Source organism: Rhinopithecus roxellana, chromosome 7 (genome assembly GCF_007565055.1).
Source record: "Rhinopithecus roxellana isolate Shanxi Qingling chromosome 7, ASM756505v1, whole genome shotgun sequence".
In the NCBI taxonomy this organism is placed as follows: domain Eukaryota; kingdom Metazoa; phylum Chordata; class Mammalia; order Primates; family Cercopithecidae; genus Rhinopithecus; species Rhinopithecus roxellana.
In genome coordinates this window covers 69,128,646-69,191,746 of record NC_044555.1, presented here as the reverse complement: position 1 = coordinate 69,191,746, position 63,101 = coordinate 69,128,646, and the positions used below count along the sequence as shown (strand labels likewise).

The following is a 63,101-nucleotide window of genomic DNA, read 5'->3' as shown; positions in this document are numbered from 1 at the left end:
AGCAAATACATAAGAAGGCATTAATATTGTTCTAAATATAACAAATACTTTGTTCACAGCTATCATTTTTCTATTTTGTTTATGGAACTGCATTTTTGGAAGGTACAATAGTGTTAAACTGTTTGTAGCTGTATTTTTCAGTTTTTTCCTTTGGTATTCACTCTTCTTTGTGTTTAGAAAGTCACTCTTCTTTCTGGCATGAGATATTGCCCACATAATTTTATAATATTTTTCATCTTTAAATATTAGAATTTGGTCAGGTGCAGTGGCTCACACCTGTAATCCTAGCAGTTTGGGAGGCTAAGGTGGGAGGATTGCTTAAGGCCAAGAGTTCAGACCAGCCTGGACAATACAGTGAAACCATCTCTACAAAAACTTTTTTTAGAAATTAGATGGGTGTGGTGGCACATGCCTGTAGTCCCTGCTACTTGGGAAATGGAGGGAGAGGATTGCTTGAGTCCGGAAGCTGGAGGCTGCATTGAGTTATGATTGTGCCACTGCACTCTAGCATGGGTGGTAAAGCAAGACCTTGCCTCTAAGATATAGATATAGATATAGATATAGATATAGATATAGATATAGATATAGATAATGTATTATATATTATGTACATATATATAAACTGAAAGCATTTGGAACTCACTGGAGTATATGGTGTGAAATCAAGATCTAACTTTGTTTTACCTGAATATTAAACCAATTATTCTAACATCATGTATTAATTTGTTCTCATGCTGCTATGAAGAAATACCCAAGACTGGATAATTGATAAAGAAAAGAGGTTTAATTGACTCACAGTTCTGCATGGCTGGGAAGGTCTCAGGAAATTTACAATCATGGTGGAAGGCACATCTTCACAGGGCGGGAGGAGAGAGAATGAGAGCTGAGCAAAGGGGGAAAAACTCCTTCTAAGACTATCACCCCCAATGATTCAGTTACCTCCCACTGGGTCCTTCCCATGATATGTGGGGATTATGGGAACTGCAATTCAAGATGAGATTTAGGTGGGGACACAGCCAAACCATATCACACCATGTATTAAGTAATTTATTATTTCCTCAGTGACCATAAATGTCACTCACATTAAATACCCATGTGAGTTTCTGTTTTCTGCTTTATTGTAGGGTGTCTTACAACATATTTTAATGTGAAAACCCATGCTTTCTTATATTTTCCATATTGTTATATGTGTTCACACTAATTTTGTCTATAAATAAATTTCATTTACTAAATATTTATCACCAAAAGTCATTGAGATTTTAATTGGATTTCTTCTAAAAGATGAATCAAATTTTTAGTATGTATTCTTTATAACATCGTGTTTTCCCATGCAAGGACATATATGTTTCCAGGTTTTCAGCATCTTTGTAGAAGCCTTGAACACTTTTGCTAAACTTTCTTGGGAAGGTATTGTTTATTTACATCATTTTCGCCTGAGCTACTTAATTGGTCATATTGCCTGTGAAAAAATATAGCTTTCCCTCTCTTCCCATAGTTATATCTCTGGCTTCTTTTTCTTGTTTTATGCTACTGGCCACTTTCCAAAGCTGTGGTTGGCAATGTTTCTGATTCTTAGAGAAGAAAAATGTCCCTAGGACAGCTTTTTGTAGGTAATGCTCAGAACTCTGGTTCTGATTTTAGCAGATTGTCTGAAAAATAAAACAACAAGGACTTCTGTGTTGAAGAAAACGTGCAACCTGTAGCCAAAAGAAAATGTTCATCGCCTTTAAGAAGAATCTTCCCAAGTCTAGATTACTAAGTGTGCTCTGTTTTTGAGAAAGGCTGTTGAAATTGAGCAAGGGCATCCTCACACCTTTATGCATGAGCAGTCCTCTGGAATGGGCTCATTCTGACTTTTAGGAGCTAACCATGAAACATCCAGGAATTGTGTGAGCCATCTGTCCAACCGTTTGTAGCTTGAAATGAACCATAGTGGGAGAATTTACACCATGGGAATTGGCAAACACCATTAATAAGTGTGTGTGTATTTTGAGAGCTGGTTTGCTTAGTACACCACCTATTATATAGATAATCTCATCCATGCCTTTATTTAATAAGGGGCATATTCTATATGCCAAACAAGATAAAAAGAGTTTAATAAAAATTTCAGTAATTAAGGCAAAGTTTCAATGAATAATTATGCCAATAACCAATTGATAATGCAGTTATGATCAGTACTATAAAAGTCACATTCTGTCAGAGTTTATAAAAGAGATGTGTGGTGAAATCTGATGCAAGATTTCCCCAAGGAAATGACGTGTTAACTTTGACCATGCCACTTTGCAGGACTCTTGGTCTATCCCATAAATACATAAACAGTTGTTTCCTAACTGGATTTACCTGCATCACATTCAAGGAAAGCATATTTTATTTTAATAGCTTACCGCAATCAATAGAACTCACTTCTGTGGGTACGTCCAGGCCTCAGGATTGACTGGCAGGAGGGAGAGCTAAGATGGAAAGAACAAGATAGAGCGTTGAGAGTAGAATATGCAGGAGAGTCTCTGCCATCTCTTCTGAAAGGTTTGCCATTTCAAGACTTCCCAGGTTTGCTTTCTCACAAATAAAGCAACCACCAAGTTTTGCCGTTTGGTGTTTAGATACATAATTCTCTCTGTGTGGCAGACTGTTCCCCAGAAAATAAAAAGAATGAATTCCATTGTGTATGTGGACCACATTTGCTTCATCCAATCTGTCATTGATGGGCATTTAGGTTGATTCCATGACTTTGCTATTGTAAATAGTGCTGCAATGAACATTCACGTGCATGTGTCTTTATGGAAGAATGGTTTATATTCCTCTGGGTATATACCCAGTAATGTGATTGCTGGGTCAAAGGGAATTTCTGCTTACTATGCAGCCATAAAAAAGAATGAGATCATGTCTTTTGCAGGAACATGGATGGAACTGGAGGCCATTATCCTTAGCAAACTAACACAGTAACAGAAAACCAAATACTGCATGTTCTCACTTATAAGTGGGAGGTAAATGATAAGAAATTATGAACACAAAGAAGGAAACAACAGACACTGGGGTCTACTTGAGGGGGGAGGGTGGGAGGAAGGAGATGAGAGAGGGTGGGAGGAAGGAGATCAGAGAGGGAGGGAGGGAAGGAGGGAGAGGAGCAGAAAAGATAACTCTTGGGTACTGGGTTTAATATGTGAGTAATGAAATAATCTGCACAATATGCCCCCATGACACAAGTTTACCATTGCAACAAACCTTCACAGGTACCCTCAAACCTAAAATAAAAGTTAAAAAGAAAAAACTAATGAATTTCACATGGTTTGAAAAGAAACGAAATAAAAATATAACTCGGAATACTTCATATTCTCTAACTTCCCACCCAAATTCTACGTACATATTTAAGTAGGTTCTTGGAATTTTCCCCCCTCCATGACTGCCTTTTTTGCTTTGAGTTTGTCAGTAACCCAAGGTACCAACAGGGCTTACTTTACCAAGCATTATTTATGTTTCCTTTATGCAATAGAAGCACCATTTTTCTATTGTATTTGCTGTTAAGATAGCTGATGAAATATCAGAACAACATGTTTATGAATGAGTTGTTTTTTAATTGAACTCAAACTTTAGTTCTTAGCGACAGAATTCCAAGTATAGTTGGCCTTGCATGACAGTTTGAACAAAAAAGGATGCGATAATTCAATGTTGTTCCATATATTTTAGTTTCAGTCATTTACACTTTTCCATATTGGGTGAATACCTCCCATTGAGCATGATTCACCATTTGGTGGAAGAAATGAGACAGATGCCCCAGTGAGTGCTGACAGGCTAGATGGCCTCCTATATGCTCACTAGCAGAGGTAGATGAGGGAACTATAAAGGGAATAAATTTGGGTTAGAAATGGAGTCTTAGAAGAAAAGTCACTCAAGGATGACTTTGATTTGTACAAGCCCCTTTAGAAGGGAATTGTCAGCTTGAGCCAGACCCAGGGATGTGGTTCTTTAGGGTGATTTTGGGAAAGAATGAGTGGTTCAGTTTGGCTTAAAGATGGGTTGTATGGGGTTTGGGGTAGAAGAAAATGCTGGACGTGATGTGCTGCATTTTATTTACTTTTTAATTTTACTTATTTATTTTTAGAGACAGGCTCTCGCTCTCACTCAGGCTGGAGTGCAGTGGTGTGATCATAGCTCACTGCATCCTTGACCTCCTTGGTTCTAGTGATCCACCAATCTCAGCCTCCCAAGTAGTTGGGACTATAGGTGCACACCACCATGCTTGGCTAACTTTTTAAATTTTTTGTAGAGACAGGATTTTACTACATTGCCCAGACTGGTCTCAAACTCCTAGCCTCAAGAGATAATCCCAACTTGGTTTCCCAAAGTGCTGGCATTATGGCTGTCAGCCACTATTCCCACCCCTATACTGCATTTTAAAGCATGTTCCATATTGGAATTAATTGGATAGTCAATATGGAACAGTTGTGGGGTTCTTTTTGGTTTAGCAAGATACTTTGGAGTATGTAATCAGTAAGGAATTTAAACAACATTAAAAGGGGCATGGCGACTTAGATTGATTTGCATTAGACAAAATTAATTGGCTTCCTCATAAAAATTAGTTAGGTGGTGATTGTCAGATCAGTGAGAAATTTCACGAAAATTAATAGAGAATTGAGTTGGACTGATTTCCATTAGGCAAAATTAATTGATCACCTGGTCAAAATTAGTTAGGAGGTGATTGTCATGATTTAGACAAGGATTAATAAAAGTTTGATATAAAGTGGTTCCAGAGAAAATAGAAATTGGGGAAAATACTTGCAAAATATAACAGAGTTTCTTAGAATTTGGTGATTGTCTGCTTGTAAAAGAGGAAATATAAGTTTTAAAAAATATTTGAACCTGAGTGACTATGAGTAACAGGTCTCATTCAACCAGGGTGGGGAGGTTGAAAGGGGGACTGTTTTTCTAGATAATGAATTGAGGGTATCATGCAAACAATTAAAAATAACAAAGACAGATATCCATTCAATATCACCAGATTCAAAACAATCACATTAAGATGTTTTTTCTTTTCCATTATTTTAAAGTTTAGTTCCCTTGACTGTTCAATATTTATTAGTATGTTGGAAGCCAAAGACACAAAGAGAAGAAAGCTTAGAGTATGAGGACAAAAATGAAACTGTAGCCAGGTACAAAGAGGATTTGGAGACACAGAGCAAAGTATTGAAGGAAGTACACTGGGAATTTTTATTTGGGTTTTGAGATCCAATTATTATAATCCCAAGTGTGCACTGGTTGCAGTTGCTGAAAGGTTTATTAGCTTCCTGTAAAACCTTCCTTAATTAGCCCAAACTGAGGCAATGCAGCTTCAAACAAGAAAATCTGCCTTTGTCAAAAAGTGTACTCAAATCAGCTTAGAGAACCACAGGCCAGAGAACAGTCCCAGCTGGCCTGCAAAACTGCACCCTTTACTGCTGAACCCCACTGTGATTCATGGCTCATGGGGTCATCCAGCAGGAATTGGGGGCACCACAGCCCACTGGAAGGAAAGCCCAGAAATAATGGCTCCCTGCAGGTATTCACAACAAAGACTCATAGAGGTATGGAGACAACCTCAGGGTACAGCTTTTACTGAGTCGATGGACATGACTCAGACTCTGCTTCTCCCGCTGTGAGCCACAAAATTAGCATGAGAAAAATTAAGAAGAATTTTAAAAAATCACGTTTGCTTTTCAAGAGAGGGGAGACTCAATGTGTTCAGTTTTCATCATCACAAATGGTATATGTTCAATGAGATGAAGGAAATTCTCATTAGTTGAAAGGTTTAATTGATCTTGGTATAGCCCTTATGCCCACAAAACAACGGCCCACTGCCAGTTAATTTGCCAGGATAAATAAAGCAAGCTGGACCCGTTCGGGCTTGGTGCATGGCTTCAGTGTTAAGGGTGGAGCCCACAAAAGCTTGCACTTCTCCCAAATCTCTTTAAAGCTCTTTCCACATGCCTATAGAATGAATCACGTTGGAGCTGAAATCTCTAGTAAGTGCACTAGTAAAGTAAGAGGTCGAGATGAATTATATACTTGCATGCAGTTGCAGTCCATCAGATTTTTTATTTTATTTTTCGGTAACTGTAACCATGGGATCACAAAGGAAGGTCAGGCAGAACAAGAAGTACTGCCATAAGATTTGAAAAGCGCTTCATTATAATTTTCTCATTTTATTAGAAGATGTGTAATGACAGAAGCCACGTAGACCAAGGATACTAAAAGATTTAACAAAAGTCATGCAACAACACATGACCAGATGAAGCCTGGATAAGAAAACATTCAGACAGACAGAAGGGAATCCTATGATGGAAGTGATAAGAGAGCATTATTAAGGCAAAAAATAATCAAAATAATATATATAAACACTTACCGACATTGTTGCAGTGTACAGTGTTGATGTCAGAGAAAAATGTTCGACAACCACATTAAAAAATGGGCAAACAGCCAGGCACAGTGGCTCACGCCTGTAATCCCAGCACTTTGAGAGACTGAGGCAGGTAGATCACTTGAGGCCAGCAGTTTGAGACCAGCCTGGCTAACATGGCGAGACCCTGTCTCTGTTAAAAATACAAAAATTAGCCAAGTGTGGTGACACATGCCTGTAGTCCCAGCTACATGGGAGGCTAAGGCAGGAGAATTGCTTGAATCCGGGAGGTAGAGGTTGCAGTGAGCTAAGATCATGCCTCTGCACTCCAGAATGGGTAACAGAGCAAGATACTATTTCCGAAAAAAAGAGAAAAAAAAGAAAAAAAAGAAAAAATGGGCAAAGAATATGAACAGACACATCTAAAAAAAAGACATACACACAGCCAACAAACATGAAAAAATACTTCATATTACTAATCATCAGAGAAATGCAAATTAAAATCACAATGGGATTCCATCTCACACCAGAATGGCTATGATTAAAAAGTCAAAAACAACAGATGCTCCCAAGATTGCAGAGAAAAGGGAACAAACACTTATACATGGTTAGTGGAAATGTAAATTAGCCCAGCTACTGTGGAAAGCAGTTTGGAGATTTCTCAAAAAACGAAAACAGAACTACCATTCGACCCATCAATCCCCATTATTCAGTATATGCTCAAAGGAATAAACATTGTTCTACCATAAAGGCACATGCATGTGTATGTTCATTGCAGCACTATCCACAATAGCAAAGATAAGGAATCAACTTAGATGCCTATTAAGAGCAGACTGAAGAAAGAAAATGTGGGTGCATATACAACATGGAACACTAACAAGCCATAAAAAGAATGAGATTGTGTTCTTTGCGGCTACATGGATGGAGCTGGAAGCCATTATTCTAAGCGAATTAACACAGGAATGGAACAGGAAACAAAATACCACATGTTCTCACTTATAAGTGAGAGCTAAGCATTGAGTACACATGGACACAAAGGTGGGAACAATATACACCAACATCTACTTGAGGGTGGAGGGTGGGGATCAAAAAACTACCTATGGGATACTAATTACCTGGGTGATGAAATAATCTGTACACCAAACCCCCGTGACGTGCAATTTATCCATTTAACAAACCTGTACATGAACTCTCTGAACATAAAATAGAAGTTGAAGAGAAAAAGTAAATAACAATCAATCAATCAATCAATCAATCAATGTATGAGACCTGAACGCTATAATATTTTATAACAAATGAATATATATTCTTTGAGCAATGCAGAAATAAAGTTTTTTGTTTAATTGTACATCAAACAATTTATAAGGTGATTTCTGCAAAAGATAAGGCTACAAAATATATTGCTTTTGCAGAGAGATCATTGAAAAACTACTAAGATAATTGGCAAAAAAAGCAAGGTTCTTGAATTAAGAAAATGGAAAGATAACTCCAGTATGCTAAGTAAGTGATATTGACTAGTGTTTCCTCTAGGTTCCCAGGAATGCCTGATGAAGCAGATAGTATTCGTCCGTTTTCCATGTGTGAATTGGGACTCACAGAAACCAGATGATGTGAATAGCTGTCAAAAGCTGGTCCCTTGGAGTCAGACGTGGGTACAGCTCAGCTGTGCCACTTTCCTTGGTGGTGACGTAGGTTCATTCTTGTGCCTATTGTGCAGCCATGGGCTGCAAATCTAGAATTAGAGCTGAGGTCTTGGCAGCTGCAGATATTCGGCTCTTTTTATTACTCCTTGATCTTCCTGCAGAGTCTGACACGGAAACAGGAGAATTAGTATATGTACTTCAGCATTTAAACAGGATCCAACATCAACTTGTAGCTGCTTTCCCAATAGTTCATGCAAACAGAAGGCTTCTAAACATGTCATGTCTCTGTTGGGTCAAATAAAGTGGCTCCATTCTGGAATTTTCCTTAACCATATTTTAGTGTGTATTTTCTGATATTTTCCTTACCATTACTTAAAATATTAATGACTCTTGACTGAGTATCTTGAGCTAGGCACTGGGCTGGGCATTTTGCACTGAAGTCTACAGTCTTTCAGAAAACCCCAGAGGTGTGTATGCACTATATGGCCCCAAGCCCAAGTTGAGGGAGAGAAGGGAACTAGTTTTAGGTGGCACTTCTAGGAAGAGGTGAACCTGAGTTTTGCACTCTTGCCTGTAAACAACAAATCTCAACAATGTTTTAGGTTTATTCCATAGTGAATTATAATTATTATCACCTTTAGGATTTCTGGTGTGGTTCCTGCATGTCAGTCATAATGAAAAGCAGCAACATGGATGACCTTCCAGACAATGTATTCTGAATGCACAATTTTAACTGGCTCAATATATACATATATATATATATTGAGCAATGCAGAAATAAAGTTTTTGTTTAATTGTGCATTGAATAATTTATGAGGTGATTTCTGCAAAATATAGGGCCACAAAATGTATTGCTTTTGCTGAGAGGGCACTGAAAATCTACTAGAATAATTAGCAGGAAAAGCGAGGTCCTTGAATTGAGAAGATGGAAAGATAGGGAACATTTCTTCATGGCTGAAAGTGTCATTTTGCCTGGCTGGAAAAGATGAGAACCATGATTAAGGGGTATGTCAACCAAGAGATAACATTTTAGTCCGTTCTGTGCTGATATAAAAGAATACCACAGACTGGATAATTGAAAATGAGCAGAAATTTATTTCAGTCATAGTTCTGGAGGCTGGGAAGTCTAAAATCAAGGGATTGCATCTGGCGAGGGCCTTCTTGCTGTCTCCTCCCATGGAGAAGGCATCACATGGTGAGAGAGAACAAGAGATCAAACTCACAACCTCAAAGGCTTTTATAATCCATTCATGAGAGTGGCGTTCTCATCACCTAAACACCTCCCAAAAGTCCCCACCTCCCAACACTGTTGCATTAAGAATTAAGTTTACAACATATGCTTTTTAGGAGACACATTCAAACCATAGCAGATACTCATAATAAACTTTTTAAATGTATATTAGTGTATTCCATTAGGCAAATATAGGTTATATATATATTTATATTATATATGATATTCATATTTAATATGTAAATATATTATATAAAATATATAAAGATAGGTTATATATGATATTTATTTTATATAAATTTATATATTATATGTAAATATATATTTCTATAAAAATTTATATATATTTTTAATATATTTATATATAAATATATAGAAAATATTTCATTCCAACATATATTCCATTCTAATATTATATATATAACTTCAATATATTTCTAGATATGTTTTATATGTTTCAAGATGATATAGATATTGGTACAACAAAGATACATAACTTTTCATGGCTCAGGAGTTCATTTCTTTTTAGCACTGAATAATATTCCATTGTTGATAAATTGATGTTGAGGAAGGCTATACATTTATAGGGACGGGGGTTCTGGGGAACTCTTTGTACCTTGTGTTCAGTTTTGCTATGAGCTTAAAACTGCTCTAGAAAATAAAGTCTGTTAAAAAATATGTACCAATCAAGCTAAACTATGAAAAACTAAATTTTGTTAAATCTAAAATATTCCCTTTCTTAAAAAAAAAAAGTATAATGTCATCTTCTTTGCTGAGAAAAAGGGGAAACATTAATTATTTTCTAAGAAGTATGGGTATGAAGACTCTCCTCTTTAGGTCTCTAAAACTTCTCTGTCTGTTCCTTCTGTGTAAGCAGAACTTTGGGTGCCTGGCTTCCTCCATCAATGGGCCATGTGGGTGGACAAAACAAAGAGCAAGGTTCTTGAATTGAGTACTAGTTCTTTCTCCTGCTATTGGAGCCACAGTGGAGTGAAAAATGCTTTGTACAGTGGAAAGGTGCAATGTTGAGTCAAACTTTTTTGTTTATTCAGTTGACATCCTTTGAGGAAGCACCATGGCAAGGCTTGTGCTTCTGCAGATCCTGGACTAAAATTAGAATAAATATGCAGTTCTTGCTGGTGCAAGGCCAGCATTAGATGCCTCCCATGGGTAAAATTCCCAGAGAAAAACAGGAATCTGAGGATTCAATACATCCATCTTAAAAGCTAAAGCAAAACCCAATTTTCATCAGTTTTAAATTTCATTCCTTAAAAGAATTAAAAATACAATTATATTTTTAAAAAACACTTAGATTCCCTCTCATTTCATTTGTAAGCCTTGTTATATCCACGTGATTTATGTATGATTCCACAGAAGTAGACCCTGAGAGGAAGAGCTCCCAAGAAACCTGTAGGAATGTCAGTGGAACCATCCGGGGTCGGGCAGGGGAGAAACATAAATCAAGCAAGGTGGGATCTCAGGCCAAGTTGTAGGGAAGAAAAGTTTCATTTTGCATACTTCAAATCAGTGCCTGCACACTAATTTTTATACATTTTAAACACAGGTTACCATCATTTTAGCTCAGCATTCTGTGTGCAATTGATAGCAATTTTCTCATAATTAACTAATGTGTTCTCTTCATGAGCTCACTCCCAAATTGTTGGCCATATCTGGTCTATACCCTGGAATGCGTCATTTCTGCACATCTCTCTGAAAGATAAAATTTCAGTTTATTTCCAATTTGTTAATATATTACTCCCTTCCTCCCTCCTTAAATTTTTGTGCTAAATTTTCTAAAGCTTGGTCCCTAAATTATGTCCTGGTGATAGAAGAACCAAGAACAGGTAATACATCATGTTCCTTAGCCCACACGTGGTTATCTGGACCTGTTATATGGTCTTGTCTTGCTGACCACCTAGTTTCATTCTTGAAAGATAACTTCCCTTGAATCTACTTTTCCAAACCTTTACTCATTCTATGATCTTTGTGAGAAGGATTTCTGTACTTTTCATAGTAGGGCAGAGCTACATCTTGAACTATCAACACACATGTAAAATCATCTCTATAAACTTTGTAAAATTTATCAGGGAAAAAAGAAGGGGGAGAAATGAAAATAAACCAAACTCACAGCACACTCAACACTCATCCTGAGGTCAGTTTGCTCCCTGACCTGCTTTGTCATAGTTGTTTGGTGCCTCTTGTCCTAGAATCACATAGACCCTTGATTAGAGTTCCCTTAACTACTTTGTAGATAACAACTTCAACATTATGAAACAAGTTTTCCCTCTGAGATATTCTTTCAGGTCCTGCATACTGATGAAACTACTGATGCCAGCTGGTCTGAAGGACACCACAAGAAGCTAACTCACCAAAGAATGCAGTTTCCATATCCTGATGACTTCATCCTCCTTACCCAAAGCAGTCAATGACCCCAATTTTCCAGCTCCTTATCCTCTACAATCCCTTTAAAAACTACAGCTCAGGACTCCACAGGGAGGCAGATTTGAGAGTCTCCTCCCATTTTTCTCACTCAGTGTCCTGCAATAATTAAGCTCTTTCTCTGCTGCAAACTCTGCTGTCTCAATGTATTAGTTTGTTACTGCACAGTGGGCATACAGCCTCTGTTGTCCTATAACACATAGTCCAAGACAGCTGTTGTTGGGTAAGTCTTTCAGGTCCTGCTTGTCTGCACACAAAGTTTCAAAAGGGAGAAGACTATAAGATGTCTTCACTGGCTACAAATAAAATGTCTTAGAAAAACTCCCATGTTACTTTCTTCAGTCTTCCCAGTGATTCTCAAAGTGTGGTACTGGACCAGCCTCATCACCTGGGAATTTGCTAGAAATGCAAATTCTAGAATCCTTCCCTAGACCCGCCAAATGAGAAGGAGTGGGACCCAGCATTCCGTGTTTTGACAAGCCCTCCATAAGCTTCTAATGCTCCCTCGACATTGAGAACCACTGGTTAGGACTGCTATCTCTCTCATCAAATCTCATTCAGATCATGATCTAATTAGCAAACAAGACTGTGAGTCATTCTGGGACTGACCTGCCTTTTTTTCTTTATATATACCAAAGCTTTCTGTGTTTCAGCTGACTAAATGGGTGGAATTCAGGAAGGAGCCGCCAGTTTATGAGGGCACTGTGAAGATTTAACATATTGTGGTGGGGTTGCAGATTAAATCCACACAGAGACTTAAAAAAATTGAAGCATTACAATATAAGACACAGAGATCAAACATTTCCAAGCTTTAAGAAAATCTAAGACTGAACACAGTGGCCCATGCCTATAAATTCTAGTACTTTGGGAGGCTAAGGTGGAAGGATTGCTTGAGGCCAGGAGTTTGAGGTTAGCCTGGGCAACACAGTGCAACTTTGTGTCTACAAAAAAACTAAAAAATTTAGATGGGTTTGATGGCATGTGCCTCCAGTCCCAGCTACTTGGGAGGCTGAGGCAGGAGGATAACTTGGGCCCAGGAGTTTGAGGCTGTAGTGAGCCATGATTGCACCACTGCTCTCCAGTCAGATGAACAGAGCAAGATCCTGTCTCTAAAATAATAATAATAATAATAATAAAATTTTAAAAAGAAAAAAAGAGAAGATCTAAGAAAATTGAAAGAATGGTATCAGAATATAACTTGGGCAAGCAATAACTATATAAAGAAGAGGTAGTGGCCCACAGACTACTTTCTAAACCTCTGTATGTCTCCCCATTCAGCAAGCCGCAAATAACAACACACACCTGTAAATCAGAGTCAAGTGAGTTTCATCAATGACTAAAGCAAGGCTCCATTAACCTATTTACAACCAAGATAGCAGCCCACTTTGAGTCTTGTGGGTCTCACAGTGGGCCGCCATCTTGGTTGTAAATAGATTAATGCCTCCAAGGATCATTTTCTCAGTTAGACTCTCTTCCATGGTGAATGTTTTACAGCATTCCTTTCACAAAAATGTAATGAAAACCACTGATAATGAGCACAAATAATTTTCAAACATATACTTGAGGCTGTAACTGCAATGTAAAACAGAAATGTAACAGGAAAGCAACTCTTATTTTAAAACACCATGGCATTTTAATAGGTAAATGATAAGACAGGGATGGGACAAAAGACCCACAGGTTTGCTCTAGGTACAATCATTGACATAGATACCAGAACTGCCAACACTGATGTGTTGTTTTGGCAACTCAAATAGCAGCAGGAGGATTTCCATAGATGGTGTTTTCCAAAGTGGTGACTAGTCCTTGATCAGGTTCTGATCAAGGCAATTGACTGCAGTCCTCTGTTTCCACTGTTTTGCTTTCTTGTGAATTTCATGTTGATTAAAACTGTTCAAACGTGGATGAAACTGGAGGTCATGATGTTAAGTGAAGTAAGCCAGTCACTGGAAGACAGTGCAGATTCTCACTCCTGTATGGGAACTCAAAAAAGTGGATCTCATGGAGATAGAGTGTAGAATGATGGTTACCAGAGGCTGGGGAGAGAAGTCTCTCAGTGGGCCACCATCGTGAGTCTCACAGTGGGCTGCCTTCTTGATTGTAAATAGGTTAATAGAGCCTTGCTTTAGTCATTGATGAAATCCACTTGAATATGTGTTGAATACTTAGAACAATAGACAGCCACAGTAGGTATCCATTAATTTCAATAATTAGTATTCGCAACCAAATTTATTCAGATGAGCAGTCTTCATGAAAACTAACCTTCTTGGGTAAGTAGGATGAAGCTGTTTATGAGTATAGCAGTGAGCCACTGAATGAATATACTCCTACCTAATAGATTATAACTTATGTCCTAGCTTATTGAGGCAAATTATAAAAATATTTTTAATAGCAAACATTTATCACGCAATGTTAGGACTGTTGCAACCTTGTTTCCTGCTGTCAAAATCAAATCTACGGCATGTACTCATTGATCCTTCATGGAGGGAACTCCCCTTACTACTTTTAGTTTTCAGTTTATTTTTATTCTTAATTAACAAATAATAATTACATGTATTTATGGGTTAAAATGTGATTTTTTATACATTTATACATTGTGGCATTAACAAATCAGGCTAATTAAAATAATCATCACTTCACATATTTGTCATTTCTTTATGGTGAGAACATTTGAGATCCAATTTTTAAAGCAATTAAAAAATATACAATATATTATTAACTACAGTCACTGATATGGTTAGGCTCTGTGATTCCACCCAAATATCATGTCAAATTGTAATCCCCAGTGTTGGAGGAGGGGCCTGGTGAGAGGTGATTGAATCATGGGAGTGGACTTCCTTCTTGCTCCCCTTGTGATTGTGAGGGAGTTCTCATGAGATCTGATGGGTTGAAAGTGTGTGGCACTTCCCCGTTAACTCCTCTCTCTCCTCCATCACCATGGTAAGACATGCTTGCTTCCCCTTCATCTTCTGCCATGATTATATGTTTCCTGAGGCCGCCCCAACAATGCCTCCTGTACAGCCTGCAGAACCATGAGCCAATTACATCTCTTTTCTTTATAAATTACCCAGTCTTACATAGTTCTTTATAGCAATGTCAGAACAAACAAATACACTAACCTTGTTGTGCAATAGGTCACCAGAACTTATCCTTCCTGTCTAACTGAAACTTTGTACCCTTTGACCAACATACACCGCATGCCCCCATCCTCTGACACCCACCATTCTACTCTCTACTTCTATGAGTTTGACTTTTTTAGATTTCACGTATGAGGGAGGTTATGCAATTTTTGTTTTCCATGCCAGTTTCCAGGGCATGGAATGGTGTGGACGGTACACATGCCCCAAATTGGCTACAGAGCTGTGGGCAGAAAACTTGAAGACAGCTTGAGGGTATTTTGGAATCCAGCTCTGAGGCACACAGCAAGCTTGATGGGGCTTTAATGACAACCATTGGAGAAACAGGATAATATTCCTCCCTGCCTTTGTCCACTTGGGATTCTATAATAAAATAGAATACACTGACTGGCTAAAGCAACAATCATCAATTTCTCATGGTTCTGGAGGCTGGAAGTCCAAGATCTGGGTGCCAGCAGATCCAGTGTCTGGAAAGGACTCTCCCTTTGGTTTGCAGGTGGCTACCTTCTTGTGTCTGCAAATGGTGGTGAGAGAGAGAGAGAGGGTGGGGAACAAGCTCTCTTATGTCTCTAATTGTAAGGGCACTAATCCCATCATGAGGGCTCCATTCTCATGACCTGTTTTTCAAAGTCCCCATCTTCAAATACCATCTGTCTTAGCCTTACAGGCTGCTATAATGAATACACCATAAAATGGGTGGCTTATAAACAACCTAAATTTATTCCTTCCATTTCTGGAGGCCGAAAGTCCAAGATCAAGTTGTGGCAGATTTAGTGTCTGGTGAGGACCGGCTTCCTGGTTCATACATGGTGCTAGGTCCACCCTGGTTCATAGATGACACTATGTTCTTGCTGTGCCCTCACATGGTAGAAGTGGCAAGGGAACTTTCTGGGTCCCTTTTTATAAGGGCACTCATCCTATTCATGAGGCTCCACCCTCATGACCTCACTACCTCCCAAAGGCACCACCTCCTAACACCATCACCTTAGAGGTGAACATTTCAACACATGAAATTTGGAAGACACAGATGTCCAGATCGTAGCACCATGATAGTAAAGATTGGGATTCTCAAACATATAAATTAGGAGAAGGTGAGTTAAACGTTCATTCCATTGCATCCCCTATCTGCCCTGTGGAAAGAGAATGCATGCCTATTGAAGTCAGATGCCTGCCTATTTAACTGGCATTTTCACTTGCTGGGTGTGGACGGTACACGTGCCCCAAATTGGTTACAGAGCTGTGGGCAGAAAGCTTGAAGGCAGCTTGAGGGCATTTTGGAATCCGGCTCTGAGGCGCACAGCAGACTTGATGGGGCTTTAATGACAAACAGAGACTTGGAAGTGGAGAGTGATCTTCTACACAACAGATGAGAATGAACTTCTCTCCAACATTTGTTTGGATGAAGCAACTCAAGCCATCCATGGGACTAAATGCTCTAGCCTGTCAATACCCAGCTGATTGGAAATTCTTCTGGGAAGAAACCTTCTCATTCCCCATCTGGCAGGCTCCTGATGCCACTACACCATTGGAGGTTCCTAAAATGCTCATCAACACAATTCACTGGCAGCTAATTTTACCTAGGGATTTGACTCTTGACATTACTGAGTGGGTGGAGAAAAGCTTTCCATCTCTCATATATTTGGAAAGAAGACCAGAACTGGGCCATGTACACAGGAAGGGGGGAATCCTGCCATCTGTAGCAATGGGACTGCTTTCTCAGGAAAAAATTGGTTTTATTAGGTTTAGAAAGTCTGTTCATCAGAACTACCAACTCATCCAGCAATCCCACTTACTGGATATCTACCCAAAGGAAAACAAATCATTCTACCAAAAAGATACCTGCACTCATATGCTTATTGTAGCACTATTCACAATAGCAAAGATATGGAATCAACCTACGTGTCCATCAGTGCATGAATGGATAAAGAAAATGTGATATATATACACACCATGTGTATTTATCTGCTCTCATGCTGCTGATAAAGATAAACCCAAGACTAGGCAATTTATAAAAGAAAGAAGTTTTAATGGACTCACAGTTCCATGTGGCTGGGGAGGCCTCACAATCATGGCAGAAGAGCAGGGGACATCTTACATGGTGGCAGGCAAGGGAGAATGAGAACCAAGTGAAAGGGGAAACCCCTTATAAAACCATCAGATCTTGCTGAAGTTGCTTATCAGCTTAAGGAGATTTTGGGCTGAGACGATGGGGTTTTCTAAATATACAGTCATATCATCTGCAAACAGGGACAATTTGACTTCCTCTTTTCCTAATTCAGTATGCATTATTTCCTTCTTTTGCCTGATTACCCTGACCAGAACTTCCAACACTATGCTGAATAGGAGAGAGGGCATCCTTGTCTTGTGCTGGTTTTCAAAGGGAATGCTTCCAGTTTTTGCCAAAGTCTCAGGATACAAAATCAATTGTGCAAAAATCACAAGCATTCCTATACACCTTTAACAGAGAGATAAATCATGAGTGAACTCCCATTCACAATTGCTACAAAGAGAATAAAATACCTAGGAATCCAACTTACAAGGGATGTGAAGGACCTCTTCAAGGAGAACTACAAACCACTGCTCAAGGAAATAAAAGAGGACACAAACAAATGGAAGAACATTCCATGCTCCTGGATAGGAAGAATCAATATCCTGAAAAAGGCCATACTGCCCAAGGTTATTTATAGATTCAATGCCATCCCCATCAAGCTACCAATGACTTTCTTCACAGAATTGGAAAAAACCACTTTAAAGTTTATATGGAACTAAAAAAAAAAAAAAAAAAAAAAAAAAAAACCCGCATTGTTCACACAATCCTAAGCAAAAAGAACAAAACTGGAGGCATCACGCTACCTGACTTCAAACTATACTACAAGGTTACAGTAACCAAAAGAGCTTGATATTGGTACCAAAACTGAGATATAGACCAATGGTACAGAACAGAGGCCTCAGATATAACACTACACATCTACAACTATCTGATCTTTGACAAACCTGACAAAAACAAGAAATGGGGAAAGGATTCCCTATTTAATAAATGGTGCTGGGAAAACTGGCTAGCTATATGTAGAAAACTGAAACTGGATCCCTTCCTTACACCTTATAAGAAAATTAATTCAAGTTGGATTAAATGTTAGACCTAAAACCATAAAAACCCTAGAAGAAAACCTAGGCAATACCATTCAGGACATAGGCATGGGCAAGGACTTCATGTCTAAAACACCAAAAGCAATGACAACAAAAGCCAAAATAGACAAATGAGATCTTATTAAACTAAAGAGCTTCTGCGCGACAAAAGAAACTACCATCCAAGTGAACAGGCAACCTACAGAATGGGAGAAAATTTTTGCAATCTCTACCTATCTGACAAAGGGCTAATATCCAGAATCTACAAATAACTCAAACAAATTTACAAAACAAAAAAAAAAAAAAAAAAAAAAAAAAACAAGCAACCCCATCAAAAAGTGGGCAAAGGATATGAACAGATCCTTTTCAAAAGAAGACATCTATGCAGCCAACAGACACATGAAAAAATGCTCATCGGCCGGGCGCGGTGGCTCAAGCCTGTAATCCCAGCACTTTGGGAGGCCGAGGCGGGCGGATCACGAGGTCAGGAGATCGAGACTATCCTGGCTAACACGGTGAAACCCCGTCTCTACTAAAAAAATACAAAAAACTAGCCGGGCGAGGTGGCGGGCGCCTGTAGTCCCAGCTACTCGGGAGGCTGAGGCAGGAGAATGGCGTAAACCCGGGAGGCGGAGTTTGCAGTGAGCTGAGATCTGGCCACTGCACTCCAGCCTGGGTGACAGAGTGAGACTCCTTCTCAAAAAAAAAAAAGAAAAAATGCTCATCATCACTGGTCATCAGAGAAATGCAAATCAAAACCACAATGAGATGTCATCTCATGCCAGTTAGACTGGTAATCATTAAAAAGTCAGGAAACAACAGATGCTAGAGAGGATGTGGAGAAATAGGAACACTTTTACACTGTTGGTGGGAGTGTAAATTAGTTCAACCATTGTGGAAGACAGTGCAGTGATTCCTCAAGGATCTAGAACCAGAAATACCATTTGACCCAGCAATCTCATCACTGGGTATATACCCAAAGGATTATAAATCATGCTACTATAAAGACACATGCACAAGTATTCACAATAGCAAAGACTTGGAACCAACCCAAACGTCCATCAGTGATAGACTGGATTAAGAAATGTGGCACATATACACCATGGAATACTATGCAGCCATAAAAAAGGATGAGCTCATGTCCTTTGCAGGGACATGGATGAAGCTGGAAACCATCATTCTCAGCAAACTATCACAATGACAGAAAACCAAACACCACATGTTCTCACTCATAGGTGGGAATTGAACAATGAGAACACTTGGACACAGGGCAGGGAACATCATACACTGGGGCCTGTTGGGGGGTGGGTGTCTGGGGGAGGGATAGCATTAGGAGAACTACCTAATGTAAATGATGAGTTGATGAGTGCAGCAAACCAGCATGGCACATGTATACCTACGTATCAAACCTGCACGTTGTGCACATGTACCCTAGAACTTAATTTTAAAAAAGTCAGATCTCGTGAGACTTATTCACTACCATATGAACATTATGAGGGAGACCACCCCCATGATTCAATTGTCTCCCACTGGGTCCCTCCCACAACATGTGGGAATTATGGAAGCTGCAATTCAAGATGAGATTTGTGTGGGGACACAGCCAAACCATATCACCATGGAATATTACACAGCCCCCCAACAGAACGAAATCATGACTTTTGCAGCAACATGGATAGAACTGGAGGGCATTATCCTAAGTGAAACAACTCAAAAACAGGAAGACAAACACCCCATGTTCTCACTTATAAGTGGGAGCTAAACGCTGTGTAGACATGGACATAGACAGTGGAATAACAGACATTGGAGACTGGGAAAGGAGAGAGAGGGGGAGGAAGGTGAGGGATGAGAAATTACCTAGTGGATACAATGTACACTATTTGAGTAATAGTTACAGTAAAAGCCCAGACTTCAGCACTCTGCAATCTCTCCATGCAACAAAACTGTGCTGGTATCCCCTAAATCTATAAAAATAAATAAAAATCCTGTAAAAATTACAAATAAGAGGCCAGGTGTGGTGGCTCATGCCCGTAATCCCAGCACTGCGGGAGGCTGAGGCTAGTGGAATGCTTGAGTTCAGGAGTTCGAGAGCAGCCAAGGTAACATGGCAAAACCCAAAAAAAATTAGCCAGACAAGTGGTGCATGCCTGTAGTCTCAGCTACTTGGGAGCCTGAGGTGGGAGGATTTCTTGTACCCAGGAGATCAAGGCCGTGAGCCAAGATCAGACCACTGCACTTCAGCCTGGGCAACAGAGGGAGACCCTGTCTCAAAAAATAAAAAATAAAAGTAAAAATACTCAACCTTACCTTATTCTTAAATATCCATTGCTGTGTGGCTCTGGGGTGACTGTGCCTCCTGGGGTAAAAATGTACCAGCATTTTTCTGCAAGGAATGGGGAATAAATAGGGTTTGGAGAAACAGAATTTCTATGAAGGTATTTACTTACAACGCAAGAGGACATGGGGAAAACCACAAGTCATTTTATTTTGGTTCCTTCAACAATGAAGGACTTCCTGTCTTTGAGGAAGGTGGCGCTTTCTGTGTGTGTGTGTGTGAATGTGTGTGTGTGTGTTTGTGCATGCACACACACGCTCATTAAGCATTTACAGTCCTGGAATGTTATTCTGACTACTCATAGCGACTCCACTTCCTGCCCACCCAAACAGTCATTCGTTATGGAAAATACACCAGCCTCTGAAATATTTGCCAGTGGCCCCGGAGTGCCACACAGGCATTTCTTATAAATACTCAACCTTCTGTTCAAGTCTCCAGGGCTCCGTTTTCTGTTTGGGTAGCAGGGTGAGAGTCCATGATTCGCTGATGCTGCAAGCTCCCCCATGTCCCGCTGCTCTGTGATATTTATTTTCCACCTCCAATAATTAACTTCATCCTCCTCTCAAAATGCAAGCACCAGGAAGCTTTAGAAAGATGGTGCAGTTTTGCAGATTGCAGGCTTCAACATGCAGGACCTTGTCAAGTGCGTTCAGAGGCTGGTTTTATTTAAGGAGATTTTTGATGGTGCAGTGATTCGGGGCAGCTACAGAGGTACCACTGGAAGGTGGAAAGCCACCTTGGAATGAAAGTCTCTGCAGGAATCAACTGAGTGGCCTTGAATTAGAAAGGGATGTGGGGCAAATGTAAGGAGTTGACATTGAATTTGCACAATGCCGCCTTGTGTGTTTTCTTGCCTGTCTCCACGACCCTTCTCTAAAGCCACTTGGAAATACTGGACGCATTAGCTTGGCATGGATTTAACATCATGCTAGCTGGCAGAACTCAGTGATCCCTGAGCAAAGCCAAAGGGGTAATAAATTAAAGACATGCTATGTTGGAAAGAGCTTCAGGGGGAAGCAGATTTATCAGTGCGAGGGATGTCTGTAGGCACAGCTGACATTATCAGCTCCCCCCATTCCCCAGACACACTGGGACAGGAAGAGTGAGCTCATTATTAGATCTGTAACTCATCTCGGGGGTTTTACTGTGCTACTCTAGCAAGCTCTAAGTGACAAGCATAATTTCTCTTTCGGCACAAACAGTTCTATTACAAATGTGATCTCTCTGGGCTTCCAGTATAAGCCCACTGCTACTGGCACAAATGAAAGACCTAGTAAAAGGAAAGTTGTCTCTGCAAAATGTTGGCACCGCAGAGACTGGGGGTAAAAAGTTTGAAAAGGGGCAACTCACGCACTCTTTCTTTACTACTCAGAAGGTATTATGGTAATATTTGTGGCTACAGAGTCTATCTACATGTTTATTTGGTGGAAAATAAGGCAACTCAACTGATTATTTAATTTATCCATTTGTTTTCACGAAACAGACTCTGTTTGGTACAAAAGCATCACAGTTAATAAAAGAAGAAAATATACAGTGTGTTCTGACAGCCTAAGTTCCGGCACAGAGATGAACTTGGCTGTTACATCGAAAGAGGAATTTCCACCCTAAAAAGGAAAGAGCTCTGATGCAAAGACCCTGTTACCTTAATGCTGTGCTTTTAGACAAGTTGGGAAGGGAACTGTGAGGAAGACAGGCCCCACATCTCCTGAAGCTACCACAGAATCTGATATTTTGAATGAGGACAAGGAGTCTTTGTTCTTATAGAACTAATCTGCTTGCAGTTTGCAGGACTCTGCGATGCTAAACAGACATAAAAATCACATAAACTGACTAGGCACAGTGGTTTGGTTCATGCCTTTAATCCCAATAGTTTTGGAAGCCGAGGTGGGAGGATCCCTTGAACCTAGGAGTTCAAGACCAGCTTGGGCAACATAGCAAGGCCCTGTCTCTACAAAAAAAAAAAAAAAAAAAAATTATCCAGGTGTGGTGGCACATGCCTGTGGTCCTAGCTACTTGGGGAAGGATTGCTTGAGCCCAGGAGTTCAAGACCAGCTTGGGCAACATAGTGAGACTTCATCTTTATTTTTCTTATGAAAATGAAAACAAAAGATACACATTCTATTTCGGAGACTGAGGTGGGAGGATCGCTTTGGTTCAGAAGGTCGACAGTGCAGTGAGCTATGATCACACCACTGCACTTCAGCCTGGGTGACAGAGCAAGACCCTGTCTTGAAGAAAGAAGGAGGAGGAGGGAGAAAGAAGAGGAAGAAGAAGAAGAGGAGGAGGAAGAGGAGGAAGGAGGAGGAGGAGGAAGAGAAATCACATAAATAGATCCAATTAGTACATCTGCCCAAGTCAAGATTTGTTCTACTGTGCAGAGTCTACTTTGTGTGTCTGCTATATTGGAAAACATACTGCATTGGGAAAAATATTAAAATTTGATCTTCTCAGACTTGTTAGGTAATTATAGGAGCTTCTCAGTCCTTCTTATGTTGTTCTTTCTTTACTCTTTCCTTCCTTGTCTTCATCATCATTTTGGACCTCCTAAATTATGCATGAAGCACCCTCATGAGTCAGGGTCCAACCTGAGATGCTCTATCTGCATCTCTCAAAACCCCAAGCGTATGCATCCAAAGCTAATTGACGAGTGCTCTATTTCTTCAGGAATCAGTTCAGTTGGTTTCTGCCCATTGGTATTAACTACATGAGTTTTGGAGAGAAACTATCGAGTCTAAACATGGAAGTGTTGAAGTTAAGGTAACCATAAGAGAATTATTTATTTCACTAGCATTTGTTGAACATATACTATGTGCCAGGCAAGGTGCAAAGCCACATCTCTGCTTTCATGAAGCTAACACTCTTTTGAGGAGAGGCAGACAGTAAATAAAGAATCTATGCAGAAAATCACAGATGTTATGGGAGTTATAAAATAAATAAATGGAGGAATCAGGAAGAGAAACTATCCTGCCACGTGGGTCCCATAGGAAGGTGTCTCTAAGAAGGTGATATTTGAGCTGGTCTTTGAAGGCTGAGAATCAGGTAAACATGACAAGAGCCAGTTGAAATGATTCCAGGGAGAGGAACCTGCAAGAGCAGAGACCCAGAGCTTGAAAAGTGGTTGACCTGTCGGCCAATTACAGGCACAAGGAGCAACCGCATTTTGGGGGCAGAAGCCTGAAAATGCAGAAACTCATTGGATATCCAAGGAGTTTGAATTATATTCAAGTGCAGAGGAAGGCCAAAGAAAAATATAAAACATGTTGGGATGACAGTTCTGGAATTTAGGAGATGAGTCAGGCTTGAAAATAGAACGAATAAGTATTCAACAAATACTTGTACATGCATGTTTATGGCAGCATGATTTACAAAATCTACAATGTGGAAACAATCAAAAAGTCCATCAACTGGTGAGAATAAATAAATAAAATGTGGTACATCCATACAATGGGATATTATTCAGCTAAAAGGATAAATAATGTAATGATATATGCAATGACAGAGATGAGCCTTCAGAACATTATACTGTAGGTGAAAGAAGCCAGACATAGAAGGTCACATACTCTATGATTTCGTTTATATGAAATGTACAGATACAGAAATCCACAGAGACAGAAAACAGATTTTTGGCTGCTTTCCCTGCAGGGAGGGGCTGCTGCAGGGAAGCAGGATGAAGTGTAACTGCTTGACAGATTTCCATTTGGAGTGATGAAAATGTTTTGATCTATTGCTTCTAGGCCTTTTGGCTAAGATCAAGTGAAAATGTTTCGAACTGAACAGAGATGATGGTTGTACAACCTTGCAAAGGTCTTAAACGTAACCGAATCGTACACTTTAAAATGGTGAGCTTTTTGGTGAATTTTGGCTCAGTTAAAGAAATATATAACCTTAGATGTTCTTAACATTACTCAGCAGTTTCAATAAGTAATTTTGGTTTAAGGAGGAAAAATGCTAATCACAAATAGATTTTATGATTAATGATAAAGTCAGTGGAAATCTCTTAAGCCTTTGATGTTTCGCATACATTATTTCACTTAACTCTCGTTGTCTGCCAGTATGATCCTTATCCATTGTCTGCATAAGATCCTTAAAGAAAACTCTCATATTGACAATGAAAAAATCTTTGTGGAGCTATTTGTAGTGAAAAGGGTCTTTCCCGAGTTTTCAAAGCATGTTCTACCAGCAGCTGCAGATGCCTCCAATTTATAGGACAGTCCCCAGTGACTTTTTGTTCACCATATCTCAATATCCTAGCTTCTATACTGACTCTTTCTTATTTATATGGATCGGGAAAAAATATGAGGATGGAGAGTAATTCTATCATATGAGGTTAGCTTCCCGCGTTATAAATGCAGTGGTAAATTAGAAAACTGGAAGAGAGAGAGCGTTAGCTTGAATATTTCAAGTTTCCACTTTCAGTGCTCTGACAAAACAGAGTGAGGAGACCTAGGGGCCTCGCTTTGTCCCAAGCTGTGTGACATTGCAAAATTGTGTCTGTCTGTGACACTGCAAAATTATTTCAGATTTCAGGAATTGGTTTTCTAGCTTTAAAACAAGGGGGGTGGCTTATCAGCAGTTCCTAGCCTTTAGAAGGTGATAAGCCTCTCTGAGAACCTAATGAAAGCCAGACCCTTCTTCCCAGAAAGTACACAACACACACACATATGCACGCACACACACACATGCACACAGGGAGACAGTACCCTTATCATGATCTTTTGACTGCTGTTTTTTTGCATTTTTATGCTTTTTTCCATGACTTTTACTGTTTAAAATGGACCCTGGCTGTGTGTGGTGGCTCATGCCTATAATCCTAGCACTTTGGGAGGCTGAGGCAGGAGGATCGCTTGAAGCCAGGAGTTTGAGACCAGCCTGGGCCATGTATTGAGACCTTATCTCCACAAAAAGTTTTTAAAAATGGGCCAGGTGTAGTGGCATGTGCCTGTAGTCTCAGCTACTTGGGAGGCTGAGGTAGGAAGATCACTCGAACCTAGGAGTTTGAGGTTCCCAGTGAGTTGAGGTTACAGTGAACTGAGGCTATAGTGAGCTATGGTCACAGCACTGCACTTCAGCCTAGGTGACAGAGTGAGAACCTATCTCTGGAAAAAAAAAAATAAACAAAATGAAAATAAAATGGCTTCCAAGCATAGTGCTGAGTGTTGTCCAGTCTTCCTAAGTGCAAGAAAGAAAGCTATGATGTGCCTTACACAGAAAATACTTTTGTTAGGGAAGCTTCATTCAGGCATGAATTATAGCACTGTTGGCCATGAGTTTCAGGGTTCAATATTCATTAATCCAGTGTTTGTGGTGATTTTAAGCACCTCAAAATGAGTGTATATTCACAATCGCAAACTATGAAACCAGCCTAAATACCCATCAAACAATGAGTGGATAAAGGAAATGTGAGATACATATGGAATACTACTCACCCATAAAAAGGAGCAAAAGAATGTCATTTGCAGCAACCTCGATGGAACTGGAGACCATTATTCTAAGTGAAGTAACTCCGGAATGGAAAACCAAACATCGTATGTTCTCACTTATAAGTGGGAGCTAAGCTATGGGGATGGAAAGGTGTAAGAATAATACAATGGACTTTGGGGACTGAGGGAAAGGGTGGGAGAGGGGTGAGGGATAAAAGACTACACGCTGGGTACAGTGTACACTGCTCGGGGGATGGATGCACCAAAATCTCAAAAATAACCACTAAATAACTTATTCATGTAATCAAACACCACCTGTTTCCCCAAAAATCTACTGAGCTAAAAAAAGATAAAAATTTTTAAAAGTGAGTGAATGATACATAGAAATATATCAAATATATATCACAACAACACATGATCATGAAATGTATAACACAAAAACAAGTGTGATATATATCCATGTTTATTTTATATATAAAATATATATAAATATTTATTTTATAGATCTAAAAAATATTTTATACAATAAAATATATAATATATTTATATAATTATTTATATTATATAATAAAATATATTTTTTATATGCATCTTATATATACAATAAAAATATAAAACACACATAATTACATATTTATATATAATAAACATATATTGGATATGCAAAGGCATAAGAATGACACAATGGACTTTGGGGACTCAGGGGGAAAGGGTGGCAAGGGGGTGAGGGATAAAAGGCTACAAATTGGGTTCAGTTGTTGCAGGAAGTCAGGGACCCCGAACAGAGGGACCAGCTGAAGCCACAGCAGAAGAACATAAATTGTGAAGATTTCATGGACATTTATTAGTTCCCCAAATTAATACTTTTATAATTTCTTAAGCCTGTCTTTACTGCAATCTCTGAACATAAATTGTGAAGATTTCATGGACACTTCTCACTTCCCCAATCAATACCTTTGTGATTTCCTGTGCCTGTCTTTACTTTAATCTCTTAATCCCGTCATCTTCTTCATAAGCTGAGGAGGATGTATGTCGCCTCAGGACCCTGTGATGATTGCGTTAACTGCACAAATTGTTTGTAGAGCATGTGTGTTTGAACAACATGAAATCTGGGCATCTTGAAAAAAGTACATGATAACAGCAATGTTCAGGGAACAAGAGAGATAAGATTTCTGGCCGCTGGTGAGCTGGACGGAACAGAGGCATATTTCTTTTGTTTCAAATGCAAATAGGAGAAATATCGCTGAATTCTTTTTCTCAGCAAGGAACATCCCTGAGAAAGAGAATGCACCCCTGAGGGTAGGCCTGAATGGCCCCTGTGGGGGTGGCTGCCTTTTACTGTTGAAGCCGAAGGGATGAAATAAGCCCTGGTCTCCTGTAGCACTCCCAAGCTTATTAGGACGAGGAAATTCCCGCCTAATAAATTTTAGTCAGACAGGTTGTCTGCTCTCAAACCCTGTTTCCTGATGAGATGTTATCAATGACAATGCATGCCCGAAATTTCATTAGCAATTTTAATTTCGCCCCATCCTGTGGTCCTGTGATCTCGCCCTGCCTCCACTTGCTTTGTGATATTTTATTACTTTGTGAAGTATGGGATCTCTGTGACCCACACCCTATTCATGCACTCCCTCCCCTTTTGAAAACCACAAATAAAAACTTGCTGGTTTTACGGCTCGGGGAGCATCACAGAACCTGCCCACGTATGATGTCTCCCCCGCACACCCAGCTTTAAAATTTCTCTCTCTTGTACTCTTTCACTTTATTTCTCAAACCAGCCAAGACACCTAGGAAATAGAAAAGAACCCACGATAAATGACAACAACACATAATCATGAAATGTATAACACAAAAATAAGTGTGATATATATCCAACATGTTTATTTTATATATAAAAATATATATAAATATTTATTTTATAGATCTAAAACATTTTATACAATAAAATATATAATATAAATATTCCTATGATTATTTATATTATGTAATAAATATATATTTTATATGCATCTTATATATACAATAAAAATATAAAATATACATAATTGTATATTTATATATAATAAACATATGTTTCTGTATTTGAGAGCCAATAATCTAATGTCACAGTGACCAGAGAATATTACTCTAATAAAACACTGAAAATCTGCTTTAACTATATGATGTGCTTCTTCAGTGTTTTTTAAAATACAGTTCTATGGTTGTTGTCGTTTTTTGTTTGTTTGTTTTTGAGACGGAGTCTTGCTCTGTCGCCCAGGCTAGAATGCAGTGGCAAGATCTTGGCTCACTGCAAGCTCCACCTCCCAGGTTCACGCCATTCTCCTGCCTCAGCCTCCCCGGTAGCTGGGACTGCAGGCACCCGCCACCACACTTGGCTAATTTTTTGTATTTTTAAGTAGAGACGGGGTTTCACTGTGTTAGCCGGGATGGTCTCGATCTCCTGACCTCGCGATCCACCCGCCTTGGCCTCCCAAAGTGCTGGGATTACAGGTGTGAGCCACCACACCTGGCCAATTCTATGGTTTTTTGTAAAACAAAAAAAAAATTATTGACCTATTATATGTTTGGATACCTCAGCATCTTTTACAGATCATCAAGAATATTGGCTCTATTTTCCACTGCCCTGAGACAACATACCATGAAATAGGAGAACTTAAACAAATATTTAATTTTTTTCCCTCTATTGAATAGGGCTGAGAGGTGTGTCTATTTTAGGTAATTGTTGGGAGTAGTTGGGAATTTTTTTAACTTCTGCTAAATTAGGAGAAAAGGTTATGGCAAGTTTATCAGCTAGGAGGGCAGAAGAATGTCAATAAAGATTTTTACACTGAAGTGTATAGGCTTAGGCCATCTAAGAGAACATGATTCATTGCTGAGGCCCAGCCCTGTGTTTCCCCTTCTTCTACCCTTCCTTCCTCTACCTTGCCTTTGCTCTAGAAATCACGCTCTCCTTGCATTAGACTTTAATGAGTAACTGCCTCTATCTCCTAGCCTGCAGATACATATGCAGATCTCCCTTTGAGCCTGGTGACAAAGCTGTCTTCTAGTTTTTGGGTCTCTGTTGATTGATCCACATTAGCAAGACTGGCATATTGAACAGAGAACTACACAGGGGTATGTGGTGTTTGGGAGTAAGTATGTTATTAGTGGAAAGAACATGCCCACTTTTTTTTTTTTTTTTTTAGATGGAGTCTCACTCTGTCGCCCGGGCTGGAGTGCAGTGGCCCGATCTCTGCTCACTGCAAGCTCTGCTTCCCTGGTTCACGCCATTCTCCTGCCTCAGCCTCCCACCACCACCCCCGGCTAATTTTTTTTTTGTATTTTTAGTAGACACAGGGTTTCACCGTGTTAGCCAGGATGGTCTCGATCTCCTGACCTCGTTATCCGCCCGCCTCAGCCTCCCATAGTACTGGGATTACAGACCTGAGCCACCATGCCCAGCCCACATTTTTACTATGAGGAGTACAGATTGAGTTTCCAGGGATAAAACGTTTCTTTTTGAACACGGATCAAAAATACTTTTGCAAGATATGGAACTAATCTAAGTGTCCATCAATCAATGAGTGGATAAGAAAATGTGGTATATATACACCATGGAATACTACTCAGCCATAAAAGGGAATGAAATAATGTCTTCTGCAGCAACTTGGATGGAGCTGGAGGCCATTATTCTAAGTGAGGTAACTCAAAAATGGAAAATCAAACATTGTATATTCTCACTTACAGGTGGGAGCTAAGCTCTGAGGATACAAAGGCATAAGAATGATATAATGGACTTTGGGAATTCAGGGAGGTGGGAAGACTGGGAGTGGGGTGAAGGATAAAAGACTACATATTGGGCACAGTGTACACTGGTTGGTGGGTGGGTGCACCAAAATCTCAGAAATCACCACTAATGAACTTAACATGTAACCAAAGACCACCTGTACTCCCCCAACTATTAAAATAAAAATAAAAAGTATTTAAAAAATATTTTTGCACATTTTGAATATCAAGTATTAATTAATTAGTTTATTTTTTTGTAGAGTTTATTTTATTTATTATTCATTTTATTTCCATAGGTTTTTGGGGAACAGGTGGTGTTTGGTTACATGAGTAAGTTCTTTCACAGTGATTTGTGAGATTTTGGTACATGTTTATAGCAGCACAATTCACAATTGCAAAAATACGAAACCAGCCCAAATGCCTATCAATCAATTAGTGAATAAAGAAATTGTGGTATATATATACCATGGAATACTATTCAGCCATAAAAAGAAGTGAAAGAATGGCATTTGCAGCAACCTGGATGAAATTGGAGATCATTATTCCAAGTGAAGTAACTCAGGAATAGAAAACCAAACATCATAAGTTCTCACTCATAAGCGGGAGCTAAGCTATGAGGATGCAAAGGCATAAGAGTGATGCAATGGACTTTGGGGACTTGGGGGAAAGGGTCGGGGGGAGAGGGATAAAAGATCACAAATTGGGTACAGTGTATACTGCTTGGGTGATGGGTGCACTAAGTACTAATTTTAAAACAAATGGCACATATGAGTAGAAAGTTTTAGTTTTGCAAGACGAAAATGAGTTCTGAAGAAGGATGGTGACAGTTGCACAATAACGTGAATGTATTTAACACTACTTCAGGGTACACTTAAAAATGGTGAAGATGATAACTTTTGTGTTAGGTATATTTTCACACAATTTTTAAAACATACAGTACCAAAAAATGGTTATTTCCTCCTCTCAGGGTAATGGCAGACATACATCAATGTATACATTTTACTCTAAAGTCGCTTGCAAGATGGCTTGCTAAATGATTTCAAGTCCCTCCTGCTGGTTCAACAAGAAGCAGAGAAAATAACCATGTGCCTATATCAGAGTAGAGGCGATGCAGACTGCAACTGATTGATATCACAGGCCATGCCAAGGAGAAGGCCATGCCTGGATCTCATTTACCCATTTACCTGTCACCATGGATATTCTATTAAAGAGATGTTGGCAGAAATCCATTCTTTGTTTTTGTTTGTTTGTTTGTTTGTTTGTTTTTTGAGACGGAGTCTCCCTCTGTCGCCCAGGCTGGAGTGCAGTGGCGCGATCTTGGCTAACTGCAAGCTCTGCCTCCCGGGTTCACACCATTCTCCTGCCTCAGCCTCCCGAGTAGCTGGGACTACAGGCGCCCCCCACCACGCCCGGCTAATTTTTTGTCTTTTTAGTAGAGATGTGGTTTCACTGTGTTAGCCAGGATGGTCTCAATCTCCTGACCTTGTGATCTGCCCGCCTCAGCCTCCCAAAGTGCTGGGATTACAGGCATGAGCCACCGTGCCCGGCCAGAAATCCATTCTTAAAAACCATGTTCATTTATTTTTACCTAGCAGTTTAAGTCAAAGGAACATGCTTTCTCAAAGGGAAGGCTTTAAGATATGTGACCCCAGGCAAGCAAGTCTTGGATGTATTACTAACAATTGCATTGGCCGGTGTGGGTGGAGCCTCTGAATGTAGATGGGAGTCTTGGGAGTTTGAGATCTACGTATTTTTATTGAATCTGCACCATCAGTATTGATAACTGTCTATTGTTATTTCGTTTTACAGCCTAGGTGACTGGTACAACTAGCCACTGGTCACCCAGTTAGAAAACGCACATTCAGGATTCAAACCCAATTAGCTTTCCACAAGTGCCTAAAAACTCTTGCCAGCTTCCTGGTCTCTGCACAGGTGAAAAACAGCCATTTCTTGGTGTCTTCACCGGATGCATTATCATACTCTTCTTCCTCATATATTAGATGATTTCACACATGTGCAACCTGGAGTTAAGTATTTTTCAGCCGACCTTATGTATTTCTGTCTTTATCACATTACATTTAAATCAATCCAATACATATGTATTGACTTAGAACACATCACTGTGCACGTCAAGGCTATAGACATGTAGACAACACTGTTACTGCCTGCATGGACTACAATCTGTGGAGGGAAATGAAGCTACTGCACACAAAGACACACAGGTAATGGAAACAAAGGGAGTTTGGAAAGTTGTCTTCTTTCACTGGGGCTGCTATAACAGAACACCATAGACTCGAGGCTTACCAGCAGCAGGCATTTATGTCTCACAGTTCTGGGAGCTGGAAGTCCAAGATCAAAGCGTGTCAGATGCAATTATCTGGTGATGACCTGCTTCCTGATTCGTAGACAGTGCCGTCTTGCTGTGTCCTCACATGGTGGAAGGGGCAAGGGAACTCTCTGGGGTCCCTTTTATAAGGGCACTGATTCCATTCATGAGGCTACACCCTCACGATCTTATTATCTCTCAAAGGCTCCACCTCCCAACACCATCACCTTGGGTGTTAAGATTTTCACACAGAAATTTTGGAGGAACACAAACATTCACACCATAGCAGAAGAACAATATAAAAAATTAATAAGGCTGGGTGCAGTGGCTCACACCTGTAATCCCAGCACTTTGGGAGTCTGAAGTGGACAGATCACTTGAGGTCAGGAGTTTGAAACCAGCCTCATTAACATGGTGAAACCCCACCCCTACTGAAAATACAAAACTTAGCCAGGCGTGGTGGCACGTGCCTGTGGTCTCTGCTACACAGTAGGCTGAGCAAGAAAATCACTTGAGCCCGGGAGGTGGAGGGTGCAATGAGCAACAAAGTGAGGCTCAAAAAAAAAAAAAAAAGGCTGGGCACGGTGGATCATACCTGTAATCCCAGCACTTTGGGAGGCCGAGGCGGTTGGATCACGAGGTCAGGAGATTGAGAGCATCCTGGCCAACATGGTGAAACCCCATCTCTACTGAAAATAAAAATACAAAAATTAACTGGGCATGGTGGCACATGCCTGTAGTCCCAGCTACTCAGGAGGCTGAGGCAGGAGAATCGCTTGAACCTGGGAAGCGGAGATTGCAGTCAGCTGAGATTGTGCCACTGCACTCCAGCCTCGGCGACAGAGTGAGACTCTGTCTCAAAAGGAAAAAAAAAAAAAAGGTGAACAAATCATATAGAAAGCAAAAGCAGAGGAGGTGTTAATTCAGTTAAAGAAACTTGGTGAGATTTCAGGAACAAAATGACTTTTGAGCTGGGACTTCCAATGTGTGGGCATTCAGCATATAGAGATGGGGCCAGGGAGGAAAATGAGAGTGAGGTCAGAGAGGATGGGAGGAGATAAGAAAAGCAAAAGGATAGAACCAAACGGAAAAGCAGAATTGAGTCTAGGGGAGAAGAGAACTTGGAAAAGCAGAGGCCATTGGCCTCTCTATAACTTTGCTAATAAATCTTTGTGTTTGTCTGGCCTGGGATCAAGTTCCAGAGCAACCACTTTCAAGCTTGGGCAACTTTCTCAATTCGTCTTAAGTTTCATCTTTACTTATTTTTGTGTTTTTGTTTTTACAGTTGTTTGCACAAGAGTAGCAACTATTCAGAGTAGTGTGCATGGAGTAAACTCAAAAAAAGCCATGCTTTTAAAAAAATGCTTAAGTCCAATGGCTATCACCCAATATGTTCATTAGAAAATAACCAAATACAACAAAAATTTGAAGGCATGGAGTTGAATAATGGTCTAGAGAGTTAGCCATATGTAATTATAACAGTTTACAGACCTGAGATTTATGAATATTCTGTTTGTTTTCCAAGTATACTTGATTTTCATTATTTATAAATTTTGTCTTTCTGAACTTGCCTGCTCACTAAAACTTTGTAACCTTGAAATCAATACGGCACTTTTGCAGTCATTTGTAGACACACACACAAAGCTGGAAAAAATGTAAATTGCTCCAAGTGCACATTTTCAGCTACAGTGAAACAAGACCATGCCTTACCTTCTTGTGTCATCTCTCATACTTCAAACAAGTGGAATTATTGCGGTCCATTGAGTACCACGTGTTTTGCGTGTCTGTGCTTTTTGTTGGTGATTTTGCTGTTTAAAATGGCCCGAAGAACAGAGCTCAAGTGCTGTCTGGGGTCCCTAGTATAAAAAGACTGCAATGTCTGTTAGAGAAGCATTACTCAGGCATGAGTCATGGTGCTGCTGGACATGAGTTCAGTGTGAATGAGTCAACAATATCTACTCAGAAAGATTTTCTTAAACAGAAACATACATAAAACAAGATTATGTATTGACTGGTTGATGAAAATGTTGTGACCAGACATCATAGAAACCTAATCTTGTATTTCCCCTAGGAGCAAAAGTTTACAATTTGCTAATTCAGTGTTTATGGTGACTTTATAGAACACAACTATCACAAATACAGAGAATTGAATGTGATTTCAATTTTTATTTCTGCTAAATGGTGAACTCAATCAACCCAGGAGCCTGTTGGATTTTCTCATTGCTGCATTGCTGATGATTGTTCCAGTGCTGGGCTAATAATAGGCATTTGATTAACATTCGATTTATACATCAGGTGAGTAAGGAGGAGACTGGCTTCATTAATACCACACAGTCACTATGCAAAAGGTGTCACATTTATTAGGGAAGTGTGACACTGGCGTGGATAAATAAATAAAATTCCTGTAGTAAATCATGGCTGAAGATAATGTGAAAATAGTCATTGTGGAACAGAAATTATAATTAGTTCTCCAACATCGAGCTCAATGACACTCTAGGAAGGTAATCACATTACTAATATTGATTTTGACCAATTGTCTGTTCCAGTCATTACAATGAATGACAACCAAAAAACCTAAAATATGCATACACCTCTTGTGTTATTTTTCTGTGGTTGTTGTAACAAATTACTACAATCTGGGTGGATTGTGGAAAAAACCCAAGTGCCCATCAATCAACAGGTTGGTAAAGAAACTGTGAGATATATATATTCCACACACCCCATGGAATACTACTCAGCCATAAAAAGGAATAAATTAATGGCATTTACAGCAACCTGGGTGGGAATGGAGACTACTATTCTAAATGAAGTCACTCAGGAATGGAAAACCGAACATCGTATGTTCTCACTCATAAGTAGGAACTAAGCTATGAAAATGCAAAGACATAAGAATGATACAATGGACATTGGGAACTTGGTGGAAAGGGCAGGAGGGGGGTGAGGGCTAAAAGATTACAAATTGGATTCAGTGGATTGCTCTAGTGATGAGTGCACCAAAATCTCACAAATCACCACTAAAGAACTTATGTAACCAGATACCACCTGTTCCCCCAAAACCTATGGAAATGAAAAAAATATATTTTTAAAGATAGCAAGAATTTGTTCTCTCAAACTTCTAGAAGCTAGAAGCCCAAAATCAAGGTGTGAGCAGCAACACACCTTCTCTGGAGACTCAAAGAGAGAATCCATTCTTTGCATCTTCTGGCTTCTGGTGCCTTTTGATATTCTGTCTTGTGGCCACATCACTCCAACATCTACCTCCATGGTCACATCACCTCCTCTTCTTCTGTCTCTCTTGCCCTTTGTGCATATTTTATTTAAGCCACCCAGTTTATGGCATTTGGTTATAGCATTAGAGGTAGGTCTGCCCAAATAATCCAGGATGACATCCTCATCTCAAGACTTTTAGCTTAATTACATCTACAAAGACCCTAATGCCATAGAAGGTCACATTCACAGTGTCTTAGTTCAGGATCCTATAACAAAATGCCTTAAGCTGGGTGGCTTGAGCAACAAATGTTATTTCCCACAGTTCTGGAGACTGGCAAGATGAAGATGCTGGCAGATCTGGTGTCTACTGAGGGCCTTCTTCCTCCTTCCTGGTCTGCAGATGGTGCCCTGTCTCTATACCTTCATGTGGAGGAGAGAGGGAGCTCTGAGTCTCTTTCTCTTGCTATAAAGACATTAATCCCATCATGCAGGTGCCACCCTCATGATCTCATCTAAACCTACATACCTCCCACAGGCCCCACCTACTAAGAGCATCCCAGTGGGGATTAGGGCTTTCACATGTGGATTTAGGGATAATGTGCTGTATTAGTTCGTTCTTAAGCTGCTAATAAAGACACTCCTGAGACTAGGTCATTTACAAAGTAAAAAGGTTAAATGACTCACGATTCCACATGGCTGGTGAGGCCTCACAATCATGGTAGAAGGCAAGGAGGAGCAAAGCCATGTCTTTTTCTTACGTGGCGTCAGGCAAGAGGGCTTGTACAGGGGAGCTCCCATTTATAAAACCATCAGATCTCTTGGGACTTACTCACTACTATGAGAACAGTATGAGGGAAACTGCCCCCATGATTAAATTACCTCGACCTGGCCCCACCCTTGACACGTGAGAATTATTACAATTCAAGGTGAGATTTTGGGTGGGGACACTGCCAAACCATATCACGTGCATTCCATAACTTAGACCAGGGCTTAGAACATGTAGTCCGTAATTTAGGCCGGGGATAAAACATAGACTTTCATTCTGAGGGCCATTTAACTTTCTACACTTCTATATAAAGAACCATAAAATTAGAAGAAAGCAGCAAGTGCCATTGTAATTTTACACAAAAGTAGAGAGAACAGCCACATAAATGCAAAGTAAAACAAAGTAGATCTGAAATCTTCCGGTTGGCAACTTGGGAGTATTCAGTTTCAGTAACATCCAAATTCCTATCCTTGCGTGTTCCCAGAATTGAGTTAAAATTACATTAATGCTACAAAAGCTCATACAATGACGGTTTGTGACACGAAAAAGAATGTGCTAATGTAAAAATTTGCATTAAGTTGAAATGCTATGGAAAACACATGGGGAATTCTTATCATCTGTGCTGCAGAGTGGTGGTTGACAGACAGGGAACATAAATCACGACATTTTATTCAAAGACAATAAATGCACCAACTCAACTAACACAACCTGAAGACAAGCCAAAATACTCTAGAAGGAGAAGAAGGTAACAGCTGAACATGTCCTCAGTTGAGGGAAGTACACTTGGAAAGGGCATATATTTAGCTGTTTCAAATGCTCTATTTCTGGGCAAAGCACATGTTTAAATGTTTGGTTGACATGAACTAAAAGCAAATGCCCAATTTGGTACTCTATAAGGTAGCTTTCTGATGCCCTGAATAATCTTATTTATATGATGCCAAATGCATTCATTCATTGACCAATTCATTCACTTAACAGATGTTCACAATGTATTCATGATATGCCAGTGCCATTCTGGGCACCGCTGAGAGGTGTGGATAAATAGGACATACAATCTTCACATCCAAGGCAACTAAATCTAGATGTTGTGCTCCAGCAAAAGTGTAGGGTTCATTTTTCTTCTGTCTCCTAGGAGACGGATGAGGGCAGAATTTTACTAAGAAGGAACATTGTATCCCACCAAAGCTCATGCATACACAAACACATCTGCTCACTGAACATAGTACATCCTGTGAATGGTGCCCATATGGGCCAAAATTTTTCTCTCTTTCTTACCTTGGAAAAAGTCAAGACTCCTAATGTCAACTGGGCAAAGATTTGCTTCTTTCAAGCTCTGAAATTTAGATTCATGGTCATTGGTTGAACTGTGTTGTACTGTGAGCTCACAGCTGGTACTACCAATGTGTCAATCCTTAGCAAAAACTTTTATTAATAGCTATGCATGTGCTGCCTTAGCCTTCCAGTGGCCATAGGTGATTGACATTGGTAAGAGGGGGATGCAAGTGATTTAAGTAGAGCTGGGGGCAATTGTTGCAGTTGCCATTGCTATTGCTGTGTGTGGTTTTAACACAAGGGCATTTGTTTGGGGAAAAAGCAGTGTTAATATAATTGAATTTGATACTCCTTGGTGAACTAGCTGTGAATTAACAGGCTTTACACTGTAAGAAAATGGAAAGAAACATGAACCATAACACTCAAGCAGTTTAAGCATGTCTCAGAAGAACATAAAAAGAGAGAGCCCAGTAAGAGTTAAGTTCTGTGGAATAGATAGAGTTCTAGACACGTGGATTTTCTCCCAACCAAAAGTCAACAGTCCATCAAAGCACAGGGCAGCATATAACTGTTGGGAAGTGCATGTATTCTGACATGAGTTAGGAGTGTCCATATGGTAGTGGGTGGCATGGTGGCCCCCAAAATATATGTCCACATCCTAACACCAGTTATAGAGGGATGGGACCTTATTTGGAAATAGGGTTTTTGCAGCTGCAATTAAGTTAACAATCTATTGATGAGATTATTCTAGATTTAGAGGGGTCTCAAATCCAATGACAGGTGTTCCTGTAAGAGACAGAAGAGGAGACACAGATACAGAAGAGAAGTCTGCATGGAGATGGAGGCAGGACTGGAGTGATGCAGCCACAAGCCCAGGGAAGCCTGAAGTCCCCCAGAAACTGGGAGAGGCAGGAAGGATTCTCCCCTAGAGCCTCCAAAGGGAGCACCACCCTGAGACACCTTGATTTCAGATTTCTGGTGCCCAGAACTGGTAGAGAATAAATTTCTGTTGTTTAAGCCTCCCTGTCTGTGGCACTTTTGTTACAGCAGCCCCAGAAAACTCAAATACAATACTCTGTGTGTGTGTTTCTGTAGTAACTTCCATATACCTCTCATGGGAGAGGACGGGGATTATTCTTCCAACAAGATGGAGACTTGCGCAGGTGCCCTGTAGACACAGAGGAAGCAAAAAGCACAGAACAGAACTCAGAGGCTTCGCAGACCCGTGGGAGACCCTCCTCAGTTGGTAAAACGCCACAGCAATACCTTACAATGGGCACAGAATTGTAACATAAGGAGTGATCTTCTTTTCTGAGGAGCCAAGGCTAAGAAAACCGATTCTCGCCGAAAAAGAAAGCATTTCCAATGCACACCAGACATAAATAATTCATGCAAACCAACATGAATTATTTTAGCACGTTACTTTCATAAAGTAACTTGTTTGTCTTCATTTTGTAACCCCTAAAACTTCTCAAAGACTACTCTGAGTTGTTAAAGCTGAAAAAGCTTAACTATACATATAAACACTGTCATATGTCAAAGGCATTTTTCAGCTTATAAAGCATGCTCACTAGGGCTTTGTTCATGAGACACCAGAAAACACGTTCAGTTCCACTTCACCCTGAAAACAGAATCTCTTATCCCTGAATCAGAAGGGACGTAGGCACATGAAGTCCCAGGGAGAGAAGAGGCATGTATATTGTGCTAAATTAACAAGCTTTGGCACTTGTGTTTTTCACAGGAAAAGAAGGAACATGAAAGACGAGGATTTTGGCAGTCTCACTCATTTTTATATGGGATGCGGGATGGGAGATGAACCCTACTGGAGATGATTATAAATACCAGTTTGTCTTTGAAACCAGAGTTTTACAAATTCATGCAATGCCTTATTTCTTTCTTCTGAAGGAGTCTGTGGTCTCCTTTCATCCTCAGATTCTTGGTAGAAGGAAACTGCTCAGATGTCCTGAGCAAAATGTTCAAATTCCAAAGCCCAGGGTTTAAGAAAGCAGACAGAAAGCCACAGAGAGGGGAAGTGGTTAGAGAGAGGGGAGATTCCAAAAAGACAGCCACTTAGCACAAACAATTCAAATTCCAGTGTCGTTGGTGCCAGAATCCTTTTCACTGTTGGTGATGGGATTTTGAGAAAAGTGTTTCAAATAGAAGAATTTGAGGTGTTTTAAAAATGGGTTTCAAAAGAAAGTGGAGGAGGCGTGAAAAGATTCCATTATCCAGTTGTGATCGTCAATTATCCTGCTGATCTATGTGCAGGTCTTGATACACACAGCCTTCAGGAACTTGGGCACAAACAAAACCTACTGTGATGGTGAATATTGAGTGTCAACTTGACTGATTGAAGGATGCAAAGTACTGTTCCTGGGTGTGTCTGTGGGGGTGTTGCCAAAGGAGATTAAAATTTGAGTCAGTGGACTGGGAGAGGCAGACTCACCCTCAATCTGGGTGGGCACCATCTAATCAGCTGCCAGCACAGGTAGGATAAAGCAGGTAGGAGAAGATGGAAAAGCAGACTTGCTTAGTCTTCCGGCCTTTATCTTTCTCCTGTGCTGGATGCTTCCTGCCCTTGAACATCAGACTCCAAATTCTTGGATTTACACCAGTGGTTTGCCAGGGCCTTTGGCCACAGACAGACAGCTGCACTGTTGGCTTCCCTACTTTTGAGGTTTTGGGACTCAGACTGGCTTCCTTGCTCCTCAGCTTGCAGAAAGCCTGTTGTGGGACTTCAGTTTTGTGATTGTGTGAGTCAATACTCCTTAATAAACTCCCTTTCATATATACATCTATCCTATTAGTTCTGTCTCTCCAGCAAACCCTGACTAATCCATCTACACAGAGGTCATTTGGCCACATCCAGGAAGAACTACCAGAGAAAGCAGCCCAGGCTCAGTCAACTGCAAGTCCCAGGACTGTGGAAGCCAGGAGTCTCCAGAGACAGAGCGCCCCACATCTGAAAGGGCTGAGACACACAGCCCTTGGCTGCTCTAGGATTCAGTGATTCCCAACGAGTATCCTGAAACTCTGATAAAACCATGTGTCTCCATCTCCTCTGAGTGAAACCTTTTACGGAGTTAACTTTACCAGCATCTGTTTATTTGGCTACCTTGTGAATGTTAAACAGTTTTTAGAGGTTATCTGAATAATTGACACAGGTAAAATAAAACGAAATAAAATGTTGTGTTTCCCTCCTTGTGCGCTGGGTTAACTCTTTTGGGATATAGCAAAGCTCCGATATGCCAGCATTATAGACGATTGATACCGTGTGCTTGGGTCTTATTAGCGATTAATTACATCATTCGTTCATTCATTTATCAATTCACCCATTCAACAGGTGCTTACCCAAAGGTCATCACATGCCCAGAATTTTCCTGGTCACTGGTCATACAACGGAGACCTTATGGACTTTACAGAGCAGTAAAAGATTAATTTAAGAAAACCATAGAACATTTGTACTTAAAATTTTTATAAGTTCAACAAAGGAAAACAATTGAACTCTATGAAAAAGAAGAGCTTGGGGAGATTATTGAATAGGCAGGAGAAAGAAAGAGCAGAGTGAAGGCGATGGTGGAATTGGCTTCTATTCTGGCTTGGAAGGTGGCCAAAGGACACGTCCTCTTAGCCTCACACCACTTACAGAATGTAGTGCAGCCTCTTTAATATAGTTGCCTAATCTACCCTCCTGGAAAAAAATGCTTACTCCATTTGGCGTAGCAAGTTGGACATCATCTATCCCAGACACTGCCATTTCAAAGGTGAAAGGAAACAGGAACATTCTGAAGACTTCAGCCTAAAGTGGAAGAGAACTCGTTGGCCATTAAAGGGAAGGTCATACATTTCCCTCTGTAGGAAATGTACTCCCCAGAGATCTCCTTGGTTCCTTGCACATTTTATTTTGAGACAGTCTTGCTCTGTCACACAGGCTAGAGTGCAGTGGTGCGATCTCACCTCCTGGGTTCAAACAATTCTCCTGCCTCAGCCTCCTGAGTAGCTGGGAATACAAGCATGCACCACCATGCCTGGTTAATTTTTGTATTTTTAGTAGAGACGGGGTTTCGCTATGTTGGCCAGGTTGGTCTCAAACTCCTGACCTCAGGTGATCTTCCCCCATCAGCCTCCCAGAGTGCTGGGATTACAGGTGTGAGCCACCTCGCCTGGACAGTTTTTTGCATCTTTGTTCAATTATCTCTGCAACTATCAATGTACAGATCAATATGTATAAAAGCTCCTATCAATGTATAGATAGTCATAGAAAATAATGGAGGATATTTAATAGAAGTGAAGTCATTGGAGATGTGGTTCTTTTACTGAGCAGGATATTTGCAAGATTCATCCATATTGCAGCCGTGTGAGAACTGCATTTCTTTTTATGGCTGTGATATGCTTGGGATCTGTGTCCTCACCCAAATCTCATGTTGAATTGTAATTCCCAATGGGAGATGATTGGATCATGGGAGTGAATCTTTTGTGAATGGTCTAACACTATCCCCCTTGGTACTGTGTAGTGAGTGAGTTCTCACAAGATCTGGTTGTTTAAAAGTGTGTGGCACTACTCTGCTCTCTCTCTTGCTCCTGCTCCAGCCATGTAAGACATTCAAGAGTTCCTGCTTCCCCTTTGCCTTCTACCATGATTGAAATTTTCCTGGGGCCTCCCCAGAAGCCAAGCAGAAGCCATCATGCTTCCTGTGCAGCCTGCAGAACCAGAGCCAATTAAACCTCTTTTCTTTATGAATTACCCAGTCTCAGGTATTTCTTTATAGCAGTGGGAGAATGGCCTGATATAAGCTGAATAAGATTTCATTCTATAGATGGATCATCTTTTCTTAATCCACTCCTCTGCCGATAGACACCTGGATGGTTTTCACCTTTCAACTTTCATAAACACAGCGGCTGTGTATTTGAGGTGATGAAAAGAGAGCGCTGATGGTTGGACACATTTCTGGATGGACTTAATGCCATTTAAAAATGGTTCCAATAGTAAATTTCATGTTTATGTGTGTAAAAAAAGGTGAGGAAATTGCAAACATTTGCATTTTAGAAGGAGATAGTAAAAGACATAAGAATGAACAGATGGCACGGTGGCTAATGCCTGTAATCCTAGCATTTTGGGAGGCCGAGGTGGGCAGATTGCCTGAGGCCGGGAGTTTGACACCAGCCTGGCTAACATGGTGAAACCCTGTCTCTACTGAAAATACACAAATTAGCCGGGCGTGGTGGCAGGCGCCTGTCATCCCAGCTACTCGGGAGGCTGAGGCAGGAGAATGGCGTGAACCCAGGAGGCAGAGGTTGCAGTGAGCGGAGATCGTGCCACTGCACTCCAGCCTGGGCAACAGAGCAAGATTCTGTCAAAAAAAAAAAAAAAAAAAAAAAAAAAGAATGAACAGAGAAAGAATTCCCTTACATAATGTCAATCTCGTCAATAACACGCTGGTCATTCTGGAAAAATAAAGAAAGAATAAATAGCTTGTAATGGCTTCCAGACAGCTAGTGCCCCAGTGCCCTATAACTCCTTCTGTCTATATTTTTCTCTCTCACACACACACATTCACTGTTTCTGTCTTTTCTCTCTCTCTCTCTGTCTCTCAGTTTCTTTCTCTCTTTCTTTCTTTCTCCCTTTCTATTTGTTTTCCTCATTCTTTCTCTGTCACTGACTCTGTCTCTCTCTTTTTCTCACACACATATGCCTTCTGACCTCTCTCTCTCTTTCTTTCTCTTTCTCTCCCTTATTTTCTTTCTCTTTCTCAATCTTTCTCTCTTTTGTTCTCAGTCTTTCTCTCTTTCTCTCTCTCTTTCCATCTTTCTCTGTCTCTGTCTCTATCTTTCTCTCTGTCTCTATTTCCCTCTGTCTCTCTTTCTCTGTCTTTCTCTCTTTCTTTCGCTCTGTCTTTCTCTGTCTCTGTCTTTCTCTGTCTCTTTCTCTGTCTCTGTCTTTCTCTGTCTCTGTCCTCTACATCAGTTGCATCATCCACAACATGGAGATGATCTGAAACTCCCATCTCAGCACACCCAGTCAACCCCTTCCCACATAGAAACACACCCTAACTCTGAGCCTTCCCTTGATGTCCCACAAAGCTGCTCTGACCTGACATTCATCTCATCAATTTGATGGTCCCCTCGCCCACCTCAGCTCCCCCGTGCTGGCACCCAGTCTTCACTCTTCTGTTTTAGTGTAGGGACTCACTTTCCTGTGCTGCTCTTTGTTTCCGCCACCTCCAGTTTGAGGAGTCTCTGGTTTATTTTTTATTATGCAAATTTTTAATCCGACTTTAGAGCCTTAGTTAATGCAAGTTCCTCCTAAAATGTCTCTTAATTTCCCTAAATCAGAATTCATCTCTCCCTCCTCTCCGCTCCCATGGTGTCTGTTCATGACCCCTCTCACTGACCTTAAAGTCTTTGATTCCTTATTGGTTGTATAAACACCACTTTTTCCAACTAGTTTCTGAAATACTGAAAAATAGAAACACTTTTTTTCTCTTCTTTGTGACCTCAGCTTTTACAACATTCTTTGAGGTTAGGTTTGAATATATGTATTTTTACATACATATATTCTGGCTTTCATGGTCTTTTTCTTGGGGGAGCAAAAAAAACCAAGACAATAAAATTCAATTAGAAACATGATTGAAAATGACATTTCATTGAAACGGGAACCAAAAATAAGCATGATTTCACTTCCATGAGCAGCAAACATGAAGCAACCTCTTAGCTCAATGTATCACACATTAGAGAGGGGAAGCGTCACCAGTCCTGCTGAGTCAGACCCTGAGGAGACACAGGCCATCCAGTCTTCCAGTGGGTGCCTCTGAGGGGCCGCTCGGCTCTCAGAAACCCGACAGGCCTATGTCCCTTTACTTGTCTTGATTCACTGAAAGCATGTGAAGTTTGGATCGAATGTTGTGGAAGCAGATTAAACACAAGTGAACAGATCCCAACTTCAGCTTTCGGTAAAACTCAAACTGTGAAAATGTGTGGGGTTGTGAAGAGCTGAACTGTGTTGCTCCTTGGATGACGACAATTGCTTCGTTTCATGTGTATTTTATTATTAGTCATGGACTACATGAAAATTTACCTCAAAATCAAAGACGGGACCAGAACCCAGGTCTATTGCCCCATTAATATTCCATAATGTTGATATTTTGTTTATATGCACACACACACACATACATATATCAATATATGCACATATATGTATATGTATATACACAGGCATATACACACACATAGGTACACTATATATACACACATATACACATATATAAGTACTTTATACATACACACATACATATGCACACATATATGTATTGTATATATACACAGATATATGTGCTAATATATACACAAGTGTACTCTATGTGCATATATACATATATGTACTATACACACACATGTACTTTATATATAAACACATATATACACAAGTACTTTATATATACCCATATATACACATATAATGTAGTCTATATAAGCACATACACTTATGTACACATATATGTACTTTATATACACACATGTACTAATATATACATACATATGCTATATACACATATACAGACACAGATATACTGTTATATATGACACATATATTGTTATACTGTATATATAGTACACATGTATATGTATATATATAAAATAATATATATGGGTGCGTGTGTGTTTGCATATTTCTATTTGTGTGTATACATGTGCATATGCTGTGTACATATGCACACACACATGCACCTATATATATTACTTTATGTATACATACACACATACATATGCACTATATATGCACAAATATATTACTTTATATATACATATACACATACATATGCACTATATATGCACACGCATATACACATACAAGTATATTTGTACCATGTAACACACACATATAGATGTGTGTACTATATATGACACACATATGCACATATGTATCACATATACACATACATATATGCATATGTACTATACATACACACATATGTACACTATAAACACACATATATGTACTATTTACACACACATATATATACACACACATATACATGCGCCATGCTCTCTCTCTCCACACACACACACACACACACACACACACACACACACACCATGGAACTGTAGGGTTATATATATAGGTAAAACAGCATATATAAAAACAGTATATTAAACAGTATATATATGTGTATATATGTATGTATGTGTATATATGAATGTTTCAGTGAATTTCAATTTATATCAGAATTTGTCTTTCCAAATAAAGTTCTGAAATTCTGCTCAAGAAATGTTTGTGGCTATAAATAATCAAAATGGGGTCAAATTATGGTAAGGGATTTATGGGATGCATTCATGTCATCCCAAGCTCTTAATGGAATGAAATAATGCCTTTTATAAAAGCTGCCCTTAGGAAATGAAAATTGACACGAACTTGTAATTTATAGCTCGTTCTCAATTTGTTATGGCCAGCAGATTTTCTCTGGTCATCTCTGATGTTATTCATATTCTAAATCTGCCAGATGTTTTTTCTAGTAGCAGTGGGGGTAAAGAAAATGCAGGCTGGATTTGAGGACTACCTAGGACCTGGGAAAAGGCCAACACATATGAATTCAAGCTCTTCTTCTAGATATGAATGAGTTGAATGAGCTTTATTATGTTCTTATAGAATTTTTAATATTTTTTCTGACTATTCAATGTATGGAAGTAACCTCCTATGATTAAACTTCTACCATAGACCAGCAAAATTTAATATAAATGTGATTTCTATTGGCTCTTATTCAAAGAGCTTATTTATTGAAATATCAAAACAATTTCCTATAAGGTTATTTTAGCTGGAAGGCAAACTCACATCTTCTACATAAGAGATGTTATCTTAAGACTTCACCATAGAGCGAGGCTGACATTTTTCTCCAGGTATGAGACAAGATGACCTACAAGCCAAGTAGCCAAGACAATGATTTGCTTCATTCACTCCCATGATGTCATATTTGGAGAAGAGATGCTCTAATGAACATTCCGGGTGTGTTCATATTAAGTCCTGGATAAGTTCCACTCAAAGCCCCATTCTGTGAATGACGAACAGTGGATGCTTTTCTCAGGACTCCAGTAAATAAAAAGTATGGATGGGGGTAAGGGAACATGTCTTGAGTTGGTTAGTTCATTCTGTGGATCACATGTCCAGCATCCACGCGCTGTCTCTCTTTTGCCCCTTGCTGAATCAGTCAATGAATCCTGACTCTTTTATTTCCTCCAGAGATGAATGAAGGACTAAGTAAAGAAATAAATAAAATAATTCACCCAAGACTTCTTTCTATGCATCAGACTTTGCTGAGAAGGTTTTGAGAATGAGGGAGACACGAATAGCCAATCTACACAGATGGCTAAAAATTAGATATAAAATATTCTTTTCCTGTAAGTTCTTTTTAGTCTCTCTACTACTGATGATTTGTCATTGGCCCCACGATTTAGGGATATCCCTGGCATCCAATTCTTGGCTTCTCTCCTCTCTTCCACTCCCTCTTCCCAAGCAGGAGCAAAACAAAACAAACACAAAATAAAACCAGAGAGACTTCTTACTCTGTTTGTGCATCTGTATTCCCCACCACTCTCTACAGGCTTCTATAACAGAGTAGCAGTGCCATCAGAGCAGCAGTGTCACCTTTGGCACGGTTGACATTTGGGGCTGCATAATTCTCTGGTGGGGCATCCTTGTGTGTTCTATAGTGTTGAGCAGCATCCCTGAGCTCCACCCACCAGATGCCAGGACCAACCCTCTACCGAGGGAAAATGTCTCCAGGCATTGCCAGTGTCCCCTGAGGGCAAAGTGGACGCAGTTGGAAACCACTGTGATGATAGATAGATAGATAGATAGATAGATAGATAGATAGATAGATAGATAGTGATATGGTTTGGCTGTGTCCCCACCCAAATCTCATCTTATATTTTAGCACCCATAATTCCCACCTGTTGTGGGAGGGACCTGGTGGGAGATAATTGAATCATGGGGGGCAGTTCCCCCCATATTGTTCTCGTGATAGTGAATAAGTCTCAAGAGATCTGATGTTTTAATAAGAAGAAACCCCTTTCTCTTGGTTCTCATCCTTTCTCTTGCCTGCTGCCATGTAAGACATCCTTTTGCCTTCCTCCGTGATTGTGAGGCCTCCCCAGCCACGTGGAACTGTGAGTCCATTAAACTTCTTTTTCTTTATAATTTACCCAGTCTCAGGTATGTCTTTATCAGCAGTGTGAAAACAGACTAATACAGATGGACAGATAGATAAATAGATGGATAATCAACAGATATATAGATAAATAGATAATAATGATAACAGATGGATGACCAAATAGATGATAGGTGGATAGATATACAGATGACAGATAGATGAGGGATAGGTGGACAAAAAGATAGAGAGACAGATAAATAGATGACAGACAGATAGGCACACAGTCTTTCATGTTAAGGCAGGGTTTTGCAGTTGAGCTGGCACTGCTGACATTTGGGGACGGATGATTCTCTGTGGTGGGGGTGTCCTGTGCACTGTAGGGTGTCGAGCAACATCCTTGGGCTCCATCCACCAGGTGCCAGTGAGACCACTCAGTTGTGACACTGAAAAATATCTCCAGACACTGCCAAGTGTCGTCCCCTGGCATGGAACAAAATCTCCCTACCTTGGAGACTATTGTTCCAAAACTCATAGAGCTCTTTCACTCGTCAGAGGCAGCATTTGTCTGACCATTTTTATTGTTTCTCAAAATTATGACCTGAATTGTCTCAATTATTTTGATAAAATTGATGTTGTAAATGTCTTCAAGAGTCTTAGGTTCATTTCCCATCTTAGAAACAAACAAAGGCCGGGCGCGCTGACTCACGTCCGTAATCCCAGAACTTTGGGAGGCCGAGGCGGGTGAGTCACTTGAGGTCAGGAGTTTGAGACCAGGTTGGCCAACATAGTGAAACCATGTTTCTACAAAAAAATACAAAAATTAGCTGGGTGTGGTGGCCTACACCTGTAATCTCAGCTACTCGGGAGGCTAAGGCAGGAGAATCGCTTGAACCTGGAAGACAGAGGCTGCAGTGAGCTGAGATCGCACCACTGTACTCGAGCCCAGGGGAACAGAGCGAGACTCTTTCTCAAAAAACAAACACACAAACAAAAAACAAAATAAGGTGAGTCCCTATCATTTTCATTTTTAAAAATTTTCTACATTTCTTATTTTAATTTTGCATGACAACAAACACATCTAAATCAGGTTTGCATTTGAATGTGTGCTGCTGAAAGAATTAAAAATTAGTTCTCAGCACATTTCACAAAGCCTACACACGTTATGCAGCTGTACGGCTTGATCAAAGTCCCTTAAAAATTTCAAACTAATTATATCTATCTACCCTCTTTTTGCACACCAAAGAACATGATTCCAGGAAGGCCAAGCAACCCAAGCTCAGATGTTATTGTCAATGCTGAAATTGATCTAATTTCTTCCAGGATGGAAGAAGTTCACTGCATGTGCCTTGGTCCTACGGTTAAATCCACATGGCCATTTCCATACCAATTGGTTGGGCATATCTACTGACCACAAAGCATGCTGAGGATCTGGGAATAAGCCACTGAATCCACTGTGGATCACCAAATTGAGTTATTCAAAGCACAAAGCAGCTCCTTCTGCAACCTACCAACTCAGGTGTATATTTATCAAATGTCTGTATCATAGTCTCTATCTTACGGATTTGAATTAGACAAAGCTTTACTAGTTGTGGGAACATTGTTCAGAAAAGAACACCTCCAATATGGTTGCATTGAAAATTCAGGGACTTTGGAAGAATCATGTACTTTCCCATTTTATTCCTGTCCAAATGTCGCTTAAATGAAGAAACAGCCATTGAGGAACCCCCCATAAGGGGAAGAAATCCTATTTTCCCATTGAATTACTCTTGGATGCTTGATGGGCTGAAAAAGTCTTTGATCCTCAAAGAATTCTGACGTTATAACTTTGAACATTCATGTTCTTTTACTAGGTAAAATAAAGTGGCATTTTACCCAAAATCTTGTGGTCAAAGATTATCTTTTTTTAATGCAAGAAAAAACACACATGCATACACACATACTTACCTAATACATACACACACACATATATATACACACACATATATGCATACACATGTGTGTGTTTGTATTAGGTATGTATGTGTATTTTTTCCTGCATTAAAAATGAATAGCATATATATTGGTAGACTAGCAAAAAGCAATCTCATTACAGAATGAAAAATACAGAAGGAAGATAAGTTCTTAAGTTGTCCCCTAAGGGGTGAACCCAGGGCTTATTCTATCAGTTCCATTCTATTACTAATGTTGAGTGGGTTGAGGCATTTCTCCCTTTCACCTGCTTTCCACTGAGGTAGGTGGTGTTCTTTACAGTTGGCCAGCCACATGGAGGTCTATGGCCAATAAAAGGGTCAATGACAATGTGCTTAGAACTATTACTTGCTTAGGCTATTATCCCAGACTGCCTAGACACCAACTCTTTCAGTGTCTCAAAGTGAAAATGAGCACATCCTTGTCATATTCTCTGCTTTGGAACCTAAAAATCGGCTTTCAACATGGCTTCAGCCAACTCATAGGTTACATGTCATTTTGTAAGCAAGTGTGCTAGGTGGAAGAGCTGAGATTAAGCAGGTTGAATCCTTTATCTATGGGACATCTCAGAATGTTTATAAATTCAGCTGTGTCTGAGGAAACCATCAAAGCATGAACTAGAGCATTGAACACAATCAGGGATGGGTCAAACGTATAAACTCTTTTATTTTGGGAAATGCCTCTATATAGCCCTCATACTATGAAGGCAAACTGTATCTAATTTGGCCAAAAGTAAGTGAAAGAGCTCTCATGCTCCAAGGGATGATGTAAAAGATGGCTGATGTGGAATGTGTGCAAACTTCTTTTTTTTTTTTTTTTTTTTTTTGAGACGGAGTCTCGCTCTGTCGCCCAGGCTGGAGTGCAGTGGCCGGATCTCAGCTCACTGCAAGCTCCGCCTCCCAGGTTCACGCCATTCTCCTGCCTCAGCCTCCCGAGTGGCTGGGACTACAGGCGCCCGCCACCTCACCCGGCTAGTTTTCTTTTGTATTTTTTAGTAGAGACGGGGTTTCACCGTGTTCGCCAGGATGGTCTCCATCTCCTGACCTCGTGATCCGCCCGTCTCGGCCTCCCAAAGTGCTGGGATTACAGGCTTGAGCCACCGCGCCCAGCCGGAATGTGTGCAAACTTCTTAAGTTCTTGGTGCTCTTCCCAACATTGTCTTCCTCTGAGTTATGTTTACTCTGAGACATAAGATTAAAGCATTACTTTGCCTGTATACTTCTCTGTCTTGGACATATGTGCCCCCAGGTGCTCTACATACGCTAAGGATGGGTGAGGAAGCTAAGAACTATCTGCATTCTGCCGCCAGATTAATCTTATGAAAATACCACTTTGATCACCTTAAGGTAGGAAAAGCCCTTAATCACCCTCCTCCACCAACAGGAAGAAATAAACACTGCACAACCCATCATTGAAAGCCCACTACACTAAGGCTTCAATCACCTCCTTTAAATTATCCTCCATTTCTTTCTAAACGAATCTTTCCCCAGAAAATTTTTCTATCGTTGTTTATGAAGACTGCCTCTTGACTAGACCTGGACTTGAGAAACAGCCAAGCTATGCAAACTCAACCTCTCCTTCTAGGAATGCATGAACTGAATGGGCTTATATTCTTGTAAGATTTCCCCCTTTTTTCCCCTAATGTTTCAATGAAGGGAAGTGCACTTTTATGATTATCTTACCATAGCACAGCAGAATTGAATACAAAGGTTATTTGTGTTGGCTTCTCTTCAAGAGGGTTTATTTTATTGAAATGTCAAAACAATTTCCTATAAGGTTATTTCAGCTGGAAGGCAAGCCTTTGATAATATAATCACGTGGTTGTGCCTATCCAGAAGTCTCATGGCTGGGATGAGGCAAGCAGTGAAGAACTCATGTAAAAAATCAGGGATTGTCAGTACAGTTCAGAAACAGAGAGGCTCTGGAGAGCCAGAGAACCTGAGTAGGAAGCTTGTTCCTATAGTTGTGAGGTCTGCAGTTGCTGAGAGTCCTGAAGACAAAATCAGGGCCAGTGCTGAGGTGTCAGCCCACCCATGTTTTAGAACAGGTGCATCATTCATCATCAAAGTATCTTCACGTGGAGGCTAAAGTAGCTCCATCTTGAATGCTAATCCACCATGTTGACTTCTGATTGACCCTAGTTCTATTAGATAGTTCTATTAGATAGATTTCTATTCTATCTACTGTTCCTTGTGTAAGAGCATGTTCCTGCCATAAATCCTGCCCTTAAACAATCATCCTACACACCCCTTACCCCGTGGTATATAAGCCTTGGGTTATTTGGGGGTAATGGTGTGGAGATCCACCATCTTATATCTCTGCCACCCAAGACACAAACATGGCTTCTGTTTTTAAGTACCTATGAAATGTTTTTTTTTTTTCTTTTTCTAAGAAACTAGATGAGTCAGCCTCTCTCTTTGGCTTCTCAGCTTTCTTGGACTTTTGGGGATAAGTCTGCATAGGCCTGCCCACTACGAAACACCTCATCCTAAAATTCAGGCCATGAGGACAAAAGATGAAGACAGTATCAGAGATGCAAAACCCAACCACCATACCAACAATCCAGTCAACCAAGAGATATACCATCAACCCACAAACCCAGAAAGGTTTGGGTAAGACATTTGGGCTGAGAGGTGGAGGTTTCATGTTAAGGTCAATGACATGTAATGGCACATGTGCTGAATAATGCCAGTCCAAGTGTGGACTGCCGTCTGCTCTCAAGTCCAGACAATCAGGAGACATTACACCCATTCTCTGTCCAAAGTAAGTTGAGTTTCTCCAGGATCTAACCCTATCACATCACCTTCATCTTCTTGTCCAAACCCCATTGTTACGAACAATCAGAACAAGCCTCATGAAATCAATCATGGTCTCTGTAGCAGCAACAGCCCCAACCTCCTCCAGACCCCCCAGAACACCTAGGATGGAGACCATGAATGCTCCTTAACTTCTTCCAGCAAGTTCAAGATATTCTGATGTGCATGCCCATCTTGAACACATGGGCAGACGAACACCGTTACAGCCTGGAGTTGTTTAGTATAAAATACAGAAATTTAATCTTTACCTGAGAGATAGAACTTTGAAAGTAAAAAGAGCACTGAGGATAAACCAGGAGTCATTCTGTCATTTCTCTAAGTGGGGAATCCAACATCAATGGGGTTAATAATCACCTCTTGGTAATGTTGCTTGATCAGAGAGAAGCCAGGAGAAATTCTCCAGAAATCCTGTCAGCTGAGTTCTTGCTCCTAAACAGCTCTTGGAGATCCAACTCTATTACATTATAGGACTGGTATTTCTTGAGGGCTCTTAGGGGGAAAGCATATGTAACTGGTGTGTCGAATAAACATGACTCATTGAGTGCAATCACAAAGCAATTTTATTTTGTCTCTTACTAGCTCTTTCAAATATATTCAGTGGTGAGTGGGGAGAGCTTTTTGGCCTCTGGAGGAAATGATAGCCAGTCCTGTAACTTTTCTTCAAGCACATGCTCTCTCTCTTTCTCCCTCCCTCCCTCCTTCTTTCTCTCTCTCTCCTTTTCTCCTCTCTTTCTCCATCCCTTCCTTCCTCTGTTTATCCATTTGTTCCTCTCTGTCTGGCTCTCTTTCCTCCTTTCTCTTTCTCCCTCCATCTTTTTTCTTTCTCTTTCCCTTTCCTCCTCCTCCTCCTTCTTCTTCTTCTTTTCTCTTTCTCCTTTCCTTCCTCCATTCATATCTATCTCATCTCTCTCTCAGTCTGCTCTCCCTCTTTCTCTTAATCTCTTCTCTCTTTCTCCATTTCTCCCTTCTCTCTACCATTCGTTCCTCTATCTCTCTCACCCTCTTTCCCTCTATTTCTCTTCCTTCCTTCTCTTTCTCCCCTCTGCTTCCTCTTTTTCTTTCTTTCTCTCTCCTCCTCCTACTTTCACTCTCCTTCCTCCCCCGCCTTTCTTTTTTTGGTCCTTTTTATATTTCTCCATTTTCCCCTTCTTATTCTCTCCTTTCCTCTCTCTTTCTTCCTCTTTCTCTCTCTCTCTGACTCTCTGTCTCACTCTGCCTCCCTCCTTTCATTTTTCCTTTCCTTTCCTCTTTTCTTTTTTCTCTTCTCCTCCCCTTCCCTTCCTTCCCTTTCTCTTTCTTTCTTTCTCTCAGTCTTTCTCTCTCTCTCCTTCCTTCCCTCCCTCCCTCCCTTCTTCCTTCCTTCTTTCCTTCCTTCCTTCCTTCTTCCTCTCCCTTTCTTCCTCTCTCTTCCTTCATCCCTCTCTCTTTCTTCTTTTTTCTCTCTCTTCCTTCCTTTCCTTCTCTCCCTCTCTCTTCCTCCATTCTTCTCTCTCCTTCTCTTCCTCCATAAAAAAGGTGTGTGTCCTCTCAGCATCTTCCACCTCCAGGTGGGAATCATTGAGTCAGAGAAGGATTTCAAAAGAAGGCAGCTTGAGCTTCTTTTCCTTCCATCCAGTAGCATAGGCTCATGTGTAGGAGGAGGGGGAGCCTGCTTGAGTCATGTGACAAGCTCTTTCCAGTGTAACTGGAGCAGTGATAGACAGAAGTCCTTATTTCTCCCCAAGCCCCATGTAGACTTTGCAGTGTGCTCCTAACCCAGTGGGGAGGGACATGCATGAATTGCTCCTTAAAAGCCTCAAAGTCATCATCTAGGAGACCCTGACAAAGATGCTGAGAAACAATGAACTCTGAGCTGTTTTGCAATATCAGGGTTTCTTGTGTAGCCTCATGGAGGCTGTGCAAAGTTCTGGCTACATGTTCCTGTGACCTTGCAGTTTTCAGCATCTTATGCCGTGACTGGGGATTGCAGCTTCTGGCTGTAGGTACAGCCAAAGGTACCAACACTGACACTCGCAGGCCACTGAGGACCTTAAGCCATGACTCCTCTGGCTGCTGGCCTAGGTATTGTACCTTAGAAAGGAAGGGGCTTGACTTCAGTGGCCAAAACAGAAATGTAACTGAGCCTCTCTAGGCTGAAATAAGGCTGTCTGCAAGAATGGTTCTTCTGGATGCTCCATGGATGAATCTGTTTCCTTGCCTTTTCCAGCTTCTAGAGGTTGCTGTATTCCTTGGTTTGTGGTGCCTTCTTTCTTCTTGCATCATGCCAACCTCCACTCTCCTTGTCACATCTCCTCTTTCTCTTTTACTGAATCACTGCCTTCCTTCTATAAGAACCACTGAGACTACATTGAACCCACCCAAATAATCCAGAATAATCTCCCCATCTCAAGATTTTAAACTTAATCTCATCTGCAAAGTCTGCTTTACCACATAAATCAACATATTCATTGGACATGGACATCTTTGGGGCCATTACTCTGTCTACCACATGGGGATTAGAATATGGACATCTCTGGGGCCATTATTTTATTACTTGGGGATTAGAATGCAGACATCTTTGGGGACATTTTGTTTTCCACCACATGGGGATTAGAATGTGGGCATCTTTGGGGGCATTATTCTGTCTCCCACATGGGGATTAGGATGTGGACATCTGTTCACTTCTGCAGACCTGGAGGTAAAGAGTTTAACATTACTCAAGGAGAGGTCTGTGCTTTGGAGTTGGCTAGAATTTAACCTTGCTCAAGGAGAGATCTGGGCTTTGGTGTTGACTCTAAAACTTGACATCTAAGCCTTTGGAATGTGTGCCAAACAAAGACAGGAGTGTCTCTGTTTCTGTAGGGGTCTTGTTCACACTGGGTAGTCTAACAATGTGATTTGGAGTGAGGGTAGCCACATCCATTAGTAACAATGGGATTCAGGTTCCATGGTATTGGTAGACCTCCAGTGAGACTGGAGAATGATCAGCTACATAGACAATTAATCTATCACAATGGAGCCTCAGTAAACACTCTGAACCCCAAGGCTCAGGTGACACGCCCAGTGATATGGTCTGGATATGCTTCAAATCTCATGTTGAAATGTGATTCCCAAGGTTGGCAGTGGGGCCTGGTGGGAGGTGATTGGATCCTGTGAGTGGATTTTTCATGAATGATTTGGCATCATTCCCCTTGGTACTGTCCTTATGATAGTGAGTGTGTCCTCATGAGATCTGTTCATTTAAAAGTGTGTAGCCCCCCCTCACTCTCTCATTCCTGCTTCCACCATGTGAGACATCTGCTCCCCCTCACCCTCTGCCATGACTGAAAGCCTCCTGAGGCCTCCTGAGAAGCAGATGCTGGCATCATGCTTCCTGTACAGCCTGCAGAACTGTGAGCCAATTAAACCTCTTTTCTTTTATAAATTACCCAGACTCCATTTATTCTTTATAACAAGGCAGGAATGGACTGCCACGCCCAAGTTGGCCACACTCCATGCATATTGCCATACACTGATTCCTAGAAACCAACACCTCCCTGACTCCAAGGGGAGAGGATAATAGAAGCTCTGTTTGGTACTTGGCTTGGACCTCTATCCCATGCACCTCTTCCATTGACTGACTGTGATCTGTCATCCTCTCGCTGTAATAAACCACAAATGTGAGTGTAACAGCTTCCAGTGAGTTCTGTGAGTCCTTCTAGGGAACTATTAAACTTGAGGGTAGTTTTGGGAACTCCTCTCAACCTGCAACTGGTGTCCGAAGTGAGAGTGGTCTTGTGGAATAGCCCCCACCTCTGAGGGCTCACTTCCTTGCTTGCTTTACTGGCCTTAAGACATATCCCTGCCTTGGCTGACCCAAGTAGTGTGTTCAGTCCTTCAGAAAGACAGGGGTCTAGGCAAGGTGGTTCACAGTCATAATCCCAGCATTTTGGAAGGCCAAGGTGGGAGGATCACTGGAGCCCAGGGTTTCGAGACCAGCCTGATCAATATAGTGAAACTCTGTCTCTACAAAAATAAAAATAAAAATACTAGCCAGGCATGATGGCACACATCTGTAGTCCCAGTTACTTGGGAGGTTGAGGTGGAAGGATCACTTGAGCCCATGAGTTTGAGTCTGCAGTGAGCTATGATCACACTACTGTATTCCAGCCTGGGTGACAACAGAGTGAAGCCATCTCTAAGACAGAAAGAAAAAAAAGAAAAGAAAAGAAAGAAGAAAGGAGGGAGAAAGCACGAGAGAAAGAGGAAAGAAAGAAACAGAGGAAAGAAAGAAAGGAAGAAAGGAAAGAGAGAAAGAAAGAAGAAGAAGAAAGAAAGAAAGAAAGAAGAAAGAAAGAAAGAAGAAAGAAAGAAAGAAAGGAGTGAAGGAAGGAAGGAAGGAAGGAAGGAGGAAGGAAGTGGGATGAAGGACGACATTTCGTATTTAGGTGGAGCTTTCCATGGATGGAGGGAACGTCCTGAAGGACGGCGGCGTGCATTCCGGCATTCAATTCCTCCGTGAAGCTTATTACTTCCGTTTAGGTTTCCGCGGTTTAAGGAGAAGCCCAAATGGTTGTGTTTTACAAAGCTTCTTTGCCTGTTCTACCTGCCCTGAGTGTCTTTAATGAAATAACTCTTTTGTTCAGGATCTAAGCCGTGAGTATGCCGCAGTTAGCTAAACCAAGACTTCCCTTCCACATCGTGCTGGCAGCGATCACACAGACAATTGTGAGGCCCAAGAAAGAGAGGGGAGTTAACGTCACTTTCTGTCCCTACCAAGAACCAGGGCCCGATACAGCCATCAGCTCTGGGGGTTCAGGGAGAATCCTTTGCCAAGAGAAATCACACCTAGAATTTGGCCTGGAAAGCCTGTAGACTTGTTTCTGACTCTTTGAATGCTATCATGAAAATATGTTCTAGCCATACACAATAGAATATTATTCGACCTTAAAAAAGAAAGAAGTTTTGACACAAGCTACAATATGAATGAACCTTGAAAACACTAAGCTCAGTGAAAGAAACTCGTCACCAAGGACCACATATAGTATGATTCCATTTATAGGAAATGTTCAGAATAAGCAAATCCATGAACAGAAAGCAGATTAGTGGTTGCCAAGGGATGTGGGATCGGAGTAATTGGAGGAATAATGCAAGGATAGCTAAAAAGTGTGGAATTTATTGTTGAATTGATGAAAATGTTCTAAAGTTGATTGTGGTGATTGTGGCACAATTATGAATGTCCTGAAAATGATTGCGTTGTATACTTAAAATGGGAGAACTGAGCTGGATGTGGTAGCTCACACCTGTAATCCCAGGTGGGAGAATCACTTGAGTCCAGGAGTTTAAGGCCAGCCGGGGCAACATAGCAAGACCCCAACAACAACAAATTAGGCAAGCATGCTAGCACATGCTAGTAGTCCCAGCTTCTTGGGAGGCTGAGTTGGGAGGATCACTTCAGCCCAGGATGTTGAGTTCGCAGTGAGCCGTAATTGTGCCACTGCCCTCTAGCCTGGGCGACAGAGTAAGACCCTATCTATAAAAATTAAAAATAAAAAATAAGTGGGTAAATTGTGTGGTATGCAAATTACATCCCAAGAAAGCTGTTTCAAAGAGAAAACATAATGAGCCTTCCTTCTCATCTGTCCATACTCGCTACTGAGCCCTATCTGCCTCTGGACATCAAACACCACATCTCTCGTCTTAGGTTTTCTCACACACAGCAATTTTCTGCCACAAACCGCAAAACTGCCTAGGATAGCCAAATGTATGCTCACTGCTTATTTATACATAATTTACACTCCATATACCTCCACATAGAATCAAAGGATTTCACGTGGCTTATAATAAAATCACATGCGCACATGGTTGTTAAAATAAAGCCTCAAGAAACACCACAAAGCAGGTGTGAAAAAAGAGACAATTTTTTCTGGAGCCTAAAGAAATTCTCATCATAATCTTCTAAGCCTCCTAAAACTACAAACCTGAAAACCCTGTGATTCTTCCCGTATTATTGAGGTTTACAGATGTTTTCTTGAGATGCCAAGGACCCTGTGCTTCCCATTGCAAAATGTTTAAAATGTCCACAAAGCTGACCTGTATATTTACATAGCAAAAAATGTTTAACACCCTTTATATCCTTCCTTGGAATAAAATCTCATTTTTCCCCTCCAACTCCCTGTAACATATGGAATTAAATGCAGGTTCATGCAAGAAATGGAATTCCAAGTGAATCTTGGAAATGATCAATGATTCATAGTTGCAATGCGTCTTAAAAGTTACCAAACACATGCCTTCATGTCTCAGCTGTGAATCTTCTTGTCACAAAAATTATCAGTGATTTATAGTTGCAATGCATCTTAAAAATTATTTAATGCATGCCTTCATGTTGCAGCTGAAAAAAAAATTGATGGCAATAGAAATGGCTTTTAGAAAGACAGATAGCTAACAAAATACAGAGCAGAGATATCAGCCTGGATCTACCACGCATTCACTACATCCTTGTGAGTTATTTCAACCTGACACCAAACATTTTCTAACTTGAGTGAAGACAACATTAAAAATGATGCTTAAAGAGCATTTAAAAGCAAATTCAATTATGTTATTTGTGTCCATTTATGGGGTACAAGTGCAATTTTGTTGCAGGCATAAATTGCATAGTGATGAAGTCAGGGCTTTTAGGGTATCCATCCTGTGAGTAATGCACATCGCACCCATTAAGTTGTTTCTCATGAATCCTGTCTTCCCACTCCCTCACCCTTCTCGGCACTGGTCATCAAAGCTAACAATTTAATTTTTGTTTAATAGAGATTTTTTTGTTAGTCCCAGGTATACAATAAGAAATCTTTGTTCTAATTTTGATAATGTAAGGCAGTCATGGTTTAAGACCTGCTTCTTAGTTTTTTCAGCTACTGCAGCAGGTTATCATAAACTGAGTTGCTTATAAACAGAAACTTATTGCTTACAGTTATAGAAGCTGGGAAGTCCAAGATCAAGGCGTGGCAGATTCAGTGTCTGGTGGGGACCCACTTCCTGGTTCATAGATGGTGCCTTCTCGCTGTGACCTCACATGGTGGAAGGGGTGAGGGAGCTCTCTGGGGTCCCTTTTATAAAGACACTAGTCCCATTTATGAGGCTACACCATCTCATGAGTCCCAGAGGACTCAACCACAACACCATACTTGGCCAAGAACTTAGACTTGTCTTTTGCTGGTGAGGGTAGTACATTCGTCTGCTAAAGTTGTCTCAAAGTTTCACAGACTTGGTGGCTTAAAAATCAGAAATCTGTCTTTTTATGGTTCTGAAGGCTGTAAATGTGAGATGAGGGTGTAGGCAGAGCTGGTTGCTCTTGAAACCTGTCACCTTGGCTTGTGGACATCATCTTTTTCCTGTGTCCTCATGTGTCGGCCCTCTGTGTGTGTCTGCGTCCTCATTTCCTCTTCTTATAAGACACCAGTTCTATTGGATCAGGGTCCACTCTAGTGACCTCATTTTACCTTAAGTACCTCTTGAAAGACCCTATGTTCAAATGCAGTCATTTTAGTCAGAGCATCTTGAACCCTATATTTAAATGAGGTCCTGGGGTTTAGGCTTCAACTTATGAATTTAGCAGGGACACAAGTCAGTCCATAAGCACTAGGTAGGGAGGTAGAGCAGTGAATAAACAGTGTTTCTGCTGGAAATGCCCCAAGAAGAAAGGGAATGTTTGCCATTGTCCTTCTAGGTCATCACTCCTGGATTCTAGCACCTTTCTGTGGTCACACCAACTGATGGGCTAGATAGTCACTCATTACGAGCTCAATAAATGCTATACTTAGACCAGGTCTTTATGATACAAAATGATACATGACTATGGATGTTTAAATTATTGTATCTAACCTCTGCATGGTCTCCCACAATGAAAGTGGTTCTGAGCCCTTCGAAGCTCCTGAATCCATGGCTAGACCTTCATGTAGGGATTGGCATCATCCAATCAGCTTCAGGAGAAAAGAGTGAGGTCCCTGCAGAAGAGGGACTGCTGCCTCCAATGCCTTCAGACTCAAGCTGCAACATCAACCCTTCCCTGGGTCTCCAGCCTGCTGGCGGCTCTCATCCATTTTTCCTGACTGCTGTGTAATATTTCTTTGTGTGAACAGGCAATTGTAGGAAGCAGAATTGCAAGATGGCTGCCAAGACTTTGGGCCCTGGTAAGCACACACATTGTTCAGTCAAACACAAATCTGGGTGTTGCTGTGATGGGATTCTGCAGACATCATTAATGTTCCAAATAGGTGGACCCTTAGAAAGGGAGCTTGACCTAATCACATAAGCCATTTAATCCTGGGTCTAGAGTCAGACACAGTGAAGCCAGACATCCAAAGTAGCAGTGAAATTCCCCTGATGACCTTGCAGACAAAAAAGACTGTCATGTTGTGGAAAGGGCAACGGGGCCAGCTACCTGTATAAGATGAGTATGGCTCTGGCTAACAGCTAGAAACATGTTGGAGACACACTCCTTCAGCTTCTAGAAACTCAATTCTGCCAACAACCAGGGAGCTGAGAAGGCACCCAGCTTCAGATGACACTGCAACCCTGGCAACACCTTGATTTCAGCCTGGGGAGACCCTGAGTAGAGAACCCAGCCAGGACATGTCCAGATATCTGACCTATAGCACTCTGAGATGATAAATGGGGATTGTTTCAAGCCACCAAGTTTGTAATTTGTTATGTAGCAGTAAAAAATGCACACAACCAGTATGGCAATTCCTCAAAGATCTGGAACCAGAAATACCATTTGATCCAGCAATCTCTTTACTGGGTATATACCAAAAGGAGTATAAATCATTCTATTACAAAGATACATGTGTGCATATGTTCATTGCAACACTATTCACTATAGCAAAGACATGGAATCAACCCAAATGCCCATCAATGATAGACTGGATAAAGAAAACATGGTACATATAAACCATGGAATACTATGCAGCCATGAAAAGGAATGAGATCATATACTTTGCAGCAACATGGATGGAGCTGGAAGCTATTATCCTCAGCAAACAAATGCAGGAACAGAAAATCAAACACGGCCTGTTCTCACTTCCAAGTGGGAAAGAAACAATGAGAACACATGGACACAGGGAGGGGAACAACACACACTGGGGCCTATCAGGAGAGCGGGGGAGGGAGAGCACCAAGAAAAATAGTTAATGCATGCTGGGCTCAATACCTAGGTGATGGGTTGATAGGTGTGGCAAACCACCATGCGACATGTTTACCTATGTAACAAACCTATACATCCTCCACATGTACCCCAGAACTCAAATTAAAAATTAAAATTAAAAAAGAGAAAATGCATAAAACCATGACAAGTCTACCGGTCTACTGGGCCTATCTAAGAAATCTAGTATTATCAGAAGAACCATAGATTTTTCAAGCCATCTAAGAGTATTTTGTAAATCATGGCTTGGTGCCCAAGACTATTTTGTTCTTTCAGAATTTCAGATTTTGGATTATTATTTGATTGAATTGGGGAAAACTTGTACTATTGACTTGCCTTATGCTGTTAATTTATAGTTGATTATCAATATAGTATATCAGTTTCTGAAGGGCATGTGGCATGTGAGATAACTTTTTTTTGTAGACATGAGATCTCATTATGTTGCCTAGGCTGGTCACAAACTCCTGTGCTCAAGCGATCCTCCTACCTCAGTCTCCCAAAGTGTTGGCATTAGAGGCGTGAGCCACTGCAGCCAGCCAAGATTACTTTTGAGTCGAAATATATGAGGCTATGGAAGAATTTTATTTTTGAATTATATATTTTATTTATTTCTTATTTATAACTATTAGTATTATCATTATTATTTTGTATTTGGTAGGATTATGTTTGATTTTGCAAATGTGTTTATATCCCCCACATATGTTTTATAAAGGGAAAATTAACAGGAGGAAGTCAATGTTATTAAAAGAGAATACATTGATGCTATAATGCTTAATGCTTATTTTTAATAAAAGTTACTTTTTGAACATTATTGCTGTTACACCTTCAGCCAAAGTTGCTAAAATGTGAGAGAACACAAGGCCAGGTGCAGTGGCTCATGTCTGTAATCCCAGAACTTTGGGGAGCCAAGGCAGGAGGATCACTTGAGCCCAGGAGTTTGAGACCAGCCTGGGCAACATAGTGAAACTCCATCTCTACAAAGAATTAAAGAAAAGCTTAGCGGGGAACAATGGTGTCAACCTGTGGCCCCAGCTACTCAGGAGCCTGATGTGGGAGGATTGCTTGAGCCCAGGAGTTCCAGGCTCCAGTGAGCTGTGATTGCACCACTGCACATTAGCCTGGGTGACAGAGTGAGACCCTGACTTTTTTAAAAGGAAAAAAAGTGAAATGTGGAAGAACACAGAAACTCAGTGGGACCAGTTCACATGGAGTAATGCACCATTCACCACCACTAAGAAATCTCAAGATATAATCATAATATTAGCCAACAAATACGACTTTTCACTAGCAGGGTGTTTTCTTTGTTTCTATGTGCAGGGGTAGAGAGCATAGCCATATAGTGTCTCCTAGTTCTCAGATTTCATCTGCACTTCCATCCTTTAGTCAACGAAGAGCAAAACAGCAATTTAGAAAGACTGATCTATGAAGATTCCATCAAATAACTTTGTGGATGGACACACACTGGAGGGCATGGTGTCTAGGTCTGTTTTGTGCTGTTATAACAGAATACTCAAGACCTGGGTAATTTATGAAGAAGAGAAATTTATTCCTTCAGTTCTGGAAGCAGGAAAGTCAAAGATCAGGGTGTTGGCATCTTGCAAGGACCTTCTTGCAGCAGTCTCCCATGGTGAAAGGGAGAAGAGCAAGAGAGAAACCAAATTCCCTTCCTCTCATTTATTTTATTAATCTGCTCATAAAGGTGAAGCCCTCATGACTTAAACATCTCCCAAAAGCCCCACCCCCAAACACTGTTGCACTGAGGATTAAGGGTTTTTGTTTGTTTGTTTTTTGAGACACGGTTTCACTCTGTCACCCAGGTTGGAGTGCAGTAGTGTGATCTCGGCTCACTGCAGCTTCTGCCTCCTGGGTTCAAGCTGTTCTCCTGCCTCAACCACCTGAGTAGCTGAGATTACAGGTGTGAGCCACCATCCCTGGCTAGTTTTTGTATTTTTAGTAGAGACAGGGATTCACCATGTTGGCCAGGCTGGCC

At 40.6% G+C, this 63,101-nt stretch overlaps 1 protein-coding gene across 1 annotated transcript; it reads right to left on the bottom strand.

Moving 5' to 3' along the window:
• Positions 1 to 7,676: 7,676 nt before the first annotated feature.
• Positions 7,677 to 20,787, bottom strand: LOC104678270 (putative uncharacterized protein encoded by LINC01546). Its single transcript, XM_010383488.2, has 3 exons — positions 20,695 to 20,787; positions 20,248 to 20,323; positions 7,677 to 8,177 (listed from the first exon to the last, which is right to left on the bottom strand). Exons 1-3 carry the CDS (start codon positions 20,778 to 20,780, stop codon positions 8,109 to 8,111), a joined length of 231 nt encoding a protein of 76 aa, XP_010381790.1. The 5' UTR covers positions 20,781 to 20,787; the 3' UTR covers positions 7,677 to 8,108.
• Between the last annotated feature and the right edge of the window lie 42,314 nt (positions 20,788 to 63,101).

Excerpts from the sequence above, each read along its gene's own strand:
- LOC104678270 (XM_010383488.2), bottom strand. The coding sequence starts at position 20,780 with ATGGGGGAGCTTGCAGCATCAGCGAATCATGGACTCTCACCCTGCTAC. Across the intron at positions 20,324-20,694 it reads CCTGGAGACTTGAACAGAAG|AAAAATGCTGGTACATTTTT; the intron begins GTTGAGTATTTA and ends CATTCCTTGCAG. Across the intron at positions 8,178-20,247 it reads AATGGATATTTAAGAATAAG|ACTCTGCAGGAAGATCAAGG; the intron begins GTAAGGTTGAGT and ends TTTCCGTGTCAG.